Below are 72,089 nucleotides of genomic sequence, written 5' to 3' on the forward strand. Positions count from 1 at the left end.
ATGTCACTACTTCATGTGGAACCCTATCAAATGCTTTCTCCAGATCAACAAACCCAAGAAACAACTTCTTCCTCTTCTCCATGTACTTCTCCTGCAACTGCCTCACAATAAAGAGCGCGTCTGTCGTTCCTCTTAGTGGCATAAATCCAAACTGAATTTCGTCGATCTTCACCTTCTTCCTTATCCTCCTCCAACACCCTTTCCAATACCTTCATTCCATGCTCCAATAACTTTATCGCTCGGTACAAGCCACACTCCAGAAGGTCACCTTTCCCCTTGTATAGAGGGACGAGGGTACTTAGTTCCCAATCCACTGGAATGTGGCCTTCTTTCACCACCAGATTACAGATCTGTCAATGTCTTCACACCCCAACTTCCTGCTGCCTTCAACATATCTCCCACAACTCCCGTAGGCCCTCCCGCTTTTCTACTCTTCATTGCTTTTATCGCTTCCTCAACTTCCTTCTCAGTTATCTTCTCTGCCGGTCCTAAAACTGGGTTACTCTCTATGTTGCCATCCCATTCATTCTCTGTATTCAACAGCATTTCCATATAACTTTTCCATCCTCCTTTAATTCCATCTGGGTCCACAACGATTTGTCCCACTTCATCCTTCAAGCAACTCACCCCCATCACATCACATCTCCCTTTCTCTATCTGCTTTGCAATCCTGAATACCGCTCTCTGACCCTCTTCTGAATCCAAGCTTTCTCCGAACATTTTCCTACATGCCTACTGCACCTTTGTTACCTCTTTCTTTGCAGCCTTCTTGGCTGCCTTATAACTTTCATGCTCTGCTGTTTCTGCTCCCGTACCCTTCGCCTTCTGCCACTCCTTGAACTTCTTCTTCTTGTCGATCCTTTTTCCAACTTCATCATCCCACCACCATGTTTCCGAGTGCCTCGGTGGTGCTTTTGTCCATCCACATACCTCACCAACGGCTCCCAACAGACTATCTTTCATTGACATCCAACCACGTTCAAGTTCAACCACATCATCGCTCCAAAACCACACCTGCCAGCGATCTCATCTCAGCCCTGGTTGGTTGGTGATGGCTTACCGGCCACGCCTTTGACGGCTGGTTGACAGGCCACACCTTGTTCTTGGCGTTCCGCCCCCTTCTTCCTCGAGCCTGACCGCATGGTTAATGGCGTCGTTTGAGCGAGTTTCAGCAGCAAGGCAGCGAACGCTGCTAACAAAGGCGTGTAATGGCGTCGCTTGGAGAGGGAGGTCGCAAAATGGACGAAAGGGCCTACTCCTTATTTGATTGATGCAACGCAGATTCAATTATTGGAAACACGGCCTTAACTAAAACACTTAATAATGAAATAACTGAGTTCCTATGGTAACCTACGTGTTGCTTGTGGACTAACTAAGGGTGCAACTTTAACCTTTAATGTCATATTTACAAGTGATTATTTATTTACAAAAGTGTGGGTTCTAAAATCGCAACAATATATATATATATATATATATATATATATATATATATATATATATATATATATATATATATATACATACATACATACAGAAATCGGGCACTACTTTTGACTCACCCTGTATATATTATATTTTCCCGGTGTGTACCCTGGTTAGAATAGGTACACCGTATCCCTGCGTGTCGTAAGAGGCGACAAAGAGGGTTGGCGTCAGGAAGGGCATCCGGCCATAAAAACATTGCCTCAAACAGAGTACCTTGACAATTACAACTACATATGGGCAGGGTATAGCCCGAAGTGGAGATCGGTTTCTGAGGTTTGGGACATGGAATGTCGGGACAATGACAGGGAGATCAGGAGAAGTGGTGGAAGTATTGGTCAGAAGAAGAGTGGACATATGTTGTGTGCAGGAGACGAGATGGAAGGGAAGTGGTGTGAGAATGGTGAAGGGTAGGCAGGGACAGAAATACAAGTTTGTGTGGCAAGGGTGCCCTGAGGGCGTGAATGGTGTTGGTGTCCTGTTTTCTGAGGAGTGACAGTGTGGTGAGTGTGACTAGAGTGAGTGATAGGTTGATGATGGTGAAAATGATGATTGGAAAGCTCTAGATGAACGTCATCTCGGGATATGCTCCGCAGGTTGGTCGGAGCGATGAAGAGAAGGACAGGTTCTGGTGTGTGATAGAGAAGCTGATGGAAAACGTGAAAGATGAGGAAGTTTTTGTGGTAGGAGGAGACCTAAATGGACATGTGGGAAGGAGTATGGACGGTTTTGAGGGAGTTAATGGGGGTTACCGATATGGTGTGAGAAATGGAGAAGGTGAAAGGATTTTGGAGTTTGCTGATGGAGCTGATTTGTTGATTTGTAATACTCGGTTCCAGAAAGGGGATAATAAGCTTGTTACATACACGTCAGGTGGGTCGACGACAACCGTGGACTACCTGATGGGGCGTAGGCGAGATAGGGGGCACCTCCGGGACACAAAGGTGATCCCGGGGGAGGAGGCTGTTTCACAGCACCACTGGGTTGTCTGCGACATTAGGGTGAAAGGTGCGAGGAGAGCTCGGCGGGTGAAGTACCAACCGAGAATGAAGGTGTGGAGGTTGAAAGAGGTGACAGTAAGGGAGGCATTAAAAGAGAGGCTGAGTCGGGTCGAGGATGATGTGGTTGAGCTTGAACGTGGTTGGATGTCAATGAAAGATAGTCTGTTGGGAGCCGTTGGTGAGGTATGTGGATGGACAAAAGGACCACCGAGGCACTTGGAAACATGGTGGTGGGATGATGAAGTTGGAAAGAGGATTGATGAGAAGAGGAAGAAGTTCAAGGAGTGGCAGAAGGCGAAGGGTACGGGAGCAGAAAAAGCAGAGCATGAAAGTTATAAGGCAGCCAAGAAGGCTGCAAAGAAAGAGGGAGCAAAGGCGCAGGAGGCATGAAGGAAAATGTTCGGAGAACGCTTGGGTTCGGAAGAGGGTCAGAGAGCGGTATTCAGGATTGAAAAGCAGATAGCGAAAGAGAGGTGTGATGTGATGGGGGTGAGTTGCTTGAAGGATGAAGTGGGACAAATCATGGACCCAGATGGAATTAAAGGAAGATGGAAAAGATATATGGAAATGTTGTTGAATACAGAGAATGTATGGGATGGCCACATATAGAGTAACCCAGTTTTAGGACCGGCAGAGAAGATAACTGAGAAGGAAGTTGAGGAAGCGATAAAAGCAATGAAGAGTAGAAAAGCGGGAGGGCCAACGGGAGTTGTGGGAGATATGTTGAAGGCAGCAGGAAGTTGGGGTGTGAAGAGAATGACAGAGATCTGTAATCTCGTGGTGAAAGAGGCCGCATTCCAGGGGATTGGGAACTGAGTACCCTCGTCCCTCTATACAAGGGGAAAGGTGACCCTCTGGAGTGTGGCTCGTACCGAGCGATAAAGTTATTGGAGCATGGAATGAAGGTATTGGAAAGGGTGTTGGAGAGGAGGATAAGGAAAAAGGTGAAGATCGACGAAATGCAGTTTGGATTTATGCCAGGAAGAGGAACGACAGACGCGCTCTTTATTGTGAGGCAGTTGCAGGAGAAGTACATGGAGAAGAGGAAGAAGTCGTTTCTTGGGTTTGTTGATCTGGAGAAATCATTCGATAGGGTTCCACGCGAAGTATTGACATGGGCATTGAGGAAGTTAGAAGTGGAGGAATGGTTGATCAGAGTCGTGATGGCAATGTACAAAAGAGCGCGCACAGCTGTAAGGATGAACGATGGGAACAGTGGTGAGTTTGAGGTGAAGGTGGGAGTGCATCAGGGGTCGGTACTAAGTCCACTACTATTTGTAGCTGTGATGGAGGTGCTGGCTCAGAACGTAAAGGAGGGTTTACCGTGGGAGTTGTATGCAGATGATCTGGTGTTGATTGCGGAAAGTATGGATGGACTGAAGAAAAAGATGAACAAGTGGAAGGAATGTATGGAGACAAAAGGTCTGAAGGTGAATATAGGAAAGATGAAGGTGATGGCAAGTGGTAAAGTATGTGGTGAGGTGGAAAGAACTGGGAAGTGGCCGTGTGCAGGAAGGGTGTCGGAGTGAACTCCATTCAATGTATAATGTGTGCTGAGTGGGTTCATCAAAAATGTAGTGGTCTGAGAGGGTCATTAACCAGTGTGGCAGCTACATTCAAATGTAAGGTGTGCACAGAGGGAGCTGCAGATGGAGGAAATGTTGAGGTGGATCTTGGAGACGGCGTGAAGCTGGAAGGTGTGAAAACATTTTGCTACCTCGGAGACATGCTGAATGGAGAAGGTGGATCAGACTCGGCAACGGATGCTAGAGTGAGATGTGCATGGAAGAAGTTTCGGGAACTGAGTGGCGTGCTGATGAGGAGGGGAGTGTCGTTGAAGCTGAAGGGAAAGGTGTATGCTGCATCTGTGAGAAGTGTTATGATTTATGGGAGCGAGACATGGGTCTTGAATGTAGAGCAGCAACAAAGGGTGGAAATGCGAATGGTTTGGTGGATGTGCGGAGTATCGTTTAGAGAGAGGAAGACAAATGATGAATTGCGAAAGATGATGGGAATAGAGCCTGTGATTGATGCTGTGAAGAGGAACAGGTTGAGATGGTTTGGTCGTGTGTTGAGGAAGGATGAAAGTGACTGGTTGAGAAGAGTGATGGAAATGAATGTAGAAGAAAGTAGAGGACGGGGAAGACCGAGAAAGACTTGGCTAAAGATGGTGGAAGAAGAAATGCGGGCAAGGGGGTTAACAAGGGGAGATGCAGAAAATAGGGCAAATGGAGAAGATTGTCATGGGGACCGTAAGGCTAACCCCCGCTCTAGCAGGGAAAATGGCCTTAAAATGCATGTTGTTGTTGTATTTATATATATATAAGCAAAGATTTGTGGTTGGGAGTAAATCCAAATGACTCCATGGTAAGATCTCCAACCTTTCATTGAACAAACAATGACAACGTTTCGATTAACAACATGTGACAAAGCCACACGCCTCCGTTTATCTTCCTCAAGAGTGATAAAATCATCTCAACATCCCCCTATATGCAAAGTGGGTGGGGTATAAGCAAAGTGGGCGGGGTATAAGCAAAGTGGGGTGGGCAAAGCTGGACAGCCAATTAAACCGTATCACACCGCTCTTGTGAACTGAGAATGTTACTGACCAAATTAAAAAAATCAACCGCATATTGAATGAATGGATGAACCGCATATTAACGGTTCAAAATAATCCTGTAAGCAATGCTGGATTATAACTGAAGTGTTTAGAAAATCCAGAACAATCATTACATTTAATTAGAAGTTTAACTTGTAAATAATAAAATTGTAAATTAAATGAAAACTGTAAATATATTAAAGCAAAATTTTTAAAGATAAAATAAAATTGCCATTATATCAAGATCATCACATGTGGCCCTATGCGGTCAAGGGAAATGCGGGACGGGGATGTTATAAGGGGGATAAAAATGGGGGGGGGGGACCGGAGGGGGGGGGGCGGAAGCGGAGGGAAGGTTTGGGAGAGGAGTGTTTGGGGGGGGGGGGGCAGGAGACAAATTGTCCGAATAAAAACCTTGTGTGACATATTATGTGGACTCGTTCAAAGTATGGAATGCCTGCTTCGTTTACACAAGAGTGGATCAAACGCTACCGGTAAGTCAAGCACCTCTTGTGTGATCGAGGTAACAGCTTCTTCCGTGTGCCAAGCCTCCAAAACACGTCTTCTGTTTCTGTTAGGTGTAGAACCCAAAATATTAACCCTATCCCATAAAGGTGTGTGGCCTTCCTTAAGGCCGTGTTTGGCAATAGCAGATCTGCTGGGATAATTACATGCAAATGCTTTTTGGTGTTCAGCAATACGTTGGCCTGAAGTCCTCCCGGTTTCACCCACATACTCAGCTCCACAACCACAGGGCACTACGTATACCACCCCTGACCTATCCTTCCTCGGAAGCTTGTCCTTGACCCTCATAAGGGCTTGGCGAAGGGTGAAAAGCGGTGTGAAACTCACCCTCACTCCTGCCGATTTCAAAATTCTGCCGACCCTCTGTGAAACCCCCGGTACAAAAGGCAGAACACACAAACCCTTTGGTTGTTCTCTCGGTCTCAGCCTGTTGTGTGGGTAAGCCCTTATCGTTTTCCTGTTGGGTAACAAGCTATCAGGATAACCATTTGCCTTCAAAGGGCTGCTACCTGCCTCCGAAACATCACATTACCTCCTCACAATTGTGGACGAGTACTCGAGATTCCCTTTTGCCTTCCCGTGCAGCGATATGTATATATATTGCAGCGATATGTAGCGATATATATTTCTGCACTGTCACATGTTGTTAATCGAAACGTTGAGTCATTGTTTGTTCAATTAAAAGTTGGAGATCTTACCATGGAGTCATTTGGATTTACTCCCAACCGCAAATCTTTGCTTATAAATTATTGGCGAAAGCCATGGGCAGGACATTGCCAAGAGATGCCGTCATTACACCAACCTTGTGGAGCGGACCGAAGTAACGAAGGCACATCTTCGGTTTAACCATCTCTGTTTGGAACAGAACATTCTTCCGAAGCCTCTTCGTTTCAGACCTCCCATGCCGGGTTTGAAAGCTAAGCAGATCATGGAGGCAACAGGACGGAGGTTTCTTCGTTTGCGCATTTCAAACTGCCACCATCGCCTCGCTAAACGGTATGACCATGTGCAACAGTTGGCTCCTACTATTGCGCGGAGACTACCTGGCGAGTTCTGGGATCGAGTCCAACGGAGAGCTCACACTTTCGCGGAGCACACTCGGACATCGGTGGGGAAACGGCATCAACGAAAGTTCACAGCATTGGTTGATGAAACCACACATCGCATGACTGCCGTCGTTGACGTGAACATTCTTCGGAACCGGTGGGTGGTTAACCGGTCGAGTACGCAGCTCTCGGAGGCACAAACCAGCTTCTTGCAGAAGGGCCTTAATTTTGCCATCACTCCCCGATTTGTTCCGAAAGACACCATTGTATCACGGGTGGAATCTGCGATGATGAATCTTGATAACACCACCAAGAACGAAATCAGATCACGTGTGGCTGCTTAATACACTTGATACTCTTCGCCCTCCGCAATTTTCACGCAACAATTTCAATTTGGACCCGAAAGAACAACAAGCATTACGAGAGTTACGCAACATGGATGATGTGGTGTTCTTACCAGCGGACAAAGGACGGGCAACGGTGCTCATGGATCGTCTTGTATACACGAACAAAATGCAGGATATGTTGGCGGACCAAAGTACTTATGAACGGTTAACCGCAGATCCAACTAAGGAGGAACGAAGGTTAAACTCAATGCTTGCCAGATTAAAAGCGACTGGAAGACTATCAGCTGCGGCATACAAACGTCTGTACAGCAGTAAGGGAGTGGCTCCCAGGGCCTACGGGCTACCGAAAGTGCACAAAGAGGGATTTCCGCTACGGTTCATCGTTTCCTGTATTAATGGTCCGTCATATGCTCCATCCAAGTTTTTGGCAAACATTTTGAAGCATTTGGTGGGGACAACAGAGCGAACCGTGCACAATAGCACAGCATTTGTTGAAAGAGTGAAACAGCTCACCATCGAAGCACACGAGACCATGGTTTCGTTTGATGTTGTGTCTTTATTTACCAACGTGCCCATAGCCCTGGCGATTGAGGTGGCAAACCGGCGTTTGATGGAAGATGATCGATGGAAAGAGACTGCAGGACCTTAAAGTCCAATGGACGTGTGCGACATGCTTTCTACCTGCCTCTCTTCCACCTACTTTGTATTTAATGAGGTATATTACAAGCAGGTTTATGGCACCGCCATGGGTTCCCCAGTATCGGCTGTGATTTCTAACATGGTGATGGAGGATTTGGAGGAACGCACCATTCCAGCCCTGTTAGTGCAACCACGTGTTTGGTTCCGGTACGTGGATGACACATTTGTCACCTGTCGCTCTGATGAAGTGGGCATCATACATGAGGCCATAAATAAAACTTTTTCCTCCATTAATTTCACCATTGAAGAGGAGAAAAATGGAGCCCTTCCCTTCCTGGATGCACTCGTAACGAGGGATCCCAAAGGAGCCTTAAAGGTAACGGTGTACAGAAAACCAACACACACTGATCGCCACCTTGATTTCAATTCTTGCCATCCAATGGAACACTAAAGATCGGTTGTGCACACCCTCTCAAAAAGAGCACGTGAGTTACCATCTACCTTTGAAGACGAGATGAGTGAGGTGCACCATCTTCAAAATGTGTTCAGGGCAAATGGTTATCCTGATAGCTTGTTAGCCAACAGGAAAACGATAAGGGCTTCTCCACACAACAGGCTGAGACCGAGAGAACAACCAAAGGGTTTGTGTGTTCTCCCTTTTGTACCGGGGGTTTCACAGAGGGTCGGCAGAATTTTGAAATCGGCAGGAGTGAGGGTTAGTTTCACACCGGTTTTCACCCTTCGCCAAGCCCTTATGAGGGTCGAGGACAAGCTTCCGAGGAAGGATAGGTCAGGGGTGGTATACGTAGTGCCCTGTGGTTGTGGAGCTGAGTATGTGGGTGAAACCGGGAGGACCTTAGGTCAACGTATTGCTGAACACCAAAAAGCATTTGAATGTAATTATCCCAGCAGATCTGCTATTGCCAAACACGGCCTTAAGGAAGGCCACACACCTTTATGGGATAGGGTTAATATTTTGGGTTCTACACCTAACAGAAACAGAAGCCGTGTTTTGGAGGCTTGGCACACGGAAGAAGCTGTTACCTCGATCACACAAGAGGTGGTTAACTTACCGGTAGCGTTTGATCCACTCTTGTGTAAACGAAGCACGCATTCCATACTTTGAACAACGAGTCCACATAATATGTCACACAAGGTTTTTATTTGGACAATTTGCCCCCTTCCCCTCCCCCCCCCCCCAAACACGCCTCTCCCAAATCCCCTCTCCCAATCTTCCACCCCCTCCGGTTCCCCCCCCCCCCATTTTTATCCCCCCTATGACCTCCCCTTCCCGCATTCCGCATGACCGCATAGGGCCACACGTGATGATCTTGATATTATGGCAATTTTATTTCATCTTAAAAATTTTTGCTTTAATATATTTAGAGTTTTAATTTAATTTACAATTTTATTATTTACAAGTTAAACTTCTAATTAAATGTAATGATTGTTCTGGATTTTCTAAACACGAGTTATAATCCAGCATTGCTTACAGGATTGTTTTGAGCCGTTAATATGCGGTTGATTTTTGAATTTGGTCAGTAACGTTCTCAGTTCCGAGAGCGGGGTGATACGGTTTAATTGGGTGTCCAGCTTTGCCCACCCCACTTTGCATATACCCCGCCCACTTTGCATATAGGGGGATGTTGAGATGATTTTATCACTCTTGAGGAAGACTAACGGAGGCGTGTGGCTTTGTCACATGTTGTTAATCGAAACGTTGAGTCATTGTTTGTTCAATTAAAGGTTGGAGATCTTACCATGGAGATATATATATATATACAGTCACGTGAAAAAGTAAGTACACCCCATGTAAAGTTTTGACTTTTTCAACATATGTCAACATACAGCTATTTGATCTTCATTTCAACAATATTGATAGATAAAGGTGATATAATATAACAAATATCATGAAGCATTTACATTTTGTAGTCCATTGTATAATTTAAATAAACATAAATGCAAATTTCGCATGTGTAAAAAGTAAGTGCACCCCTACATTTATCACTACTTAAAATACCTAAAATTATAATCAGGTGCACCAGCTAAGGTGCAAATGATTAGAACATCGTTAGAGAGGATCTTGGAGGAACCTGTCTTATTTAAACCTCAGACATTTAGTTTGGTTTGCTCTTTGTTGTTGAAGTGTGCGGCGTCACCATGCCTATATCAAAAGAGCTCTCTGAGGCCTTCAGAAAGAAGGTTATAGACGCCTACGAGTCTGGGAAGGGATTTAAAAAGATCTCCAAACAATTTGAAATCAATCATTCGACTGTCCGGAAGATCATCTACAAATGGAGAAGATTCCAAACAACTGCCAACTTGTTCAGGCCAGGCCGCCCCAGCAAGTTCAGCCCGAGAGCAGACCGCAAGATGCTGAAAAGTCTCTAAGAACCCCAGAATGTCATCACGGGACTTACAGGTAGCTCTTCCCACTGTTGATGTCAAAGTGCACGAGTCCACCATTAGAAAGAGGCTGTACAAATTTGACCTACATGGGAGGTGTGCCAGGAGGAAACCTTTGCTGTCCAGAAAGAACATCAGGGCAAGACGAAAGTTTGCCAATGAACACCTAGGCAAAGACCAGCACTTCTGAAACAATGTGCTCTGGACAGATGAGTCAAAGGTAGAGCTATTTGGCCACAGTACCAGAAGACATGTTTGGCGAAAACCAAAGACAGCATTTGACCACAATAACCTGATACCAACTGTAAAGCATGGTGGTGGAAATATTATGGTTTGGGGCAGCTTTGCTGCATCAGGACCTGGGCAGCTCACCATCATAGCATCCATTATGAATTCTTCATTGTACCAGAGGGTGCTTGAGGATAATGTGAGGCCATCTGTCGGAAAGTTGAAGCTCACCCGAAGGTGGATCTTGCAACATGACAATGACCCTAAACATACCAGTAAATCCACCAAGGAATGGCTGAAAAGAAAGAAATGGAGGGTTCTGGAATGGCCAAGTCAAAGCCCGGATCTAAATCCCATCGAGATATTGTGGGGGGATTTGAAACGAGCTGTGCATGCAAGAAACCCCTCAAACATCGCACAGCTGAAAGAATTCTGCATGGAGGAGTGGGCAAAAATTTCTCCCAGTCGATGTCAGAGACTGGTAGACAGTTATCAGAAACGCCTACTTGAGGTTGTTTCTGCCAAAGGGGGCAATACCACCTATTAGAGCCAAGGGTGTACTTACTTTTTCCACATGCGAAATTTGCATTTATGTTTATTTAAATTATACAATGGGCTACAAAATGTAAATGTTTCATGATATTTGTTATATTATATCACCTTTATCTATCAATATTGTTGAAATGAAGATCAAACAGCTGTATGTTGAAATATGTTGAAAAAGTCAAAACTTTACATGGGGTGTACTTACTTTTTGACGTGACTGTACGTACATACACATATATTGTTACCTATCCTTGTCTTCTATCACCAGGAGTACAGATTATGTGAAAGACAATACTGCCATGGCAAAATAATTGTAGAAAAAGCTGAAAAACAAAAAGCCCTGAGATTCCTTTGTTTGCATGTGTTTTCAGCAAGTTTCCCATCCAGGAGCTTAACTTAAAGCTTTGCTTTAGCAATATAGGAGCTATAATTATCCATATTATAAAACAGGAGTGTTTGTCTGTCCTTCCTTCCCCAAACTACTCCCTCAGTTTTGGGGCGAGCCCCGCCAAACCTCTGTGGAACGTTTTGGGGTCTCAGCGGATGTTGTCAGGTTGGTAGGAGGTTTCATTAATTCCTCAATAAAATTATGATTTTCAAATTAACTTGATACAAACCTGCTCCGAATCCGGAAGTGAACACATGACGTTAATGAGCTGGTTTGATGATATCTCAATACAATCGTCATTTAACACAATTAGTTGTTATAGTATCAATTTATGATTGGGGTTATGCTGTTTGGAATTAAGTGAATACAATTATGATTTTGAATTTCCAATCGTACGGAACGCCTCCATATCCGGAAGTAACGTCAGCACGGATTTACTTATTTGTTTGTCACGAGTGTTGGTAAAAGTTTATTTTTTATATTAATGCTATTTAATTTGTGATTTGAGTTATGCTGTTTGGAATGAAAATAAAGATATGGAGTTCAAATGAATGAGGAAATGATGTGAGGGTTTCTACTTTCTAACTGTGACATTCGTGGATTCGCCATATGCAGATTCGCCATTGACAGGGTATAGAACCATTCAAACGGTACTTTTTTGTGCAAGTCTTTCACCAACCTGCTGTCCATGCTTGATCTTCGACTACAGGTGGCACAGGAATGTGGAATTTATTGGTTCACGGTTTCCCATCACCTTTTTTTTTTTTTTTTTTAACCTAAGTGTCTCATGAACATGCTGTCCATGTCTGATGTGTGACTGAAGGTGGCATAGGAATTTGGAATGTATTGGTTCCATGTTTTAGCATTCACCATTTCCGCATTGTTTTGCTTTCGGCTCCCCACCCGTGCATAGCCATGGGTACCTCGCTAGTGGTCTAATATAATGATCGGAGGGCTCTTATAATTCTGTTATATGCATGAAATGTCATATGCATATTATATTAAAGTCATATGCATGAAATGGTGTATTCATGTATTATGTGTGTCCATATTTGGATACATGGAAAAAGTAGCCTAACAATTCTATAAAACTTAAATTTTTAAGCAGTGTAGCCGTTTCATTATCTGGCTACGTTTTCCTTCCATCCGTCCATCAAAAACGAAGAACCTTTCCAACCCACCGTGTTTAACTCTAAAGGGTTCTAAAGTGCAATTCTAAAGAGAGCTACAGAGTAATTCTAATGGGTTTGTAAAGAGTAATTCTTAGGGGTTATAAAGGGTAATTTTAATACGCGTCGTTCGTTTCTAGACTTTGCCTATTTTATATTTAAAATGTCAAACTGAACCGCTTCCTTCAGACATGGGTGCGATTTTTTTTTTCTTTCAAGAAATAGGATGATCTTGACAAATAATTCCCAGAATTCCACCAAATCCCAGTGAGCATGAAGTGACTAAAACCACACAACCCATGCAAATCAATTAAAACTTCAATTTTAATATTTTAAGGATTTCCTGAAAACGTTAAGAAAAGCAATATCAAGAGTCCATAATTTAGACGGCTCGATAGAATCATTTTATCCGTTGCTGACATGTGCCCATCTTAATAACAGTCAGCCCCATCTCCTTGAAGTTTCTCCGCAGAGGCAAGAATATCCTGGAGAAGAGCCACTGCAGCATCAGTTGCCTCCATTTCAGGTGGCAATTCCAACGTTTCCAGAACGGCTTGCAGGCTGCAGGAAATGGCTTTTGGTTTAGCCTGTCCATGTCTATCATGTTGTGCAATCTGTGCAATATTACAGATGTTCTCTCCACATGCTTCTGCATCAAGATCTTCTATACCCTTTAAATTGGAGTTTTGAAATGCCATATTGCTCTCTGGTTTGTTTGAATTGTCAAAAATTGTGTTCCTGAAAGTTTCTCCGACAGAAATAGTATTTCTACCGTTTACACTGCAATGGGAATTCATCTTAACATTCTCTTTTACCGACAGAACAAATTCTTCTGTTGAACTTTTTCCTGCAGCCATTTCCATCGTTTCTACTTTCTCTATTTCTTTTATGGAACGATTTCGAGTGGAAATTGTCGAGTTCATGCTTGTGTGCTTGTGGGACAATGTAATCTCTTTCAAACTTGATAGAACTTCTTGTGCCTTGCGAGCCACTAGCCGGTCACAGTCATGCAAAGCAACCAGCAGCACTTTAACTGCAATCTCTCCACAATTGCTGCCATCTATTTTCAGTGACAACGTCGCTACTAGTTCCCAGAATGCCACCATGCAAATTTTGACCTCCCAGTCGTGGTCACACATTGCACGTTGTAACTCGGCACCGACGGCGTTATCATCTGCAGAAGCCAAGAGGAGAAGCTGTGATTGAAGAGATGGATGTTTCTGGAGCCAGTCAGTGAGCAGTGCAGCGACAGCTCGTCGGGGGAAGCATTCGATGTCTTTGATGAGAAGGTGCAGCAGGTTTTCCAAGATGTCATCCTATGTTTACGGCAGGGCAAAGCATATGGATGGGAACGGTATAAAGGAGCATTAGGAACTAGTGCATAACCTGTGGATGAATCAATTTGACAATTCCAAATAAAACGAATGATTTTAATGGCAATCCGTTCTCACCATATTGAAAAAGATGTAAATCATGTATGCCATAAATTGGCAATCAAGACTCCAGTCATATACCTATTACCAAATAAGGACCAAAATCCATTCTTAGTATTGTCATTTGATCTAATTTAAATATCTCAACACATGCAGCTGTCAGGTAATACGCCAGGAAACGGTTATTACTATGCTCGACCCAAAAGGAATTTGCAGTTAGGCCAGACACAATGTTCTATTCCTATATAAGAAACATAAGATGTGAAATAAAAGTAAATTTTTTTTTTTTTAAATACTGAGAATTACAGGTACTACACCTTATCATTATCAACATTTACTTTCCATCCCTGCATTTATATACAATGCATTATTAAGCAGTAATTGCAAATTCACTAAATGTAACAGTTATTTCTGCAAAGGAAGCCATGCTTTACTCACAATTTGCCGAAATATGATGTGTATTCCGCAACCAATGAATTGCCCACTAATATGTAAAACATTTAGGGCCGAATTTACGAAAGTCGATTCGCGAGTGTCTTGCTAACACACACCTAACCCTCATATGCTGACAAAAAACATCGTTGTACATGCACAGCTAATCGTCTGTCGAAATAGCAATTTACACTTCAGTAACTTGTGAAGTAGCAAAAATAGCAAATCACATGTGATTCGGATTTGATCGTGAATTGGATAATCACTCTTCAGCGATTGGTGACTAACTTTGAACGGGTGATCATCGCACACAACAACAACAACAGCATGCATTTTAAGGCCATGTTCCCTGCTAGAGCGGGGGTTAGCCTTGCGGTCCCCATGACAATCTTCTCCATTTTGCCCTATTTTCTGCATCTCTCCTTGTTAACCCCCTTGCCCGCATTTCTTCTTCCACCATCTTTAGCCAAGTCTTTCTCGGTCTTCCCCGTCCTCTACTTCCTTCTACATTAACTTCCATCACTCTTCTCAACCAGTCACTTTCATCCTTCCTCAATACATGACCAAACCATCTCAACCTGTTCCTCTTCACAGCATCAATCACAGGCAATATTCCCATCATCTTTCGCAATTCATCATTTGTCTTCCTCTCTCTCAACGATACTCCGCACATCCATCGAACCATTCGCATTTCCACCCTTTCCAGCCTTCGTTGCTGCTCTACGTTCATTACCCATGTCTCGCTCCCATAAATCATAACACTTCTCACACATGCAGCATACACCTTTCCCTTCAGCTTCAGCGACACTCTCCTCCTCATCAGCACGCCACTCAGTTCCCGAAACTTCTTCCATGCACATCTCACTCGAGCAACCGTTGCCGAGTCTGATCCACCTTCTCCATTCAGCATGTCTCCGAGGTAGCAAAATGTTTTCACACCTTCCAGCTTCACGCCGTCTCCAAGATCCAACTCAACATTTCCTCCATCTGCAGCTCCCTCTGTCATCGCACAATTAACATAAATTTGGCCTCACTTGTTTGATGGTAAATCATGGACTGCTTCCTACACAAAAATGTGGGGAGATTGACAGGAGTTGCATTTGCTGTCCAATGGTGCTTTTTAATAAATAAATAAATGCAAGAGTTTGACGATCAGATGAAGTCATTTGTTTTTGAAATTATTAGTTTGTTTTTCTTTACCATTCAGGATGCAAATGAGGTATCATTAGCATAGGCATTATCATTAGCAGGAATCATTAACAGCAATAGTAATGCTACATTTAATTGGAGCAATCCAGAAAAGCCATACATTTGTGAGTGAGAGCTGATTCTGTAGATAGGCCCAGGCACGAGGCAGATAGGCAAGGTGGCTGAGGGTTTTGACTGCACTTGCTCTTACGTAGGCTTCGGGGTCAGCCAAGAGCTGCCAGGTACGTTTAGCCAGGTCATGATGCACGCACCAATCTCCCACACCTGGCACTGTTGTGACAGGTTTTGGGGAAAGAAAAAAAAGCTTGTAATTGGCTATGACAACACAAATTAACTAGAGCTTTCATAGAACACCATACCCCACACAGTCTTGACAAAAAGGACATGGGAAGGGTCTTTTCAACTCTTGCTTTGCATTTCCAAGCACAATCAATATTCCCACAAGCCGCAATTTTGTATGAATGTCGATATTCTCCCGCTGGAGACTGGAGAGGGCAGGAAATATGATTCGTCGAGATGGCGTAATATATATATATACACAAAGAATTAAGTTAAGCACCCCTACACAACGAATTAAGGTAAGCACCCCCTAATATATATTCTTTGTGTATATGTATACATTGGCATATATTCTAAGGTATGTGAGATCAAATAATGATTGGTATGACATTAGCAATTATCCATTGATGAAATGCAGATACACAGGGTCTATGAGACGTAGGGTTGAGTCAGTGATCCGATCACGTGGGTCCTACACACGTTATTGACGCAAAGATCGCTAGAGGTCTTCTCAGAACAATGACTGTACGTTAGAAAACATAAACGTCATCCACACTGTCCGTGATGGACCTATAGCTCCATACTTAAATTGAGGTGCAAATATGCCTAAAATTCCCAAAAAATTTCACCTTAAATTATTCAGAATAAAATATTGAAAACGGCATGATTGTTATGTTTTTATGTGACCATAATATCACTTCTCCAGAAAATATAGCAATATCATGGGTATATTACACTGTTTTGACGACAACAAACTTGTAATGTGCGAGGTTGTAAAAAAACGGGGGGGGTGCTTAACTTAATTCTTTGTGTATATATATTTTTGAATACTGAATCGAGGCTCGTGAAAGAGCTAACATTTATTTCACAAACAAATCAAGCAGACAAACAAGATATATAAAAAGAGGGAGCGGAAGACAAGATGGGGAGAGAAGGGGAAGCACACAAACACAACATTTGAGAGCAGGGAGATGTGTGGGAGGGAGAGGGCTTGGGGGGAAGAGGCGTGGGAAGGGGGTGGGGGGTGGGAGAAGTATAAAACACAAGGACACCAAGGACTTCCAGGACAGAAGTTGGTATTTCAAAAAAGTGGATTTGGGGTGAAATTAGTGGGGGTAGAAAAGATCAAGGTTTTGGATGGGGGAAGATAAGAGATGGTGGTGAACAGCTGTTTTAAAGACCTGGAGGGTGGAGTGGGATTGAAGAGAGTGAAGGAGTTTGTTTCAGAGGCGGGAGAAAAGAGGAATGAAGGAGTGAAGGTGAGTCTTGATTTTGGCAGTTTAACCATAAGAGGGTTGCAGGCAGATCTTGTGCGACCTGTAGGAATATTTGGGGGACAGAGCCCAGAGAGAGCTGGGGGGGCAAGGCCAGAGAGGAGTCGGTAGAAGATGGAAAGACCACCAACCTGCCTGCGGTGAGTGAGTGAAAGGCCCTTGGAGTTAGCTTCATCGTGGTGTTCCAGTATATAATTAAATTAAAATAAAATAAATTGTATTTTAAAGGTCGTATGAAAAAATGAATTCTGGATGTTTACCGCTGTTGACACTATCTTATACACCATGTTATTTAACACGTTACATTAGTTATTCATGCTTGTTGTTTGTGTCATTTACGACGTAGCTAAAAACAGTAAGTTTCCTGTTTGGAATGATTTTCAATGATGTTTGACTGCCAGACAGGCAGACAGACTAAAACAATCACCTTACTCATCTGTGCGCATGCGCACTTTGGATGAGATTCCATACAATTTGCCAAATTCAGAGCCAAAGTACGAAACTGCAGGTTTGTTTTCCGATTCATGTTCGACAGTGCTCAAAATACAACATTCAAATGAAATTAAATTGTTCCTCAATCATGAACTGATGTCTGCAGACAGACAGATAAAGTGGATAAATTGCTTCACCCGACTTTTTTGCTTCGCATGTGGGGTAATAAATGTGGCAACAGATTTCAGTTGCTTCTTAGGACTTTGGGGAAACGGTGCAGAACTTATGTAATGTACCGTTTGTAGTCGTACAACGTGAGCAATTTTGTTTGTTGATCTGGAGAAAGCATTCGATAGGGTTCCACACGAAGTAGTGACATGGGCATTGAGGAAGTTAGGAGTGGAGGAAAGGTTGATCAGAGTAGTGATGGTAATGTACGAAAGAGCACGCACAGCTGTAAGGACGAAGGACGGGAACAGTGGTGAGTTTGAGGTGAAGGTGGGAGTGCATCAGGGGTCGGTACTAAGTCCACTACTATTTGTAGCTGTGATGGAGGTGCTGGCTCGGAACGTAAAGGAGGGTTTACCGTGGGAGTTGTTGTATGCAGATGATCTGGTGTTGATTGCGGAAAGTATGGATGGACTGAAGGAGAAGATGAACACGTGGAAGGAATGTATGGAGACAAAAGGTCTGAAGGTGAATATCGGAAAAAACGAAGGTGATGGCAAGTGGTAAAGCATGTGGTGAGGTGGAAAGAACTGGGAAGTGGCCCTGTGCTGTGTGCAGGAAGGGTGTCGGAGTGAACTCCATTCAATGTACAATGTGCGCTGAGTGGGTTCATCAAAAATGTAGTGGTCTGAGAGGGTCATTAACCAGTGTGGCAGCTACATTCAAATGTAAGGTGTGCACAAAGGGAGCTGCAGATGGAGGAAATGTTGAGTTGGATCTTGGAGACGGCGTGAAGCTAGAAGGTGTCAAAACATTTTGTTACCTCGCACACATGTTGAATGGAGAAGGTGGGTCAGACTCGGCAACTGTTGCTAGAGTGAGATATGCATGGAAGAGGTTTCGGGAACTGAGTGGCATGCCGATGAGGAGGGGAGTGTCGTTGAAGCTGAAGGGAAAGGTGTATGCTGCATGTGTGAGAAGTGTTATGATTTATGGGAGCGAGACATGGGTAATGAACGTAGAGCAGCAATGAAGGCTGGAAAGGGTGGAAATGTGAATGGTTCGGTGGATGTGTGGAGTATCGTTGAGAGAGAGGAAGACAAATGATGAATTGCGAAAGATGATGGGAATAGAGCCTGTGATTGATGCTGTGAAGAGAAACAGGTTGAGATTGTTTGGTCGTGTGTTGACGAAGGATGAAAATGACTGGTTGAGAAGAGTGATGGAAATGAATGTAGAAGGAAGTAGATGACTGGGAAGACCGAGAAAGACTTGGCTAAAGATGGTCGAAGAAGAAATGCGGGCAAGGGGGTTAACAAGGGGAGATGCAGAAAATAGGGCAAAATGAAGAACATTGTCATGGGGACCACAAGGCTAACCCCTGCTCTAGCAGGGAAAATGGCATTAAAATGCCTGTTGTTGTGTTGTTGTTGTAATTGCAGGGGATAGTCCTGTATTTGGTAGAAAGCTGTATCGAGTAATGATTTGACCAGTGATATGTAGTGTGAGTGGTCAGATTTTTCTATATTTATGTACTGAGCTATTCTGCACAAATAACTACAACCACCAAACTGTTAGAAAGCACATCCTGCCAAACAGGCTTCCCACCTTATCAAACCCACAATTTTCTCCCTCTTCCCACAACCCTCTCCCTCCTTCCCCCTCCACTCTCCATCTTCTGCCTCCAACCTCCACCTCCTTCAGACTTCCACCTCTCCTCTCCACCATTAGGCCTATAACTTTTCGACCAATTCCACTTCACCCTGCTTGGACAGCCGAAGCCCCCATACAAGTCATACTACAATATGCAAATTATCCGCATGAAAAACATATATCATGGAAGTGGGTGAATTAACCTGTCCATAATGACAAATCCTTTGCTAGTATGCATCAAGTAATAGTTAAAGCCCAGCTATATATGCAGCAATCATACATTACAATGCTTGACCTTGAACCAACTCAGGCCCATGCCCCCGACCTCCACTGCCGCCTTCGCTTCAGCCCCTTGAACCACCAACCCCCATTCAGCCCCTTCCCAGAGCGTACATCCCGGAGCGGATCCATAAGCACAGGTGGGTGCAATAGCTGCCCAGGTCCTGCGTGTATCAGGTAAGTAAGGGATTTGAATCATGTACAAACCATGTATAAAAATAGGGGCATCAGGACTACAGGACATCAGGACATCAGGCATAGGGACTACCCCCTGGGTGCTCACCTGGTAGAATAAAGCAAAATACTACACCGACTAAAGGTATTTTAAACAGCATCATGGTATTTTAAGCCAATTTCAATGTTTGCTAGAAAAACTATTTTTGGGGGCAACCACCCTTCCCCACCTGCTCCCCCGCCCCCATAAACTCCCCTAGACCCTGTTTTTCTAAAGCCATGAACAAGCATTATTGCATCATGGGTGATGAAGGTTGTGATCACGTTTCACCAAAATTGTTTCTGTAGTTTTGGAGAAGAAAGCAAATACCTATTTTAGGGGGTCTGATTTTTTAATGCCCTGAACAAACTTGAGTTGCAACATACCAAATATCACTTTAGCCAAGTTTGGTCACAATCCCATCAGCAGTTTCGGAGAAGAAGTTGCAAGTGTTTACGGACTGACGGATTGACGGATCGCATAAGCTCCCCAGAACTACTTTCCAGGTGGGCTAAAAAGAGGGCCATACCGTTTTAATAACTGCCCGTGAGGGGAGGGGTGGCAACTACCTGATGGTGGGGCAGTGTCATCTGTTGTAGGGACAACACAACTACAACACAACATGCATTTTAAGGCCATTTTCCCTGCTAGAGCGGGGGTTAGCCTGCAGTTGTAGGGACAACAGATGGATGCAAAAAGGATGGGAGGAAACCTGCAAGTAAGAGTGCTGGGTTGGGTTGGGTTAATGGAAGTAGAAAAGATTGCGGGTTGATGTAGGGGATGACATGACATGTTGGTGTACTGCCAACTTGAAGTCTTGGAGAGAAGACTGATTGAACAACAAACTGGAGAAAAGAGGAACAAAACAGTTGAGGTGTGAAATAAGCCTCGATTTATTTGGAGTTTAACGAGGAGGGGTTACTTGGAATATTGTGTACATCCTGGAGGAGCTGTGGATGGCCTTTAATGGGCATTGATCTGTGGATTTAAAAAAACAGTACGTCACTTTTTTCCCTCAACCTCCCCCTTTTCTTGGAGTTAGCTTTGAGAGCAATTATGCGACTGTCGTTCCACCCCTTCAGTCTCCCAGAAGTGTTTTTTTTTGAAAACCTGGGTATTTTAATTAACTTTAGTTCTGGGGTTATTGACAACATTTAAAACTTCCAGGATTATGGTAATAAATTCTGGTTCTCGGGAGAGGGTCGTTACTTTGACTTAGAGCAGAACGATCCCATCTGATTTGTAGTATATGGGTCTTTTCACCACAATGTAGATAATGCTTTTGACACAGAATCCTGTGAATTTACACAAACCCAACGGACTCACCACAAACTGTTGTGACAAGGCTTCCGAGGAACTCGAGAACTGAATCGCGTACCTCCCAGCGGGGATCACACAAGCGCAGGTGCAGCAGCTTCCCTAGACCTGCACATATCAGGCACATAGTGGATTTGAATTGTGTATAAACCATGTCTTTAAAAAAGCATGAAAGCACCTGGAGCACACTCGCAAACAAATTACAATAAACAACTTGCTTTCGATAACCGTTTTAAACCACCTTTTTGCCAATGAAAGAAAAAGTAGTTGTGAAACAAGTTGTTGCTCACTTCACCACGCTGTAAGCAACAAATGCATTTTGACTTATTATGGTGGATCTTTGTTACCAGAACAATACATCAAGTGTGTGTGAAATGCACGTTGGGGTTAAGTTCAGATCTATGAAAAACACAGACTGCATAAAGCACTAAAGCAGTGTCAGCTGCTATAATGTTAATCGCAGGATTGGCCACCATACATGGTTTTAGTAACCTTTTATTAGCATATTGCCAGCCCACCCCCCGGGGAAAGGAATCAATCCACGGACGTGTTTCTGGCTCCCAGGCTGTCATCTCTGTTGAGAAATGCCTTTTGAAAGAAAAGAAAAAACTGATAAAGCGAGGCACATATACTGTCCCAAGACCAAAGTACACGGTCAAACAACGCTTGTCAAAAACAACTACGTGCGCCGTGGCCCTAGGGTCAAAGCTCATGATGGTCATACAAAAACACATCCTAGCCCACAGGACCAAAATGCATGATCATACAATAAACATTTCATTTTTGGGGCCCACTGTCTCACCAGCACGAACATGAAGTGGTTCAACTGTGTAATGGGTACCTACGCAGGGTGGATGTGTGACAGTCATCTCTTTCTGGTCACTACCCTTGCAGCAAGTGCAGGTTTGGTACAGGTATTCATGGTCACAACTCAGCTTTCACAAAGTCAGGGCCACAACAGAGTTAGTGAGAGGGAGAGGGAGAGGGAGAGGGAGAGGGAGAGGGAGAGGGAGAGGGAGAGGGAGAGGGAGAGGGAGAGGGAGAGGGAGAGGGAGAGGGAGAGGGAGAGGGAGAGGGAGAGGGAGAGGGAGAGGGAGAGGGAGAGGGAGAGGGAGAGGGAGAGAGAGAGAGAGAGAGAGAGAGAGAGAGAGAGAGAGAGAGAGAGAGAGAGAGAGAGAGACAAGAGGGAAAGGGCTGGCAATGGGAACCGATCGGCTCTCTGACCGTGATTGCGCTGCCCTGACAAATCCAGGCAGCAGGGAAGAATGCGGAAGATTTGGCCCACGACTTGCGTTGGGGGTACAACCACCGTGAAGAGGCGTCCCCGACAGTTGTTGATATAGTTGTGTGTTTATATATACACTGACTTATACATGTACGTGTACAGCTAACACTAGAGTGGTTCTTTGAAATAGGCCAAGAATGTAACCAACCATTGCCTTGCTCTTCATTGAAGATGGAATGATCGGCAAAGCTCAGCCACTGTAGCAGGGAACGAAAGAGCTTACCTAACACCTACACACACACACACACACACACACACACACACACACACACACACACACACACACACACACACACACACACACACCGGAATTAGGAGCCTATTATGAGAAATGTTTGGGAAGTGGAAGCAGATAAAGCTAAATGGTTTAAAGATTAAGAAATGCAGATCATTCTTTGCAGGGTTTGACGTCAAATTCTTCGTGATCGTTTTACAATGCCAACAACAAGTTGGTAGTTTTACAAAGTAAATTGAATTTCCTGGAGATTTGTTTTCGAAAACTTTTGCATGGATGGAATATTTATCAGTTTTGGGTGGGGTTAAGGTACATAAAAAGAAAGCAAAAAAAGGGAATTTTAAAGTGGAAGTTGCAACCACATTCAAAAGTATTTGAAGATGTTGTAATTAAAGCATGAACATGAGAAATGTGGTGCATGTTTAAACATACAAACGCGTCTTGAAGTGGGGTTTTTAAGCAGCACAGCAACACGGACACAGCTTCTTCAACCGTATCCTTGTGCTCTGCAAGTTCTACAACACAGAAGTGCACGAACAATCAGAAATGCTAAGTTTGTTTGCTTTCTATTTTTCATTTTCACTTGGTAATTAACGATAATCATGAAGTAAACTGAGCAAGCCACTTTAATTCAAATTCCACAACCATGATGGACATCCCAAAAATAAATTGTTTTTATTTATATATATATATATATATATATATATATATATATATATATATATATATATATATATATATATATATATATATATATATATATATATATATATATATATATATATACATATATGTATGTATATATATATATATGTATATATATATATATATATATATATTGTTACAGATACGACTTTGATGGTATGGTGGGCCGAGCGGGATGGCCGCCGTATCCATACAAGTTACCCCGATTGCACCCGGGGTTGACTAATCGCGCTATGCTAGACCAATGAAGGAAAAAGAAGACACCCGGCTGGGTTATAATGACACAATACGACACCAGGGGTTCAGTTCTCAAGACCTCCGGAGGAGGTTATATTAAGGCGGAAGGTTAGATTACAGGGACAAGAGGGAAACATAGGAAGGTGGGCACTTAGACACAACCTTATATTATTCCCGACAGACCACAGAGAAACAGGACAAAAACTGACTCACACGGGGATTGATGGCTAGGAAAGCGCAGATAGCGATGGCTCAAGGTGCACTCTTGGCTCAAAGCAGGGTACACGGTTCGGTCCAGAGATGCGGGGAGGTCTCGTCGCAGCGCTCAGAGGTGACGTTCTTTCTCAGGCCTCTCCAAACTCAGGCGCATCTGTTTCAGCGCTCGCAGGTCCGTCTTTCTCCAGCTGGGGGCGAATCTGACGTCACGTCCGGCAAGCGGCTGCGTATATCCGGCGGGGAGTGACACGCCCTCGGCTCGTTAGCTCCGCCCAGATGGAATCGGTCCGCCCTTCTTATTGGGTGCGTGGGGGGGTTACTGGCTCCGCCCCTGACGAGGAGCTGACAGCCAGCCCCTTCGGGGTAACCCCGTGGAGCGCATGGTCTGGAGCTAATCGAGCCGGTGTGAGGACGCATCCTCCCCCGCTCCGCCGCCATCTCCTCTGTTGTTGTTGTAATTGTTGTTGTTTGGGGAAGAAGATGGGAGGAGGTATGGGAAAGGTCCTAAACTCACTACTGATGCCATATAATCACATTCTGGTGCAACGAAGAGTCATAATTAATGGAGACGAGGCCTTAACTGACATAGAATAAGAATAACTAGGAAGATGTCCGAAAGTTGTCTACGTGTGGTGCGGTGGACCTGGGCACGACATTTAATGGGGGAATAAGGGGAAGGTCGGCTCTACTGATTGTTATTTACATGCAATGGGACTAGGGAATGGGGGATCGGGGAAAGTTGGGGAGTATTGGAGAAAATAGGGGAATATTTACAAGCGGATATGGAGGCCAAATTCCATATTCGCAACATTGCACCCTTCTCTACCCTCGGGGCGTCCCGACCCGATAAATTTTTACCTACTTTAGTGTGGCACGCAATGTAGTTCCCTCTACTATTAACTCTACCCTGAGTGCGACAGTTTTACAGATATTCACAAATGAGTAAATATGTCCCCCTGCGACGTTGCACCCTTCTCCTCACAGAAACACACCCACAGGATAACCGAATCCGGAAAGAATTCGCAAACTAAACATACAGCCGGTAGGGAGCATTATTTACAAGACTATGCTGCTATTTACACTACGATCCAGGACCTGTTTTTGGAGGAACACATGCAGATGTTATGCATAGAGAGAGCGCGCTTGCCAACATCGATACACCAACCCACGAGTGCTCTGTGGCCGACGGCCTTTAATAACGTGCAGAGCACCCCGTCCCAGCATCAAAAGCACCGCCCCACCACCAATCGGTGCAGTCACCATTGTTCATTGGAATAAAAATAAATTCGACAACCCCTAACCCTGCAGGTGTCTCTTGCTCTTCTTGTGGTGCACTTGGTGTTAGTTAACAGTGGTTCACCTTTATGGCATAGGTGCCACGTTGACCCATAGGTCCATCCCCGGGTGGTGCTTGGCCGCAAACGAACTGCGGTCCATTGTGGGTGGCCACAAACATTGCGGTCCATATGGTGTATCGATCCCGGCAGCAAACAGCGAAAGTGCAGGCCCACAACTGCGCAGCCAGCACCTCTCTTTCCTCTCTCTCTACCCCAAAGCCAGATCCTCGGAGGTGGGAGACAAAAGAAGCAACAAGTGAGTAAGGTGGTAAGGGCGCAAAAGTGCACGCAATATAAGGTAATGCACACTGGGGGCACATGGGAACCAGGTGAGACAGGTACGTTCCTATCGTACGCCCCCCCCCCCCACCAGGTAACCTACATGGCCCCTCCCTTACCCCTTACTGTATCCACAAAACACAACACTACCCATAAACATCTACTTTACAAATCGACAAACATCCCTACTGTCTTCCCCGTTCCTCCCATAAACCAAATTCGTCTTCTCTCCCTCCTAACCAATCAAATTTGCCATTTTCAACTCTCATCAAAATTTGCCATCTCCAACTCAACATCATAATTTGCCATTACCAATTCATCATCAGTCCCTCCTAGGGAGGGAGAGATGGAATCACCCCAATGTCTCATCCACGTCGTGATGCGTCTCACAAATCCACACAGCGATTCATCTCCTGCAACAAAACAAAGAAAACACAGGTGTGGAGTCATCATCATCACCACAGGTAAGTGGCTGCGTATGGTGCGACAGGTTCATCAATCCTAACTATCTCCTAAATGACTTTAACAACTTTACACTACCCGGGGTCTCTCTCCGGCCAAACCATTGGCCCTCTTACACTATGGGTTCTAAAAACCAATTCCCATTGGCCAAACTGTGGTGCTCTTCAATTTGGGGTCTCACTCCCCCGATTCATCTCCCGGTGCCCTCGCACAATTTCTGGGCTGCGGCGTGTACCTCTCCCAGTGGGTCTACCCACCTGCACACCTCCACCACTGCAGTTGCCTCCGAGCTTACCTGCTCCTTACCCTAACCTAACTACCTGGGGAAGGCCCTCTGGCACTCTCCCCACTCGGTGCCCTCTCTGGCACTGGGCTACCCGGGTCCGTCCTCCGGATCCTCGGGCCCCATCCACAACTCTACCGGCTCCCAGAGCCCACCTGCGGCCTCACCTGGCCGACATCCTCACAGTGGTGGAGTGCTCAACCAACTACACACACTAACAGGCTACACGCCCAGCCATTTCCACAACACTAATGCACCCATTCACAACACCATTCTGCAACCGCACCACAGATGCCAATATCCAACCACAATTTACCTGCACCCTCTACCTAACACTTACACTACCCGCCCCGGGTATCCGTGATGGGGGTCCACTCTTCCCCCATCCACACCTTCGCACCATGCACACCACTCCGTACCACTTACTCCAACTCTCTCCACACACCTGTACCTGCACACCTGTGCTCTCACACCTGGTGCCACCGGCACCCTTCTCTCCCCAAGCGCATTCGCGCTGATCCACAACACTCACTACTCATACACTACTCCACACACCTGTCCAGTTGCACACCTGTGCAATCACACCTGTTCAATCCTCACACACACAGCATCATCTCAGCTAACTACTCCCTTCTGAAACTTGCGCTTCCCAGTCGTCCCTTTAAACTATTGCGCTCCCACGTCATTATAATCCACACTAATCTACCTGCGTCCCCACTACAGGTATCAGTCACTAACTAAACTTAACGTTACCTAATGTCATCTTCTCTAGATCCCTATCAATATAACCTAACCCACCCGGGCTAGTTTTCACTGCCATACACCCCATAAGCTATTGCTCCTTTGCCCCCCCACATGGGAAGGATGGTGGATTTGCCATCCCACCACATCGGGGGTCTCTCACTACCAATTTTGCACATCAAATTTCAACAAATCAAAAATTTGCCAATCACTACCCATCATCTGCCAATCACTACTGCCAATCCCTTGCCAATTCCTTGCCAATCATCAAATTTTGTTTTTCTCTAATTTTGGGTCCAAAACACTAACCTCATCACCCAGTCTACTCACTACTACCTCTCGGTGCGCCAATCCCTGTCCAAAGCCCGGCTTCGTAAAGCCAAGCAATGGATGCTGGTTGTTTTGTGCCAGCGGGTGGATGCGTCCGGCATTCGGTGCAGGGACGGGGGCTTACCCGTGCCGAGATCCCACACACCACCTCGGCGTGGAGCCATCCAATGCCCCGATCTCGACCTGCCGGCACGTCTCACCAAAAAGTGGTCGCCATGACAACCCTTTCTATCGGGCTGCCAGCTCCGCCTAGTGGAGCCTGGACGCGGCCGTTCAAAGCGAGGCCCAGCACGCACCGAGGGCCCGATTCGGCTATAAGTCGTTCTAAACTCGACCCCGTCTAACGTCGATGCTTCACCTGCATGCTTACATCCCGCAGCCCGTTCCTTGCTCACACATCCAGCTGTGCCCATGCTCCTCGTACCCTTCCTTACACACCCAGGTACCCTCATTCCACTCACAGCCTTGGTCACACACCTGACCACCGAACACTTTGGCACACATTCGTTGGTAGCACACCTCACCAAAACACCTCTTCGCGCCCCCTCCTCTGTCACCTCCTCTGTGACAATCACAGGTGTGCTCTCATTCGCACACCCAACCACCTGCCTCACCACCAACTCCAGCGTGCATTCCCACTCACGCTCTACCATTCCAGGTGTGCATCCTTCCATCCCAGGTGTACATCCTCGCTCACCTGTCACAACTAACTCACGCTCCTTGTCACTCTCACTACTTTCACCTCCATTCTTGACAGCGCACTCACCCTTACTCTTGACAGCGCAGTCTTTCCCCATGCACCTGTCCGTCACACACCTTTCTCGCGCACACTCTCCCGTTACACCCTCTGTAACACTCACCACAGGTGGACACTCTTCCTTACTTCTGACAGCGCACTCTTTCCTCATGCACCTGTCCGTCACACACCTTCCTCGCGCACACTCTCCCGTTACACCCTCTGTAACACTCACCACAGGTGGACACTCTTCCTTACTTCTGACAGCGCACTCTTTCCTCATGCACCTGTCCGTCACACACCTTCCTCGCGCACACTCTCCCGTTACACCCTCTGTAACACTCACCACAGGTGGACACTCTTCCTTACTTCTGACAGCGCACTCTTTCCTCATGCACCTGTCCGTCACACACCTTTCTCGCGCACACTCCTGCGCACACTCTCCCGTCACACCCTCTGTAACACTCACCACACCACGCTTCCATGTGCTCCCTCGCACACGCGCTACGACCGACTCACTCTCGCCAGCACACTCACTCCTTGGCACGCACTTTTTCCTCACACACCCCAGAGTCGGACTTTCTCGCTCACCTCCTTTTTCGCACACCAGACCTGTCGCACACTTCACCAACGGCCTCTCACGAACACCCGGGTCCATCTCGACCCCCAAGCTTCTTAAATCCCCTGGCGCATCATACGCACGACCATATTGGTCACCACTTACACCGGGTCCTCTTCCTCTTCGCTTCTCCTCCATCACCTGCGAATCCCTCATCCGGTTAATGAGCACATCATCACGATCCAAACACAGACTTTGGACCAATTCTTTTATCTCCTCTTTTATCTCTTTCTTATCCCCTCTCCGTCGCTTCTTAATTTCGCTCATCCCTTCTTCCACTTCTTCTAATTTGTGCTTCACCTCTTTTATTCCCCGGTACGTCTCCTCAAGCTCGTCCTCCAAGGCTACCTTGACCGTTTCCATGTGCGTCCTCACCTGCCGGTCCTTCGTCTCCATTACCTCTACCACCTCGTCCAACCTCGTTGTCAGTCCCTCACGTACCATCTGACATTCCCTCTTCGTCGCTATCAAGTCGTCTTTTAGTTCTTTCTGTGTCACTTTTAACCCTCCTAATACCGCAGTGTTCCTTTGAACCTGCTCCACTAACTCCGTCTGTCCCACCGTCAGCTGCTCCACCTCCTGCGTCAGGTCCTCTATGCCCCCTTGTAACTTTACAGTCCCCTTTCTCACCTCCTTTTCCATGTGCTCCTCACAGTGCCTCACCTCCTCGCGCACTCCTCCGACCTCCTCACTCACTCCTCTTCTGATCTCCTCTCCCATCACTTGCATCTCCTGCCCAGATGCCACCCTCATCTGCTCCATTTCCTCCCTGTGAGCATCCAGTTTGGTTTCTACCCCCATTCTGACCCCCTCTATCTGCTGCTCCATTTGTTTAACTTCCCTTTCCGCTTGGTCCCTCATGTCCCTCAATTTGCCTTCCATACTGTTTTCTAACCCCTCTAACCCATTTTTCACTCCCTCTATCTGATTCTCCTGGGCAGCCATTCTATTTTCTACCCCCATTAACCCATTTTTCACTTCTTTTATCCCGTTGTCTAACCCCTCAAAATTATTGTCTATCTTCCCAAATTTCTTGTCTAACTCCTCAAAATTATTGTCTAACCCCTCACTGGTACCCCTCGCTTCGTCCCTCATTACCCCCATTTGCTCACTCTGAGCCCTCGCTTCGTCCCTCATTACCCCCAATTGCTCACTCTGAGCATCCATCCGGTTCCCCATTTGTTCCCTATCAGCCCTCATTCCCATCATTATTCTGCTTTCCATTTCTTCATTATTCTTGTCCATAAGGGCCTTCATTTGCATAAAAAACAAATTCCAATCCACCGGGGGCGCTGCCACGGTCGCTGGCGCGGTGATCAGCGAGGCGCCATTTTGCGCGCCCGCTTCTTCGTGCGTGACGGCGCTATTTTGCGAACCTGCCGCCCTCACTGCTTCGCTCTCCTCCTGTCCCTCATTTTGGTCCTGGATCGACCCTGCTTCACTCTCCCCTACCGGACCCCAGCTGTCTTGATCCGCCATAGCGCGACTTGCAAAATTCGAGTTTCGTAAAACAAATACAAATTTCGGCCGCTCCAAATTTTGACCAAATTTTTTTTTTTCCTCTATTCGTTTTTTTTTTTCAAAATTTGGTCGGGCCTCGAATCTCACTCCCGACACCAATTGTTACAGATACGACTTTGATGGTATGGTGGGCCGAGCGGGATGGCCGCCGTATCCGTACAAGTTACCCCGATTGCACCCGGGGTTGACTAATCGCGCTATGCTAGACCAATGAAGGAAAAAGAAGACACCCGGCTGGGTTATAATGACACAATACGACACCAGGGGTTCAGTTCTCAAGACCTCCGGAGGAGGTTATATTAAGGCGGAAGGTTAGATTACAGGGACAAGAGGGAAACATAGGAAGGTGGGCACTTAGACACAACCTTATATTATTCCCGACAGACCACAGAGAAACAGGACAAAAACTGACTCACACGGGGATTGATGGCTAGGAAAGCGCAGATAGCGATGGCTCAAGGTGCACTCTTGGCTCAAAGCAGGGTACACGGTTCGGTCCAGAGATGCGGGGAGGTCTCGTCGCAGCGCTCAGAGGTGACGTTCTTTCTCAGGCCTCTCCAAACTCAGGCGCATCTGTTTCAGCGCTCGCAGGTCCGTCTTTCTCCAGCTGGGGGCGAATCTGACGTCACGTCCGGCAAGCGGCTGCGTATATCCGGCGGGGAGTGACACGCCCTCGGCTCGTTAGCTCCGCCCAGATGGAATCGGTCCGCCCTTCTTATTGGGTGCGTGGGGGGGTTACTGGCTCCGCCCCTGACGAGGAGCTGACAGCCAGCCCCTTCGGGGTAACCCCGTGGAGCGCATGGTCTGGAGCTAATCGAGCCGGTGTGAGGACGCATCCTCCCCCGCTCCGCCGCCATCTCCTCTGTTGTTGTTGTAATTGTTGTTGTTTGGGGAAGAAGATGGGAGGAGGTATGGGAAAGGTCCTAAACTCACTACTGATGCCATATAATCACATTCTGGTGCAACGAAGAGTCATAATTAATGGAGACGAGGCCTTAACTGACATAGAATAAGAATAACTAGGAAGATGTCCGAAAGTTGTCTACGTGTGGTGCGGTGGACCTGGGCACGACATTTAATGGGGGAATAAGGGGAAGGTCGGCTCTACTGATTGTTATTTACATGCAATGGGACTAGGGAATGGGGGATCGGGGAAAGTTGGGGAGTATTGGAGAAAATAGGGGAATATTTACAAGCGGATATGGAGGCCAAATTCCATATTCGCAACAATATGTATATATATGTATATATATATATATATATATATATATATGTATATATATGTATATATATATATATATATATATATATATATATATATATATATATATGTATATATATATATATATATATATATATATATATATATATGTATATATATATATATATATATATGTATATATATATATATATATATATATATATATATATATATATATATATATATGTGCAGGGCTACAATACTGGGTACATTAAGTGTTACATCTGAGTGGAAAAATAAAGTTTCAGGAAACTAAGTATGCTGCATTAGGTTGTTCTGTATATAGTGGAGTATCCGAGTTTGAAGCATCAGACCTGCTACATGCTTAGTTTTCACCAAAATGAAAACGAGAGTGCACTTTGCACGCTGGATTCGTGCATAGCGCAGCACCGGAGGACACGGACACGAAAACAAGTTCTGACATCATCCGTAAACGGGTGGTCGTCTGCCAGCGAGTGACTGCTTTTCTATCACATCAAACGGGACCCGCGTTCCACATAATCAAGTTGAGCGATGCGGGTTTCTTTTCACTTTTGCTGGGATGTGATTCGTGCATAACGGGGCGGACACGAAAGAAAATACCACAAGATTATCGGGAAAAAAATTAACTTTCTGATTGATCGATTGAATAAGCATCAAGGGAATTCTTCTGAAGGTATTTCTTAACCTCCACACCGAGTTCATTTCACAAGTCCTTCGTGATTTGAAAATGAAGCTGACATCACAATTATTGTGAATTTGGTGGGCACAAACACACCGAGTTCATTTGACGAGTCCTTCGTGATTTGAAAATGAAACTGACATCACAATTATTGTGAATTTGGTGGACACCAAGTGTTATGCACGAATCACTTATTTTACCACGCATTGCACATCTCAAGGATTTTTAGAAAATGTAAAAAACAACACCAGGAGACATACTAGACAAACATTCCATTAAATTACAATTTTAATCATCAATGCATATTTTTATTTAAAGACAATGAAATAAAAATTGACACAGTGAGAATGTAACATTTTATTCCGAAAATATGCCATTTTTGTCTTGTTTACTCAACCATCGCAAATCTAAGTGCATGATATAATGTGAAAATCAGGTATTTGCAGGTCCTCAAGACTATTTGCTACAACATAAAACCATAGGTGTCTTTTCATTCAGTTAATTTTTTTAAATTGAGGGCATTTTATTTAATCTGTGTAAAAGTGTACCCAGTATTGTAACCAAGCATATATAATTATATATATATATATATATGCATGCCATCTTTATCATTTTTCTCTATTTTCATTTTTCTACCTCTCTCTCTCTCTCTCTGTGGCTTTTTTGTTCCTTATGCACAGCCAGACTTGGGGTACAAATACAACTTTGTGTGGGGTAACATAGGCTATGTTGTTTGGGGTAACATAGGTGGATGTGGCAGGGGGTATTTAAATTGACTTCTTTACCTGAAGCAACGAGGTAAAAGTATTCATTGCACGGGTAAGTTTGTCCTTCCCTTCTCGCCCACCCCCCCCCCCCCCCAAAACCGAGGGGACTATAAAACCCCCCCTCCCCACCCCCAAGATGTGTGTGTGTGTATATATATATATATATAATATATATATATATATATATATATATATATATATATATATATATAATATATATATATTATATATATATATATATATATATATATCTATATATCTATATATCTATATATATATATATATATATATATATATATATATATATATATATATATATATATATATATATATATATATATATATATATATATATGTATACATACATATATATCTATCTATAATTCCAGTAATCTCTGTGTGTGTGTGTGTATGTGTGTGTGTATGTGTGTGTGTCTGTGTGTTTGTCTGTGACCGCTGTTTCTCGACAACCACGGGTCCGATATACTTGAAACTTGCCAGGTATATTGCTGGGGACCTGAGGATGTGCCTTTTCAAGGTTTCATATTAATCGGACAAGTAGTTACCGAGCTATGGCGATTTATTTACCCGTACTCGCAAGCCGTTCGCTTTGGCTTTGCGAATGGACCAAACCATTTCATGTAAATAGAGGGGGGGGGGGGGTTCTACCGTACTCGCAAGCCGTTCGCTTTGGCTTTGCGAATGGACCAAACCATTTCATGTAAATAGAGGGGGGGGGGTTCTGTGGTCGTTACTGCCACGTGGTTTCAAAGTTTTTTTTTGTTGTTGTTGTTTGCACGCATGTTTTTTTGCACCCACGTACGGGCACGCCCTAGTATCTGTGTGTGTAATGTTACCGATAGACTCCTAAACGGAGAGGCTTACGTGCTTGATATTTGGCATAGACATGGCCATTGAGCCTGGGACGAACATGGCCGAACTCAAAATATTTGACGATCCATATTTTTTATTCATATTTACCTCAGCGCATTTCAGCGCACGGAATCAAATCAGAGCAGGTGGGCGCTGATTCGCTCAGAGCGATCACGTGATGACGCTATGACGCTATGAACGCTATGACAAAAAAAATCGCTATGACGCTATGAAACGCTATGAACGCTATGAACGCTATGAACGATATGACGCTATGAAACGCTATGAACGCTATGACGCTATGAACGCTATGAACGATATGACGCTATGACGCTATGAAAAAAAAAATCGCTATGACGCTATGAAACGCTATGAACGCTATGAAAAAAAAAATCAAGGGTAATTATGAAACGCTATGAACGCTATGACGCTATGAAACGCTATGAACGCTATGAAAAAAAAAATCGCTCGCTTTACCAAGGGACTCGCTCTCCCCCCGTTCCGTTCCCCTCCCCTCCCCTTCCCCCTCCCCCTCCCCCTCCCCTCCCCCGCCCGGCAATGCCGGGTACTTCTGCTAGTATGTATGTGTATATATATATATATATATATATATATATATATATATATATATATATATATATATATATATATATATATACACATATACATATATATATATATATATATATATATATATATATATATATATATATATATATATATATATATATATATATATATATATATATACATACATACATACATACATACATACATACATACATACACACACAGTATAACTCTCCCCTCCCTCTCGTTCCCCCTAACCCTCTCCCCCTCCACTCCTGGGAATATCCCCAGGCAATGCTGGATACTTCATCTTCAGATACTTCATAAGTATACGGTTACTGAAGAAGTCTTGTACATCACCCTTTTGCACTGTAATAAGACAATATTGAGTCACAGTTTGGCAGAAGGAGGCTTTATTGATACCCTCTCACATGCCACAACCTCTCATGCTATATATAGATATATATCATGGTTCTGGAAGTAGGTGAGTTGTGTTGTGCAGTGTTCAAGTATATAATTCATTTTAATTAAAGGTCTAAATAGGTTTAAAGTCATATAAATAAATTCCGGTTTTCCACCGTTTTATCCAGTGCCTATTACGTCACCCTACCTAACACATTATGTATATGAGTAATTTGCACCTGTTGTTTGTGGCCTTTATAACATCCTTATAAACAGCAAGTTTCCTGCATTAAATGATGTTCAATTTTATTTGACTGTCAGGCACACAGTCAGCGCAAAAATATTATCTCATTCCTCTGCGCATGTGTGGTCGGGACAAATTCAGAGCCAAGGTACAGTAAAACGGCAAACTAGTCTTCCTATTCACGTTCTGATTCGTGTTCAAAATATAACGTTCAATTTAAATAAGTTGTTCCTTGATCATCAGACAGACACATGAACCAATTACTTAACCCTGCTTTTTGCTTCATGTGTGTGGAGTAAAAATGTCTTATTTGGTAGTTTGGCTCAAAGGATCTTTGGCTTACATCTGAGTGTGTCTAAAACATGTTAAGATGTTTTTCTATACGTGGAAGTCCATCAAGCAATGATGCAAAAAAAGGTAGCATCTTTACAAGATCAGTATTTCACACTTGTACGTTCACCCAATTGCTTGATTATAGCTTCTTTCATTGTAATATACAGTAAAGCATAAATGCATCAATGTGTAATAATCTCCATAGGGAACTTGTACAAAAGTAAAACCTTGTTACCTACCTGTAACATATGGTGTGGCAAGTGCACTGAGGCAATCTGTAGCTGCACATTGCATTCGCATCATGCTCATGGAGCAACCTGCATCTGTTGTGATGGCGTGGTTGAGGAGTTGAGAAACAGCAGTGATGATTGTGCGGAGAGGAGCAGAAGCACTAGAAATACCCTGTTTTTGAAGGAAAAAAAGAAAGATGGATAAGGGAGAGAATCACAAATCTTTTGTTGCTAAGAAGGGCTTTCAATTTTTCGCAATAATTGCGGAGAGAATGTGGCAAAATGCCAATGACCATATATATATATATACATATATATACATACAGTCACGTGAAAAAGTAAGTACACCCCATGTAAAGTTTTGACTTTTTCAACATATTTCAACATACAGCTATTTGACCTTCATTTCAACAATATTGATAGATAAAGGTGATATAATATAACAAACATCATGAAGCATTTACATTTTGTAGTCCATTGTATAATTTAAATAAACATAAATGCAAATTTTGCATGTGGAAAAAGTAAGTACACCCTTGGCTCTAATAGGTGGTATTGCCCCCTTTGGCAGAAACAACCTCAAGTAGGCGTTTCTTATAACTGTCAACCAGTCTCTGACATCGACTGGGAGAAATTTTTGCCCACTCCTCCATGCAGAATTCTTTCAGCTGTGCGATGTTTGAGGGGTTTCTTGCATGCACAGCTCGTTTCAAATCCACCCACAACATCTCGATGGGATTTAGATCCGGGCTTTGACTTGGCCATTCCAGAACCCTCCATTTCTTTCTTTTCAGCCATTCCTTGGTGGATTTACTGGTATGTTTAGGGACATTGTCATGTTGCAAGGTCCACCTTCGGTTGAGCTTCAACATTCCAACAGATGGCCTCACATTATCCTCAAGCACCCACTGGTACAATGAAGAATTCATGGTGGATTCTATGATGGTGAGCTGCCCAGGCCCTGATGCAGCAAAGCTGCCCCAAACCATAATATTTCCACCACCATGCTTTACAGTTGGTATCAGGTTCTTGTGGTCAAATGCTGTCTTTGGTTTTCGCCAAACATGTCTTCTGGTACTGTGGCCAAATAGCTCTACCTTTGACTCATCTGTCCAGAGCACATTGTTCCAGAAGTGCTGGTCTTTGCCTAGGTGTTCATTGGCAAACTTTAGTCTTGCCCTGATGTTCTTTCTGGACAGCAAAGGTTTCCTCCTGGCACACCTCCCATGTAGATCAAATTTGTGCAGCCTCTTTCTAATGGTGGACTCGTGCACTTTGACATCAACAGTGGCAAGAGCTACCTGTAGGTCCCCGTGATGACATTCTGGGGTTCTTAGAGACTTATTTCAGCATCTTGCGGTCTGCTCTCGGGCTGAACTTGCTGGGGCGGCCTGGCCTGAACAAGCTGGCAGTTGTTTGGAATCTTCTCCACTTGTAGATGATCTTCTGGACAGTCGAATGATTGATTTCAAATTGTTTGGAGATCTTTTTAAATCCCTTCCCAGACTCATAGGCATCTATAACCTTCTTTCTGAAGGCATCAGAGAGCTCTTTTGATCTAGGCATGGTGACGCCGCACACTTCAACAACAAAGAGCAAACCAAACTAAATGTCTGAGGTTTAAATAAGACACGTTCCTCCAAGATCCTCTCTAACGATGTTCTAATCATTTGCGCCTGAGCTGGTGCACCTGATTCTAATTTTAGGTATTTTGAAGTAGTGATAAATGTAGGGGTGTAATTACTTTTTCCACATGCAAAATTTGCATTTATGTTTATTTAAATTATACAATGGACTACAAAATGTAAATGTTTCATGATATTTGTTATATTATATCACCTTTATCTATCAATATTGTTGAAATGAAGATCAAATAGCTGTATGTTGAAATATGTTGAAAAAGTCAAAACTTTACATGGGGTGTACTTACTTTTTCACGTGACTGTATATGTATATATATATATATATATATACACACATACATACATACATACATACATACACACACACATGTCCTCCTCGCTTCCACCCCCCCCACCCCCCTCCTTTACAGATTTCTGGCCTTGAAGGCAGACACATCATGTGATCAAAAATGGACGCATTTATTATCCTCTGAAGGTGAGGGAGAATAGATACTTCATCGAAAAGTAACTAAAATTTGGTGAAAACTATGAACTGCTGCAATATTTATCAATGATAGCAATTGAAGTCTCCACAGATTAGGAAACTGAAGCTGTGGAGAGGAGAGCAGTGCCAGTGTTTGTGGAGAGAGCATCATATATGAAGTCATCTGAGTTTGGGGAAGCGGAATTGATGGATGACTACACAGAGAAACAATTTATTGTTATGGAGACGTACACAAAGGGAAATGGAGTCCATAGAGTTGGGGTTGACCTTTGAGGGGCAGGAGTTGGGGGGAATGGAGGAACAAACATGTACAGCCACAGCACCACCAATGTGACAATCTGGCCTGTCAGAATGGAAGAGACAATAACAAAGCAGACTCAAACAATTCTCTGGAACATTCTGAAATAAATGTTTCCATGAGGTATGAGACATGTAATATCTGGGTTAGTTGTAGCAGCCTGTATGGGCAGATCTGTGAAGTTTGAGCACAGACTTCGAACATAGATGGACCTGAGGGTTAGAGATTGGGAAGCATTAGGAAGGTTAGAGATCGACATTCGTGGGATTTTCTTCAACATTCGTGGGATTTTTCTTGACATTTGCAGGATTTTCTGTGAATCAGGAACCGCCGGGAACCTATTCCCCTTTTCCCCACATTTGCAGAATTGACATTCGAGGAATTTTCCAGGAACATATCCCCTGCGAATGTTGGGGGTCTGACTGTACTTTGAAAAAAATGCAGTTGGTGGCAATGGCCTCCCAACCCCCACTTCACACTATCCTCCCCCCACGCCCTTTTCATTCCACATCGGAAACCATCCCCCTACCACCACGTCACTAATTACCCTATTAGAGTATTAACTCAGTACAATCGACCCAAATTAACTCATGACCTATAACATACAAAGGATATTTCAGCGTGTGCAAATCACCGTGGAATTATATAGGTTTATTTTTCTTGCCTGCAAAACTCCCCAATTGAACACATTAAAGGCGATAATTAGCACTACAGTTGTCGTCATCATGTGAGACAAACAACAGCAGCTCGCTAGGGGGGTCCGTACCGATTAATCAATATCGATACTGTACATGTTATCACATGTGCCAATATCAGGCACTGAGCTAGCTTTTTACTGAATGAATGAATGAGCGTTTTAAGGCCATTTTCCCCGCTAGAGCAGAGGTTGGCATTGCAGGCCCCATGACAATCATGGTTCCCTATTTGAGGCAATGTTTTTTATGGCCGGATGCCCTTCCTGACGCCAACCCTTGGTCACGCTCTTACGATGCGCGGGGATACGGTGTACCTATTCTAAATCAGGGTACACACCGGGATCATTCATCCCAGCAAGCTGGTACTCAATTTGCCGACTTCGGAAGCCTGACAGGCTGAGTCAACCCCCCTGGCGTTAATTCAGCGATCGACCGGGATTCGAACCGAAGATCCTAGCATCCCAAGCCGGCACCCTAACCGCTAAGCCAACACCCGGCTTTTTACTGAGCTATAATATTTTGTGAGTTAGCCAGCCGAGCAATCGCCTGCTTTCGGAGCTTGAGGGTAAACACTGGTCAGATTGCAAAATGGAAGCCATCCATTTGGAATTATTGGGATGTGCAGAGACTGTTAACTGTAGCCTTTGAGGAAAATTGACAGACTGCCTGTCACCTGTGCTTCGCAGTAACGTGTTAGAGGAAATTGAAGCTTAACATTAATAGGGAATGCAGTGGACTGTTGACAAATGGAATACCATTCCAGCAAGACCATACCAACCCATACTGCACGTGTAAGCATATGAACGGAGCTGAATGGGATGTTCTAGCATATTCCCTTTTGAACTTCCTTTTATTCAGATATTTGAGACTCTCATTGAGGATAGATATTTGGACGTGACAGAGATGTGAATAGCAATGTTGCTATTGTTGGGAAAAGGGGCAACCAACAAACATCTACTCCTATGTTATTGGCTTACGGAAGCTTGTGGGCTGCTGTAACAAATGTGTTTTACTTGAGGTTGACAATGTGGGGAAATGATGTTTGTCATGTTGTTGCTAATTTATGTTTTCTGAAAAAATATATATCTCGTCAATTCACCAATTGAAACTCCCTCATAATTTACTGCTATATATATATGAAGATTGCTTTTTATAGATGTAGCTCCTGATCATGCAAACATCCTCATTGCTTACTATACGAGTTGTACCTTTTTGGAAATTCCCTGAATCAGATGCAGCGATATGTGGATGAGGCTGCGGGATGCGGTGGAGCGTGGTTTTAGAAGAGCCGTGGGGCTACAGGAAGTATCACCTCCGCACTGTGCTGCTGCAGAAAGTACGGGTTGGAGGATGGCCAACACACATTCTTCCCGTAGTGCCAATGGGCTATGAAGGATCAAAGGAAGGAGGTATATTATTAAGATGGCTCTTTCAATTAAAGAAACACACACATGAGCGAGCACAGGCACACATGCGGATTACAAACCAAGGAATGAACAAGAGGTCAGCAGGAAGAAATGAGAGAGGAGAGCGAGCAATCATAGAAAAATGAGGATGTAAAATTACACTCAGGAGATTATCACTTTGAAGCCTTGGAAATAAACAACGCAGTGACTTGTTAGACATTGAACTTCTGATAATAAAACTTCTTAATCTATAATAATAAAAGGGTGTGTGTGTGTGTGTGTGTATCGTCCCCATATCATCAAAACCATGAAGCCTAGTGGCCCTAAACTTTGCATGCATACTAAGGGAACTCACATCCACTTGTTTATTCCTCTTTTTCGCACCTGCAGAACCACCTTCCACACTCTTTTCAATCTCATTCTTCCCTCCAGGTCTTCAAGACAGCTGTTCAGCACCATTTCCAGTCACTCCCCCCCCCCCCCCCCATCCAAAACCAAGATATTTTCTGCACCTGTTAAACCACCGATTTTCTTATGTCCGATCACTGACCCCTCCCAAAATTTTCTTATGTATCCATCTTGTCCGCCCTTTAACTTATTCCCTACTCCTCATCGTTACCTGCATCCCTTGGTTGTCCGTCTCCATCTACTTTCTCCCTCTGCCCTGCCTCTGCCCTGCATTTCCCCCTTTCTCCTGTTCCCTTTATGTTGTGTCCTGATGTGTTCTGTGTTCTAACACATTACATTAGTTCTTCGTGCCTGTTGTTTATGTCTTTTATAATGTCCTTAAAAATAGTAAGTTTCCTGTTTGGAATTGTTTGGCTGCCAGGCAGGACGACAGAGGAAAAGTATCTCGCTACTCTCTGCACATGTGCGGTCGGGATGAATTCTCAGCGAAGACTTGTCATTTTATTCATGTTCCGATTCCTGTTCAAAATATAACATTCGATTAAAATACGTTGTTCCTCGATCCAAAACTGACGGTCATAAACTGATAAGACAAACGGACGGACTTGGCCCAATTGCTTAATCCCGCTTTTTGCTTCGCGTACGAGACCAGCCGCCAGCTTGTTCAACAATGCAAACTGCAAGCGAGTTACACATCTACATTTTGACTGACCAAAGTAGTTCTGTTCGTTCTTCCTCTCAAGTGAACACTATTGTTGAGTCTACCATTCATACGTTTGTATTGGTGAGAGATGTGTGATTGAGGCAAAAAAAAAAAAAAAATCATTGTTCAGGCTAAGACAAGGTGCAGTACTTGTCTATGAAAACGAACAAAAAAGAGGATCCAAGTACTGTACTTGTATGATGATGCTCGACCGCATGATGATCATTCAAGGTGGTCCGCACTATGCTGTAGCCAAACAAAATCCGATGCAATCGAGTAACGACTTTCCCTCAAAGACTTGTGTCCATGGCACCCAGGACTTCATGTTTTTCTTCCACAAACTACACTTCCAGCTATAATGTAATGGCATCACAAGGTCAGCAAAACGATACACCAAAATGATGTGTTGAAGGAGGGTCTTGGGGGAAGGAGGAAGAAGGTTGAAGGAGGTAATTGGGCTTACATTTGCCTCCTGTTCAAACTTCCTTCACCACTGAATTTTGCCTGCTACCAGGTTGGATTACTTGGGCTCCCTGCCACATTTACATCTATTAAGCTAGGCAGTGAGGTGTCGTTAATACAAATCACATTTTGCATCTACATGGCGGTATAACAAGCTACAGGTGCCAGGCTACTTTACTGGAATGTTAAGTCACCAGATCTCAACTTGTAATTTATGAATATGGCATAGATCTACTGTGGTTGGAGTTAACCTCGAGCACCTGGAGAGTTGCACCTGACAAGTTTCGTGTTGTCATAATGATTTCAGGAAACTAGGCTGCAGCCACATAGTTTTTTTTTTTTGTTTTTTTTTTGTATACAAGATCGAGGCTCGTGAAAGAGCGAACATTAATCACACAGAAAGACAAACCGACACATAAAACATATAACATAGGGAGTGGTAGACAAGATGGGGAGAGAGGGGGAAGGACACAAACACAACATTTGAGAGCAGGGACCGAGAGACATGGAGACATCGAGATATCTGAGAGAGGGCGAGGGCTTTGGGGGGGGGGGGGGCGTGGGAAGGGGGCGGTGGGAGAGGTATAAAACATATGGACACTGCCAGGACTTCCAGGAAAGATGTTGGAATTTCAAACAAGGTGGATCTGGGGTGAATTAGCGGGGGTAGAAAAGATCAAGGTTTTGGATGGGGGAAGATAAGAGATGGTGGTGAACAGCTGTTTTAAAGACCTGGAGGGAGGAGTGGGATTGAAGGGAGTGAGGGAGTTTGTTCCAGAGGCGGGAGAAAAGAGGAATGAAAGAGTGAAGGTGAGCAGAGAGCCGAGATTTCGGCAGTTTAACCATCAGAGGGTTGCTGGCAGATCTTGTGCGACCTGGAGGAATATTTGGGGGACAGAGCACAGAGAGAGCTGGGGGTGCAAGGCCGGAGAGGAGTCGGTAGAAGACAGAAAGACCACCTACCTGCCTGCGGTGAGTGAGTGAAAGGCCCTCAGAGATAGCTTCATCGCGGGAGATTCCAATAATTCTGAAAGCTTTGGTTTCAACAGCGTGAAGCCGAGCTAGGTGTGAGGCAGGAGCACCGGCCCATAGGGGAGAACAGTATTCCATTGAGCTGCGGATGAAAGCCTTGTATGTGGTGAGGAGCTCAGGTGTGCCGAGCCGAGGTTTGCTCCAAGGTGGTGGGTATACCGGTGATGACACCCGATGAGAATGCATTGGAATAAAGATTTGTCATGTAGGCCGGGTTCTTAGGATAGCGATGGACTGTGGATGGATTTGATATGACTTTTCAACTGCAATGTGTGCAGGGTACAATGTTAACTGTTCTTGGAAGTTGTGTGGTTTTTTGGCAAATCCCAAATCAAAATTGCACCCCTGCACCTTAGAACACTGACCGTGACTTCAATTCGAAAATTAGTTAAGATTAAGGTCACGGGAGAAAAGCCAAGTGAGAGCTTTCTTAATTCTTGGCATTTACACTGTGTTGACGTGTTCATTGGACACATCTTTTGAACACCTTTGGACCATCAGTCCATAGGTACACAGCCAAATAATTTGAGGCAGTATAGCAGCAGTAGTGCAGAACAGATCTCATGAACACAAACTCAATTAAAACATCTCCACTACGGTGGGTGGGCCGACTAGATAGTAATTGGTGGCGTATACGATAGCACTTTGGCAGCGATGCCAAGCGGCATTTTCACATTTTCTTGCTGAAAGTTTCTGAACTTATCTGCTCGCCTACCAGGTTGGATGAACAGCAATTCCAGCGGCAAGCCGCAGACCAGCTTCTGCTCGATTCAAAGTCGCCAAGTGCTGCATGAGCTTCCAGGCATGGCGTGGAGATGCCCACGGTACATTTAGGCTGTGAAGAGGAGCAACAATTGAGGGAGTGTAAGCAAATTAAATGCCATCACCACTTCAAAAAATGTTACATTGCACAAAGATACTGAGTGTGCCTGTGTCTGTGTCTATGTGTGTGTGTGTGTGTGTCCCATCGAGTCCCATCGCAGCACCTGCTTCACGACCTGTTAGCAATAAGTACCGTCTGCCACACAAACACATTCTCTGCCCTGCTGGACACCAGTTAGGAGATTTGCAGTCGGGAACAATAAATTAAACAAAAGGAGCACACTGACCCTAAATGCGACATGATCATCCCATGTCCACATCCCAAACAACGTGTTGATTTGATTTGTCCTATATCTGCTCATGCCCTTGTAAATTCACGTAGAATTATCAAAAACACTGGTATATATTGCACTATGTTTGATTGCGTGATAAAAAAACAAACCAGGGATGTTATTGCATTTCCCAAGGACAGTGGGAAGGAGGGACATGCATACATCGAGCAAAATAAGGAACTTTGTTGTTTTTCACACTTACTCCAGAAGATTGATGCTGAGGTCAATCAAAGCACCCACAATCTGCTGGTTCCACAGCCCAATCTCGCCTGCCAGGCATGTCTGCAGTGGGACCCGGAGCTGCTCAATGACTCTACTACTGTTTGCTCCACTGGCAATGGATTCTCTTAGCACGAGCACTGCCCAACTGCCATCACCAGGAGTCGGACTGGCGAGGCTTGTGGAAATGCTCGCAACGATGTGCAGCTGAGCGGTAGTTACGGCTTCTTCTTTGGCTTCCACATCAAGGTTCAGCAAGCGAGCAGCGAGTCGACTTGCTGCCTGCACCACAAAAACGCTCGAGTCCTTGCACAAGCTCATGATGACCTGAAGATTTCCTGAATGACCAGACAACAAAATGAAATAATAAAGGGATCAAAATGGACAACAAATGGAATAATTACAGTGCACATCACAACATCTTCATAGGAGGCTTGATCAATACTGTTACGGACCGCGGATAGGATGTTGTTTTTGCCGAGCGGATGGCGCCGCGGCCCTAACAGTTACCCCGACTAACCCGATTCCTGGACGTTGGCCAAAATCGCGCCACAGATATTCAATATGGAAACCTCTAAAGCGACCGAATGTAAAGAGGAAGAAGAAGACGTACAGAAGAATAACAGGATTTATTATTTACACACACTAAAGCAAAAGGAGCAGTCAAGGTTATATACAGGGAAAATGGAAAAAGCAGGTGACACAGTGAAAATACTAGCTTAACTATACAAGCTTAACTTATTCCCTGGGACAAGACAAACAAAACAAACTCACGTACACAAGAAGGATGGAATGGCAGGAATGAATGCTGGAAGGAGGAATGGGAAGGTTCAGCTGGGGCAGATGGTTCGGGCTTGATCCCGCACGGGACGTCGGGCTGGACCTCGACGGCCACCGATGCCACCACAATCTGGTTCCCGCGGGGTAACGGGTCGAAGCGGCCTGGTGGAGTCAACTGCTGGTGGAGCCAAAACTACTGGTGGGGCGCAACTCTTTCGTTGCACTTCTTGTTTCGCACTTCTGTCAAGGCTTCCCCGCGCTTCTGTTTCGCACTTCTCCGAACTCATATGCTGCCTCAATTGTCTGCTCGTGCCGCTGTGGGGACGTCGCGTGCTTTGCCAGGACTCGTCTGAGGTGGGGGCGTCTTCTGCGGGTTATATATGTCACGCCCCTGAACCTTCACGAACCTCCTTGATGTTTCTCTCCACACCCTCTCGAAGTCCAACCCCTTGTTCTTGGTTGGTTGTTCGGGGCTGGCTCCCTCCTCCCCTCTATGACGAGGTGGAGACCCGCCCTTCTTCTCCGAGCCGGAGCACATGGCGAATGGAGTCGCGGAGGGAACAGTTGGCAATTTGTTGGAAGGGGAATGTGAAGGGAAAGGGGATCTACTCTTATTTAATGCAGTGCAATGGAGTATTTAATTAATGGAAGACACAGCCTTACACTAATACACATAATAAGGATATAACTACTGAACAGGGATATATGGTGTCCTTCGTGTATGCTTTATGGAATTAACTACGGGAACGCCCTTTGATCTTTATACAACAACAATTGCAGGAAGGAGGGTGACATTTTACCACAATTCATTACACAACAATAATATAAAAAAACATTCTCATATCCACAACAATACGTTTGGGGCCGAACAAGTATAACTGGAGCGAAGTCAATGGCGTGCCATCGCAAGTCCCGACACTTCCCACTTAAAGCAAAGTCGAAAGATGGCAAAGCGTTCCACCAGGAATGAGCTAATATCAAATTTGAGGTTTAAAAATCTTCTGTTTTGACTCCTGTGAGCCGAAGTTCCCACCCCATGGGGCATGAAACGGGGGTCACATCCAAAAAGACAATGCAAGCTCAACAATGAGCAACCCAAACATACGTGTGCTTGAGATGAAAATAAACTTGCCAAGTATGCAGACAGGTATCAGAAATTTAGAAAACGGTAGTGATGATTATCCTGTGGACGCCCATTAAAATTAATAATCTTTGATTTGAATACGTGATTCCTCTTCACTTTTTTGTTTTTCCCCTAAAGTTTTTATCAAAACTTTTGTTAAAGACTACGTTTTCCCCCAACAAGGGTCCAATGTATAATAACCATTATGAATACAGACCTTTACACATATTTGAACAGAAAGCTACTTTCTCATAATACAAGACTTTCTCAATCAGTGGTTCCCAATTTTTTTTGTACACGACCCAAAACTTGACATCACATTCACCTCGTGACCCAAATGGTACGATAAAAATTGGCGGTGAAAACACTTTTGACGTGAGAAAAACCCCTCAAAACCGGGATTTTGAAGATTTTTTTTAAAGCTTGGGTCACGACCCTGGGTTTTGGAACCCCTGGTCTAAATAAAGAAATTCATAAGAGGATCACTAATCAAGGCTGGTGTCTTCATTTTACTTTCCATGGCGTTTAGCCCATCTCTTGTCAACTTTTAGATTGATAAAACTTAAGCAAAATAAACTAGAAAGCATCTGAAAATGCAAAGCCTGCCCGAATCCTCTTTGTATTCAGACCTTTTCTTCTTCTTCTTCCGTATGCTAAACATGACGAAAACACGCAAAAAAAAAAATACAAAATGAAAACTGCCGATTTTATGCAACTTTGACCTTTGACCTTTTGATTCAACAAAAAAGCAAAGTCAAAGGATGGAAAAACTTCTGGTTTTTGATTGGTGAACCAATATGCAAATCTTTAAACTTTAAGGTCAATTGGACGGAAATTGATGATTTTATGTGACGCTAACCTTTGACCTTTTGACCAAATTATTAATTTGTCTTCTCCATATTTCTCCATAATAAAGCGTTGAAAATTTTATGACAAAACTCAAATGGTAAAAAAAAAAGAAAAAGTTACGACCCGGCACACACACACACACACACACACACACACACACACACACACACGTCATTACAAAACCCCATCTCCCACTGTGCGGGGGGGGGGGGGGGGTGGGGGAGGATGTGTGTGTGTGGAGGGGGGGGGGGGGTGGGGGAGTCGGGCAAATAAGGTTTCCTTTTCAAACTGCATGGAACATTGCCTTCAGAAAACGTCCAACCATTTAATCTCAGCAATTGAGAGACTGGGATTCATTTTTTTATAGGTATCAATGCCAAAAGACCCAAACATTGCACCATGATCTTCAACCAGTCATTAATCAGCTGGACTGGTCTCCCATCTCCACTGCCTCTGACATCAACTTTTCAAAGGAATTCTTCCAAAGCAAACTGTTCTCTCTCATGCACAGATTTATCCCATCTCGTCTTCAGTTGTCATACCCTCCCTCCTGTCCATGGTGCATTGAATCTTGTGGTGAGGCAGTTGACCTGAAACAACTTGCCTTCGCCTCTTGGTAGGCTAATCCAACTGAAGGCAATCTCCATTCTTTTCACAAAGCTCGGAACGTGTGTGTCTACCCTCAGGAGAGCCAGGAAACAATATCTCTCCATTCTCAAGACTGAACTCTCAAATCTGTCTCCCTCCTCCAAATCCTGGTGGCGTCTTGTCAAATCTGTTTCTGGTGTTTGTTCCACCTCCATCCCCTCCCTTACCTTAAACAGCTACACAGCTGACTCCGCACGTGACAAAGCCGAATGCCTCAAATTTGTGTTTGCCTCAAAATCTTGTGTCCCAAACCCATCTCTCTCTATAGTCTATACCCACCTTACCCAATCAAATCCAGCTGCTCCTGGACTCAGAAACTTCTCCACCTTGTCAGGAGAGAAGGACACGGTCAAACCTCAACTCTGATTCTGCAACTGGACCAGACGGCATCGGCCCAGGGTCCTAAAAGCCTGCTCTGCCGCTCTATCTCAACCACTCTCTGTTCTCTTCGCCCTCTCTTTTGCTCAAGGTCATCTGCCAGCATCTTGGAAATCAGCCAACATTACCGCTTTACACAAAAAATGTGCAAAAACAGATCCTTTTAACTACAGACCAATCAGCCTGCTCCCAATTATCAGCAAAGTCATGGAATCCATCATTGCTTCGGATATCAAATCCTTCCTCTTCTCCAATGGCTTGATCTCTGATCATCAATTTGGATTCAGACCAGGTCACTCTACTCTGGACATGCTGCTTCTGATGTCTCAACAATGGATGGGGGTCTTCAATGCCAAACAGGAAATCAGAGCTGTCTCCCTTGACATATCTCGTGCCATCGATACGGTCTCGCACCCAGCTCTGCTCACCAAACTCTCCTCCTATGGTATCCATGGAAATCTCCACGCATGGCTTGCGGACTTCCTCTCTGGTCGCAATCAACATGTGGCCCTGAATGGATTTCTCTCATCTCCCCTTCCTGCTCAGGCTGGAGTTCCCCAAGGCAGTGTTCTGAGCCCTGTGCTTTTTCCGGTCTTCATTAATGATCTCTCCGACTCTGGAAAATCCTATCTCTTTGCTGACGACTCCACTCTCTGCCGCTCCATATCTCAACCCTAAGATCGGCAGGCAGCAGCCTCTTCACTCTCTGCAGACCTGGGCAATATCACAAACTGGTCAAACAAGTGGAACATGTCTTTCAATCCTGACAAATCTCACACTCTCACTTTGTCTCTCCGTAAGGACCGTCTGGACAACCCTCCCATCTACTCTCTGAACAATCCTCTTGAAGAAGTTCTGTCACTCAAGCTTTTGGGTCTCACTATCTGCCATGATCTTTCCTGGGAAAACCACAATTCCAAGCTGGCCATCAAGGCCAGTCACCGACTGGGCATCCTCCGTCGTGCTAAGTCCTTTCTGGGCACTTCTGAGCTCCTCACCACATACAAGGTTTTCATCTGCAGCTCAATGGAATACTGCTCTCCCCTCTGGGCCGGTGCTCCTGCCTCACACATAGCTCGGCTTCACGCGGTTGAAACCAAAGCTTTTACAATCATAGGTATTTCCAGCGATGAATCCGATTCTGAGGGCCTTTCTCTCTCTCTCTCATTGCAGGCATGTTGGTTGGTTCTGTCTGTGCTCTGCCACCCAAATATTCCTGCAGGACGCATAGGATCTGCCAGCAACCCTCTTCTGGTGAAACTGCCAAAATCAAGACTCTCTGTTCCAGAGGTGGGAGAAAAGAGGAATGAAGGAGTGAAGGTGAGCAAACTCCCACACTCTCTTCAATCCCTCTCCTCCCTCCAGGTCTTTAAAATAGCTGTTCACCACCATCTCTTATCTTCCCCCATCCAAAACCTTGATCTTTTCTACCCCCATTAAAACACCCCAATTCCGACTCTTTCAATCCCCAACTTCTTTCTTGAAATTCCTAGTAGTGTTCATTTGCTTTATACCGTGTACCCTCCCTCCTCCCCCTTCCACAGATCTACCGACGTCACTTTTCTCTACTGTTGTGCTTGTGTGCTTTGCTCTCTCTCCCCCTCTTCTCTCCCGTTTCATGTATGAGTATATCATGGCATCAAATGCATACAAAGTAATGAAGTACACACCAATGACATGTTTCAGACTTTGCTAAATGAGCAAAACAATGACAACTTTTTTTCATAAAATAGCAAGCCAATGCTAATTGTGGAAGAGAGAGATGTCTGCAGTAGGCAATTAAAGTACCCGCATTGCAAATGAACTTGGCAGCTTCAGGATGAGGCAGCATTGTAAGTTGGGCTTGAAGCCATGCACAACGCACCCTTGCTTCATCCCAGAGACTCGTGTTGCAAGCATGAGGCATCTGCCAGAACATGAGCTCAAGTAGCCCTGAGCTCTGGGATAAAAAAGAGATTTCAACATGCAGGCCACATTCCATGTAACAAACTAGAACGGCACTCTTCGACGTCGCGACATCGACTAATATGCCTCCGCCCACATTATTACATCATTTTACAATACTTGTACCAAGTTTGATTTAAATCCATTCAGCTATTCTCAAGTTATCACATTTCTACCTGACATGACCTCTGACCACTTGACCCCAAAATTTAATCAGTTCGTGTTTATATCATTATACATACCTGTATCAAGTTTAATTTCAATCCCTTCAGCTGTTCACAAGTTATCACATTTTTACCTAACATGACCTCTGACCACTTGACCCCAAAATTTAATCAGTTCGTGTTTATATCATTATACATACCTGTATCAAGTTTTAATTTCAATCCCTTCAGCTGTTCACAAGTTATCACATTTTTACCTAACATGACCTCTGACCTTTAACCTTGGGACCCCAAAATCTAATCATTTAATCTTTACATCATTATACATATCTGTACCAAGTTTGAATTAGATCCCTTTAGCTGTTCACAAGTTATCACATTTTTACCTGACATGACCTCCGACCTTTAACCTTGGGACCCCAAAATCTAATCATTTAATCTTTACATCATTATACATATCTGTACCAAGTTTGAATTCGATCCCTTTAGCTGTTCACAAGTTATCACATTTTTACCTGACATGACCTCCGACCTTTAACCTTGGGACCCCAAAATCTAATCATTTAATCTTTACATCATTATACATATCTGTACCAAGTTTGAATTAGATCCCTTTAGCTGTTCACAAGTTATCACATTTTTACCTGACATGACCTCCGACCTTTAACCTTGGGAACCCAAAATCTAATTATTTAATCTTTACATCATTATGCATATCTGTACCAAGTTTGAATTAGATCCCTTTAGCTGTTCTCAAGTTATAGACCTATTACAGACTTTGACCTTTGACCTATTGACCCCAAAATCGAATCAGTTAATACTTACATAATTATACATATCTGTACCAATTTTGAATTTGATCACTTCAGCCGTTCTCAAGTTATAGACCTATAACAGACTTTGACCTTTGACCTTTGCCCCCAAAATCTAATAAATTAATCTTTACATCATTATACATACCTGTACCAAGTTGGAATTGTATCACTTCAGCTGTTCTCAAGTTATGGACATATTACAGACTTTGACCTCTTGACCCCAAAATATAATCAGTTCATCTCAACATCATTCGACATAACTGTACCAAATTCGGTCAGAATCCCATCACTGGTTCACAAGTTATCGCGGTAACGAAAACCTATCACGGACGGACGGACAGCCGGACGGACAACCTGAAAACATAATGCCCCCGACGACTTCGTCGGCAGAGGCAAAAAAACACCCAAACACAGATGCATTTCTTGTTGAAGGGATTTGGCAAAATATACAGTCCTAGGTTGAGGTGCTTCATGGTTTGGTTTGAGCATCGGAGTCCCAGTATACAGTAAGCACACAGTAAAGCAAATTTGGCACAATAAACAGCAATTGTAATAACTAGTTGTGTCATTATGACCAATATTAACACTTCAGTACGTCAAAGAATAACAGAGTTTATAATAGAGGTCGAACCTCACGGTCAAGTTCATGGGTGAGGTGCATGTAGTACATGCGGAAAATTGCTGACAGGGTGCAAGACACTGACCCGGTCATGAAGCGTTACCTCACATTTAAGAGGGGGTTGGATTAGGTGCTGCTCCCCTACAAAGAGCGACACAGAAATGTTTGGCAATCTGTCAGACAGCTCACCATCATGCATTTGTTCCGCCCTGGTCCCTCCACCTCAAGATCATCAGCACCATCTCCTGCTTGTCCTGCCTCTCCTTCCTCCCTCTCATTGCACGACTCGGTGACCTCACCTGTGCCGTCACCTGCCTCCCCCTCAGTCCACCACTCTGCAGCGCCCTCATTTGGGTCGTCTTCAGACTTCGAGTTCACTGGATTTTAATTCTTCTTCATCATCATCATCAATCATCATCATCATCATCATCATCATTTGATCACTTCTTCATCATCATCATCAGTGATAGATGATCTGGTGTTGATTGCGGAAAGTATGGATGGACTGAAGGAAAAGATGAACAAGTGGAAGGAATGTATGGAGACAAAAGGTCTGAAGGTGAATATAGGAAAGACGAAGGTGATGGCAAGTGGTAAAGCATGTGGTGAGGTGGAAAGAACTGGGAAGTGGCCATGTGCTGTGTGCAGGAAGGGTGTCGGAGTGAACTCCATTCAATGTACAATGTGCGCTGAGTGGGTTCATCAAAAATGTAGTGGTCTGAGAGGGTCATTAACCAGTGTGGCAGCTACATTCAAATGTAAGGTGTGCACAGAGGGAGCTGCAGATGGAGGAAATGTTGAGTTGGATCTTGGAGACGGCGTGAAGCTGGAAGGTGTGAAAACATTTTGCTACCTCGGAGACATGCTGAATGGAAAAGGTGGATCAGACTCGGCAACGGTTGCTAGAGTGAGATGTGCATGGAAGAAGTTTCGGGAACTGAGTGGCGTGCTGATGAGGAGGGGAGTGTCGTTGAAGCTGAAGGGAAAGGTGTATGCTGCATGTGTGAGAAGTGTTATGATTTATGGGAGCGAGACATGGGTCATGAATGTAGAGCGGCTGCAAAGGGTGGAAATGCAAATGGTTCGGTGGATGTGCGGAGTATCGTTGAGAGAGAGGAAGACAAATGATGAATTGTGAAAGATGATGGGAATAGAGCCTGTGATTGATGCTGTGAAGAGGAACAGGTTGAGATGGTTTGGTCATGTGTTGAGGAAGGATGAAAGTGACTGGTTGAGAAGAGTGATGGAAATGAATGTAGAAGGAAGTAGAGGATGGGGAAGACCGAGAAAGACTTGGCTAAAGATTGTGGAAGAAGAAATGTGGGCAAGGGGGTTAACAAGGAGAGATGCTGAAAATAGGGCAAAATGGAGAAGATTGTCATGGGGACCGCAAGGCTAACCCCCGCTCTAGCAGGGAAAATGGCCTTAAAATGCATGTTGTTGTTGTTGTTATTTCATCATCATCATTTGAAAAGTTGCGTGTGTTTGTAAAATAACAAGAGAAAAATGACCACAGTGTGGTCACCAGCTGCGACGTGTATAATCATGAGGCCTTAAATCTACTCACAAACCTGAAGATGTTGGAACCTGTGCACATCTACTGTTGTCCTTTTTTAAAATGAAACTGTAATCATGCACCACCAAAATGAAACTGTAATCATGCACCACCAAATTCGACCAGTCATTAAATTATACGCATGCACAAGCGTCTTTTTGTCTTTCAGCTAAATTTATTCTGGTTTCTTCAAACAAATCGCGATTTAGTCAGCGATGTCCTTACCTCATACAAACGCACGTCCGAGTGTATGCGCATGCGCTATTCAATGATTACACCTAATTTGTGTCAAGTTCTGTGAAACGAGATTGATTTGAAAACATTCATGTTGTCTTTGTCGCTAAATTTATTCTGGTTTCTTCAAACAAATCGCGATTTTAGTCCGCGATGTTCTTACCTCATACCAAAGCACGTCCGAGTGTATGCGCATGCGCTATTCAAAAAGGCACCCCAACAACAAGAACAACAACGCGGTCCTCTCATAGAGCTGCTGCAAAAGGAAACCACTTTTGCACTTGTATTAGTGTGGAAAAACCACTTTTCGCACTTGTGTTAGTGTTGAAAAACCACTTTTCGCACTTGTGTTAGTGTTGAAAAACCACTTTTCGCACTTGTGTTGGTGCAGGAAACCACTTTTGCACTTGTATTAGTGTGGAAAAAACACTTTTTGCACTTGTGATAGTGTTGAAAAACCACTTTTCGCACTTGTGTTAGTGTTGAAAAACCACTTTTCGCACTTGTGTTAGTGTTGAAAAACCACTTTTCGCACTTGTGTTAGTGTTGAAAAACCACTTTTCGCACTTGTGTTGGTGCAGGAAACCACTTTTGCACTTGTATTAGTGTGGAAAAACCACTTTTCGCACTTGTGTTAGTGTTGAAAAACCACTTTTCGCACTTGTGTTGGTGCAGGAAACCACTTTTGCACTTGTATTAGTGTGGAAAAAACACTTTTCGCACTTGTGTTAGTGTTGAAAAAACACTTTTTGCACTTGTGATAGTGTTGAAAAACCACTTTTCGCACTTGTGTTGGTGCAGGAAACCACTTTTGCACTTGTATTAGTGTGGAAAAAACACTTTTTGCACTTGTGATAGTGTTGAAAAACCACTTTTCGCACTTGTGTTAGTGTTGAAAAACCATTTTTCACACTTGTGTTAGTGTTGAAAAACCACTTTTCGCACTTGTGTTGGTGCAGGAAACCACTTTTGCACTTGTATTAGTGTGGAAAAAACCACTTTTCGAACTTGTGTTAGTGTTGAAAAACCACTTTTCGCACTTGTGTTAGTGTTGAAAAACCACTTTTCACACTTGTGTTAGTGTTGAAAAACCACTTTTCGCACTTGTGTTGGTGCAGGAAACCACTCTTGCACTTGTATTAGTGTGGAAAAACCACTTTTCGCACTTGTGTTAGTGTTGAAAAACCACTTTTCGCACTTGTGTTAGTGTTGAAAAACCACTTTTCACACTTGTGTTGGTGTTGAAAAACCACTTTTCGCACTTGTGTTGGTGCAGGAAACCACTTTTGCACTTGTATTAGTGTGGAAAAAACCACTTTTCGCACTTGTGTTAGTGTTGAAAAACCACTTTTCGCACTTGTGTTAGTGTTGAAAAACCACTTTTCACACTTGTGTTAGTGTTGAAAAACCACTTTTCGCACTTGTGTTGGTGCAGGAAACCACTTTTGCACTTGTATTAGTGTGGAAAAACCACTTTTCGCACTTGTGTTAGTGTTGAAAAACCACTTTTCGCACTTGTGTTAGTGTTGAAAAACCACTTTTCGCACTTGTGTTGGTGCAGGAAACCACTTTTGCACTTGTATTAGTGTGGAAAAAACACTTTTTGCACTTGTGATAGTGTTGAAAAACCACTTTTCGCACTTGTGTTAGTGTTGAAAAACCACTTTTCGCACTTGTGTTAGTGTTGAAAAACCACTTTTCGCACTTGTGTTGGTGCAGGAAACCACTTTTGCACTTGTATTAGTGTGGAAAAACCACTTTTCGCACTTGTGTTAGTGTTGAAAAACCACTTTTCGCACTTGTGTTGGTGCAGGAAACCACTTTTGCACTTGTATTCGTGTGGAAAAACACTTTTTGCACTTGTGATAGTGTTGAAAAACCACTTTTCGCACTTGTGATAGTGTTGAAAAACCACTTTTCGCACTTGTGTTAGTGTTGAAAAACCACTTTTCGCACTTGTGTTAGTGTTGAAAAACCACTTTTCGCACTTGTGTTGGTGCAGGAAACCACTTTTGCACTTGTATTAGTGTGGAAAAAACACTTTTTGCACTTGTGTTAGTGTTGAAAAACCACTTTTCACACTTGTGTTAGTGTTGAAAAACCACTTATCGCACTTGTGTTGGTGCAGGAAACCACTTTTGCACTTGTATTAGTGTGGAAAAACCACTTTTCGCACTTGTGTTAGTGTTGAAAAACCACTTTTCGCACTTGTGTTAGTGCAGGAAACCACTTTTGCACTTGTATTAGTGTGGAAAAACCACTTTTCGCACTTGTGTTAGTGTTGAAAAACCACTTTTCGCACTTGTGTTAGTGTTGAAAAACCACTTTTCGCACTTGTGTTGGTGCAGGAAACCACTTTTGCACTTGTATTAGTGTGGAAAAAACACTTTTTGCACTTGTGATAGTGTTGAAAAACCACTTTTCGCACTTGTGTTGGTGCAGGAAACCACTTTTGCACTTGTATTAGTGTGGCAAAACCACTTTTCGCACTTGTGTTAGTGTTGAAAAACCACTTTTCGCACTTGTGTTAGTGTTGAAAAACCACTTTTCGCAGTTGTGTTGGTGCAGGAAACCACTTTTCGCACTTGTGTTAGTGTTGAAAAACAACTTTTCGCACTTGTATTAGTGTGGAAAAAACACTTTTTGCACTTGTGATAGTGTTGAAAAACCACTTTTCGCACTTGTGTTAGTGTTGAAAAACCATTTTTCACACTTGTGTTAGTGTTGAAAAACCACTTTTCGCACTTGTGTTGGTGCAGGAAACCACTTTTGCACTTGTATTAGTGTGGAAAAAACCACTTTTCGCACTTGTGTTAGTGTTGAAAAACCACTTTTCGCACTTGTGTTAGTGTTGAAAAACCACTTTTCACACTTGTGTTAGTGTTGAAAAACCACTTTTCGCACTTGTGATGGTGCAGGAAACCACTTTTGCACTTGTATTAGTGTGGAAAAACCACTTTTCGCACTTGTGTTAGTGTTGAAAAACCACTTTTCGCACTTGTGTTAGTGTTGAAAAACCACTTTTCGCACTTGTGTTGGTGCAGGAAACCACTTTTGCACTTGTATTAGTGTGGAAAAAACACTTTTTGCACTTGTGATAGTGTTGAAAAACCACTTTTCGCACTTGTGTTAGTGTTGAAAAACCATTTTTCACACTTGTGTTAGTGTTGAAAAACCACTTTTCGCACTTGTGTTGGTGCAGGAAACCACTTTTGCACTTGTATTAGTGTGGAAAAAAACACTTTTCGCACTTGTGTTAGTGTTGAAAAACCACTTTTCGCACTTGTGTTAGTGTTGAAAAACCACTTTTCACACTTGTGTTAGTGTTGAAAAACCACTTTTCGCACTTGTGATGGTGCAGGAAACCACTTTTGCACTTGTATTAGTGTGGAAAAACCACTTTTCGCACTTGTGTTAGTGTTGAAAAACCACTTTTCGCACTTGTGTTAGTGTTGAAAAACCACTTTTCGCACTTGTGTTGGTGCAGGAAACCACTTTTGCACTTGTATTAGTGTGGAAAAAACACTTTTTGCACTTGTGATAGTGTTGAAAAACCACTTTTCGCACTTGTGTTAGTGTTGAAAAACCACTTTTCGCACTTGTGTTAGTGTTGAAAAACCACTTTTCGCACTTGTGTTGGTGCAGGAAACCACTTTTGCACTTGTATTAGTGTGGAAAAACCACTTTTCGCACTTGTGTTAGTGTTGAAAAACCACTTTTCGCAGGTGTGTTAGTGTTGAAAAACCACTTTTCGCACCAGTGTTAGTGTTGAAAAACCACTTTTCGCACTTGTGTTGGTGCAGGAAACCACTTTTGCACTTGTATTAGTGTGGAAAAACCACTTTTCGCACTTGTGTTAGTGTTGAAAAACCACTTTTCGCACTTGTGTTAGTGTTGAAAAACCACTTTTCGCACTTGTGTTGGTGCAGGAAACCACTTTTGCACTTGTATTAGTGTGGTAAAACCACTTTTCGCACTTGTGTTAGTGTTGGAAAAACACTTTTCGCACTTGTGTTGGTGCAGGAAACCACTTTTGCACTTGTATTCGTGTGGAAAAATTACTTTTCGCACTTGTGTTAGTGTTGAAAAACCACTTTTCGCACTTGTGTTAGTGTTGAAAAACCACTTTTCGCACTTGTGTTAGTGTTGAAAAACCACTTTTCGCACTTGTGTTGGTGCAGGAAACCACTTTTGCACTTGTATTAGTGTGGAAAAACCACTTTTCGCACTTGTGTTAGTGTTGAAAAACCACTTTTCGCACTTGTGTTGGTGCAGGAAACCACTTTTGCACTTGTATTAGTGTGGAAAAACCACTTTTCGCACTTGTGTTGGTGTTGAAAAACCACTTTTCGCACTTGTGTTGGTGCAGGAAACCACTTTTGCACTTGTATTAGTGTGGAAAAACCACTTTTCGCACTTGTGTTAGTGTTGAAAAACCACTTTTCGCACTTGTGTTAGTGTTGAAAAACCACTTTTCGCACTTGTGTTGGTGCAGGAAACCACATTTGTACTTGTATTAGTGTGGAAAAACCACTTTTCGCACTTGTGTTAGTGTTGAAAAACCACTTTTCGCACTTGTGTTAGTGTTAAAAAACCACTTTTCACAGTTGTGTTGGTGTTGAAAAACCACTTTTTACACTTGTGTTGGTGCAGGAAACCACTTTTGCACTTGTATTAGTGTGGAAAAAACACTTTTTGCACTTGTGATAGTGTTGAAAAACCACTTTTCGCACTTGTGTTAGTGTTGAAAAACCACTTTTCGCACTTGTGTTGGTGCAGGAAACCACTTTTGCACTTGTATTAGTGTGGAAAAATTACTTTTCGCACTTGTGTAAGTGTTGAAAAACCACTTTTCGCACTTGTGTTAGTGTTGAAAAACCACTTTTCGCACTTGTGTTAGTGTTGAAAAACCACTTTTCGCACTTGTGTTGGTGCAGGAAACCACTTTTGCACATGTATTAGTGTGGAAAAAACAACTTTTCGCACTTGTGTTAGTGTTGAAAAACCACGTTTCGCACTTGTATTGGTGCAGGAAACCACTTTTGCACTTGTATTAGTGTGGAAAAACCACTTTTCGCACTTGTGTTAGTGTTGAAAGACCACTTTTCGCACTTGTGTTAGTGTTGAAAAACCACTTTTCGCACTTGTGTTGGTGCAGGAAACCACTTTTGCACTTGTATTAGTGTGGAAAAAACACTTTTTGCCCTTGTGATAGTGTTGAAAAACCACTTTTCGCACTTGTGTTAGTGTTGAAAAACCACTTTTCGCACTTGTGTTAGTGTTGAAAAACCACTTTTCGCACTTGTGTTGGTGCAGGAAACCACTTTTGCCCTTGGATTAGTGTGGAAAAACCACTTTTCGCACTTGTATTAGTGTTGAAAAACCACTTTTCGCACTTGTGTTAGTGTTGAAAAACCACTTTTCACACTTGTGTTGGTGTTGAAAAACCACTTTTCGCACTTGTGTTGGTGCAGGAAACCACTTTTGCACTTGTATTAGTGTGGAAAAAACACTTTTTGCACTTGTGTTAGTGTTGAAAAACCACTTTTCGCACTTGTGTTAGTATTGAAAAACCACTTTTCGCACTTGTGTTGGTGCAGGAAACCACTTTTGCACTTGTATTAGTGTGGAAAAAACACTTTTTGCACTTGTGATAGTGTTGAAAAACCACTTTTCGCACTTGTGTTAGTGTTGAAAAACCACTTTTCGCACTTGTGTTGGTGCAGGAAACCACTTTTCGCACTTGTGTTAGTTTTGAAAAACAACTTTTCGCACTTGTGTTAGTGTTGAAAAACCTCGTTTCGCACTTGTATTGGTGCAGGAAACCACTTTTGCACTTGTATTAGTGTGGAAAAACCACTTTTCGCACTTGTGTTAGTGTTGAAAAACCACTTTTCGCACTTGTGTTAGTGTTGAAAAACCACTTTTCGCACTTGTGTTGGTGCAGGAAACCACTTTTGCACTTGTATTAGTGTGGAAAAAACACTTTTTGCACTTGTGATAGTGTTGAAAAACCACTTTTCGCACTTGTGTTAGTGTTGAAAAACCACTTTTCGCACTTGTGTTAGTGTTGAAAAACCACTTTTCGCACTTGTGTTAGTGTTGAAAAACCACTTTTCGCACTTGTGTTGGTGCAGGAAACCACTTTTGCACTTGTATTAGTGTGGAAAAACCACTTTTCGCACTTGTGTTAGTGTTGAAAAACCACTTTTCGCACTTGTGTTGGTGCAGGAAACCACTTTTGCACTTGTATTAGTGTGGAAAAAACACTTTTCGCACTTGTGTTAGTGTTGAAAAAACACTTTTTGCACTTGTGATAGTGTTGAAAAACCACTTTTCGCACTTGTGTTGGTGCAGGAAACCACTTTTGCACTTGTATTAGTGTGGAAAAAACACTTTTTGCACTTGTGATAGTGTTGAAAAACCACTTTTCGCACTTGTGTTAGTGTTGAAAAACCATTTTTCACACTTGTGTTAGTGTTGAAAAACCACTTTTCGCACTTGTGTTGGTGCAGGAAACCACTTTTGCACTTGTATTAGTGTGGAAAAAACCACTTTTCGCACTTGTGTTAGTGTTGAAAAACCACTTTTCGCACTTGTGTTAGTGTTGAAAAACCACTTTTCACACTTGTGTTAGTGTTGAAAAACCACTTTTCGCACTTGTGTTGGTGCAGGAAACCACTCTTGCACTTGTATTAGTGTGGAAAAACCACTTTTCGCACTTGTGTTAGTGTTGAAAAACCACTTTTCGCACTTGTGTTAGTGTTGAAAAACCACTTTTCACACTTGTGTTGGTGTTGAAAAACCACTTTTCGCACTTGTGTTGGTGCAGGAAACCACTTTTGCACTTGTATTAGTGTGGAAAAAACCACTTTTCGCACTTGTGTTAGTGTTGAAAAACCACTTTTCGTACTTGTGTTAGTGTTGAAAAACCACTTTTCACACTTGTGTTAGTGTTGAAAAACCACTTTTCGCACTTGTGTTGGTGCAGGAAACCACTTTTGCACTTGTATTAGTGTGGAAAAACCACTTTTCGCACTTGTGTTAGTGTTGAAAAACCACTTTTCGCACTTGTGTTAGTGTTGAAAAACCACTTTTCGCACTTGTGTTGGTGCAGGAAACCACTTTTGCACTTGTATTAGTGTGGAAAAAACACTTTTTGCACTTGTGATAGTGTTGAAAAACCACTTTTCGCACTTGTGTTAGTGTTGAAAAACCACTTTTCGCACTTGTGTTAGTGTTGAAAAACCACTTTTCGCACTTGTGTTGGTGCAGGAAACCACTTTTGCACTTGTATTAGTGTGGAAAAACCACTTTTCGCACTTGTGTTAGTGTTGAAAAACCACTTTTCGCACTTGTGTTGGTGCAGGAAACCACTTTTGCACTTGTATTCGTGTGGAAAAACACTTTTTGCACTTGTGATAGTGTTGAAAAACCACTTTTCGCACTTGTGATAGTGTTGAAAAACCACTTTTCGCACTTGTGTTAGTGTTGAAAAACCACTTTTCACACTTGTGTTGGTGTTGAAAAACCACTTTTCGCACTTGTGTTTGGTGCAGGAAACCACTTTTGCACTTGGATTAGTGTGGAAAAACCACTTTTCGCACTTGCGTTAGTGTTGAAAAACCACTTTTCGCACTTGTGTTGGTGCAGGAAACCACTTTTGCACTTGTATTCGTGTGGAAAAACACTTTTTGCACTTGTGATAGTGTTGAAAAACCACTTTTCGCACTTGTGTTAGTGTTGAAAAACCACTTTTTGCACTTGTGTTAGTGTTGAAAAACCACTTTTCGCACTTGTGTTGGTGCAGGAAACCACTTTTGCACTTGTATTAGTGTGGAAAAAACACTTTTTGCACTTGTGATAGTGTTGAAAAACCACTTTTCGCACTTGTGTTAGTGTTGAAAAAACACTTTTCGCACTTGTGTTGGTGCAGGAAACCACTTTTGCACTTGTATTAGTGTGGAAAAACCACTTTTTGCACTTGTGTTAGTGTTGAAAAACCACTTTTCGCACTTGTGTTAGTGTTGAAAAACCACTTTTCGCACTTGTGTTAGTGTTGAAAAACCACTTTTCGCAGTTGTGTTGGTGCAGGAAACCACTTTTCGCACTTGTGTTAGTGTTGAAAAACAACTTTTCGCACTTGTGTTGGTGTTGAAAAACCACTTTTCACACTTGTATTGGTGCAGGAAACCACTTTTGCACTTGGATTAGTGTGGAAAAACCACTTTTCGCACTTGCGTTAGTGTTGAAAAACCACTTTTCGCACTTGTGTTGGTGCAGGAAACCACTTTTGCACTTGTATTCGTGTGGAAAAACACTTTTTGCACTTGTGATAGTGTTGAAAAACCACTTTTCGCACTTGTGTTAGTGTTGAAAAACCACTTTTCGCACTTGTGTTAGTGTTGAAAAACCACTTTTCGCACTTGTGTTGGTGCAGGAAACCATTTTTGCACTTGTATTAGTGTGGAAAAAACACTTTTTGCACTTGTGATAGTGTTGAAAAACCACTTTTCGCACTTGTGTTAGTGTTGAAAAAACACTTTTCGCACTTGTGTTGGTGCAGGAAACCACTTTTGCACTTGTATTAGTGTGGAAAAACCACTTTTTGCACTTGTGTTAGTGTTGAAAAACCACTTTTCGCACTTGTGTTAGTGTTGAAAAACCACTTTTCGCACTTGTGTTAGTGTTGAAAAACCACTTTTCGCAGTTGTGTTGGTGCAGGAAACCACTTTTCGCACTTGTGTTAGTGTTGAAAAACAACTTTTCGCACTTGTGTTAGTGTTGAAAAACCACGTTTCGCACTTGTATTGGTGCAGGAAACCACTTTTGCACTTGTATTAGTATGGAAAAACCACTTTTCGCACTTGTGTTAGTGTTGAAAAACCACTTTTCGCACTTGTGTTAGTGTTGAAAAACCACTTTTCGCACTTGTGTTGGTGCAGGAAACCACTTTTGCACTTGTATTAGTATGGAAAAACCACTTTTCGCACTTGTGTTAGTGTTGAAAAACCACTTTTCGCACTTGTGTAAGTGTTGAAAAACCACTTTTCGCACTTGTGTTGGCGCAGGAAACCACTTTTGCACTTGTATTAGTGTGGAAAAAATACTTTTTGCACTTGTGATAGTGTTGAAAAACCACTTTTCGCACTTGTGTTAGTGTTGAATAACCACTTTTCGCACTTATGTTGGTGCAGGAAACCACTTTTGCACTTGTATTAGTGTGGAAAAAACACTTTTTGCACTTGTGATAGTGTTGAAAAACCACTTTTCGCACTTGTGTTAGTGTTGAAAAACCACTTTTCGCACTTGTGTTAGTGTTGAAAAACCACTTTTCGCACTTGTGTTGGTGCAGGAAACCACTTTTGCACTTGTATTAGTGTGGAAAAACCACTTTTCGCACTTGTGTTAGTGTTGAAAAACCACTTTTCGCACTTGTGTTGGTGCAGGAAACCACTTTTGCACTTGTATTAGTGTGGAAAAACCACTTTTCGCACTTGTGTTGGTGTTGAAAAACCACTTTTCGCACTTGTGTTGGTGCAGGAAACCACTTTTGCACTTGTATTAGTGTGGAAAAACCACTTTTCGCACTTGTGTTAGCGTTGAAAAACCACTTTTCGCACTTGTGTTAGTGTTGAAAAACCACTTTTCGCACTTGTGTTGGTGCAGGAAACCACATTTGTACTTGTATTAGTGTGGAAAAACCACTTTTCGCACTTGTGTTAGTGTTGAAAAACCACTTTTCGCACTTGTGTTAGTGTTAAAAAACCACTTTTCACAGTTGTGTTGGTGTTGAAAAACCACTTTTTACACTTGTGTTGGTGCAGGAAACCACTTTTGCACTTGTATTAGTGTGGAAAAAACACTTTTTGCACTTGTGATAGTGTTGAAAAACCACTTTTCGCACTTGTGTTAGTGTTGAAAAACCACTTTTCGCACTTGTGTTGGTGCAGGAAACCACTTTTGCACTTGTATTAGTGTGGAAAAATTACTTTTCGCACTTGTGTTAGTGTTGAAAAACCACTTTTCGCACTTGTGTTAGTGTTGAAAAACCACTTTTCGCACTTGTGTTAGTGTTGAAAAACCACTTTTCGCACTTGTGTTGGTGCAGGAAACCACTTTTGCACTTGTATTAGTGTGGAAAAACCACTTTTCGCACTTGTGTTAGTGTTGAAAAACCACTTTTCGCACTTGTGTTAGTGTTGAAAAACCACTTTTCGCACTTGTGTTGGTGCAGGAAACCACTTTTGCACTTGTATTAGTGTGGAAAAAACACTTTTTGCCCTTGTGATAGTGTTGAAAAACCACTTTTCGCACTTGTGTTAGTGTTGAAAAACCACTTTTTGCACTTGTGTTAGTGTTGAAAAACCACTTTTCGCACTTGTGTTGGTGCAGGAAACCACTTTTGCCCTTGGATTAGTGTGGAAAAACCACTTTTCGCACTTGTATTAGTGTTGAAAAACCACTTTTCGCACTTGTGTTAGTGTTGAAAAACCACTTTTCACACTTGTGTTGGTGTTGAAAAACCACTTTTCGCACTTGTGTTGGTGCAGGAAACCACTTTTGCACTTGTATTAGTGTGGAAAAAACACTTTTTGCACCTGTGTTAGTGTTGAAAAACCACTTTTCACACTTGTGTTAGTGTTGAAAAACCACTTATCGCACTTGTGTTGGTGCAGGAAACCACTTTTGCACTTGTATTAGTGTGGAAAAACCACTTTTCGCACTTGTGTTAGTGTTGAAAAACCACTTTTCGCACTTGTGTTAGTGCAGGAAACCACTTTTGCACTTGTATTAGTGTGGAAAAACCACTTTTCGCACTTGTGTTAGTGTTGAAAAACCACTTTTCGCACTTGTGTTAGTGTTGAAAAACCACTTTTCGCACTTGTGTTGGTGCAGGAAACCACTTTTGCACTTGTATTAGTGTGGAAAAAACACTTTTTGCACTTGTGATAGTGTTGAAAAACCACTTTTCGCACTTGTGTTGGTGCAGGAAACCACTTTTGCACTTGTATTAGTGTGGCAAAACCACTTTTCGCACTTGTGTTAGTGTTGAAAAACCACTTTTCGCACTTGTGTTAGTGTTGAAAAACCACTTTTCGCAGTTGTGTTGGTGCAGGAAACCACTTTTCGCACTTGTGTTAGTGTTGAAAAACAACTTTTCGCACTTGTATTAGTGTGGAAAAAACACTTTTTGCACTTGTGATAGTGTTGAAAAACCACTTTTCGCACTTGTGTTAGTGTTGAAAAACCATTTTTCACACTTGTGTTAGTGTTGAAAAACCACTTTTCGCACTTGTGTTGGTGCAGGAAACCACTTTTGCACTTGTATTAGTGTGGAAAAAACCACTTTTCGCACTTGTGTTAGTGTTGAAAAACCACTTTTCGCACTTGTGTTAGTGTTGAAAAACCACTTTTCACACTTGTGTTAGTGTTGAAAAACCACTTTTCGCACTTGTGATGGTGCAGGAAACCACTTTTGCACTTGTATTAGTGTGGAAAAACCACTTTTCGCACTTGTGTTAGTGTTGAAAAACCACTTTTCGCACTTGTGTTAGTGTTGAAAAACCACTTTTCGCACTTGTGTTGGTGCAGGAAACCACTTTTGCACTTGTATTAGTGTGGAAAAAACACTTTTTGCACTTGTGATAGTGTTGAAAAACCACTTTTCGCACTTGTGTTAGTGTTGAAAAACCATTTTTCACACTTGTGTTAGTGTTGAAAAACCACTTTTCGCACTTGTGTTGGTGCAGGAAACCACTTTTGCACTTGTATTAGTGTGGAAAAAAACACTTTTCGCACTTGTGTTAGTGTTGAAAAACCACTTTTCGCACTTGTGTTAGTGTTGAAAAACCACTTTTCACACTTGTGTTAGTGTTGAAAAACCACTTTTCGCACTTGTGATGGTGCAGGAAACCACTTTTGCACTTGTATTAGTGTGGAAAAACCACTTTTCGCACTTGTGTTAGTGTTGAAAAACCACTTTTCGCACTTGTGTTAGTGTTGAAAAACCACTTTTCGCACTTGTGTTGGTGCAGGAAACCACTTTTGCACTTGTATTAGTGTGGAAAAAACACTTTTTGCACTTGTGATAGTGTTGAAAAACCACTTTTCGCACTTGTGTTAGTGTTGAAAAACCACTTTTCGCACTTGTGTTAGTGTTGAAAAACCACTTTTCGCACTTGTGTTGGTGCAGGAAACCACTTTTGCACTTGTATTAGTGTGGAAAAACCACTTTTCGCACTTGTGTTAGTGTTGAAAAACCACTTTTCGCAGGTGTGTTAGTGTTGAAAAACCACTTTTCGCACCAGTGTTAGTGTTGAAAAACCACTTTTCGCACTTGTGTTGGTGCAGGAAACCACTTTTGCACTTGCATTAGTGTGGAAAAACCACTTTTCGCACTTGTGTTAGTGTTGAAAAACCACTTTTCGCACTTGTGTTAGTGTTGAAAAACCACTTTTCGCACTTGTGTTGGTGCAGGAAACCACTTTTGCACTTGTATTAGTGTGGTAAAACCACTTTTCGCACTTGTGTTAGTGTTGGAAAAACACTTTTCGCACTTGTGTTGGTGCAGGAAACCACTTTTGCACTTGTATTCGTGTGGAAAAATTACTTTTCGCACTTGTGTTAGTGTTGAAAAACCACTTTTCGCACTTGTGTTAGTGTTGAAAAACCACTTTTCGCACTTGTGTTAGTGTTGAAAAACCACTTTTCGCACTTGTGTTGGTGCAGGAAACCACTTTTGCACTTGTATTAGTGTGGAAAAACCACTTTTCGCACTTGTGTTAGTGTTGAAAAACCACTTTTCGCACTTGTGTTGGTGCAGGAAACCACTTTTGCACTTGTATTAGTGTGGAAAAACCACTTTTCGCACTTGTGTTGGTGTTGAAAAACCACTTTTCGCACTTGTGTTGGTGCAGGAAACCACTTTTGCACTTGTATTAGTGTGGAAAAACCACTTTTCGCACTTGTGTTAGTGTTGAAAAACCACTTTTCGCACTTGTGTTAGTGTTGAAAAACCACTTTTCGCACTTGTGTTGGTGCAGGAAACCACATTTGTACTTGTATTAGTGTGGAAAAACCACTTTTCGCACTTGTGTTAGTGTTGAAAAACCACTTTTCGCACTTGTGTTAGTGTTAAAAAACCACTTTCACAGTTGTGTTGGTGTTGAAAAACCACTTTTTACACTTGTGTTGGTGCAGGAAACCACTTTTGCACTTGTATTAGTGTGGAAAAAACACTTTTTGCACTTGTGATAGTGTTGAAAAACCACTTTTCGCACTTGTGTTAGTGTTGAAAAACCACTTTTCGCACTTGTGTTGGTGCAGGAAACCACTTTTGCACTTGTATTAGTGTGGAAAAATTACTTTTCGCACTTGTGTAAGTGTTGAAAAACCACTTTTCGCACTTGTGTTAGTGTTGAAAAACCACTTTTCGCACTTGTGTTAGTGTTGAAAAACCACTTTTCGCACTTGTGTTGGTGCAGGAAACCACTTTTGCACATGTATTAGTGTGGAAAAAACAACTTTTCGCACTTGTGTTAGTGTTGAAAAACCACGTTTCGCACTTGTATTGGTGCAGGAAACCACTTTTGCACTTGTATTAGTGTGGAAAAACCACTTTTCGCACTTGTGTTAGTGTTGAAAGACCACTTTTCGCACTTGTGTTAGTGTTGAAAAACCACTTTTCGCACTTGTGTTGGTGCAGGAAACCACTTTTGCACTTGTATTAGTGTGGAAAAAACACTTTTTGCCCTTGTGATAGTGTTGAAAAACCACTTTTCGCACTTGTGTTAGTGTTGAAAAACCACTTTTCGCACTTGTGTTAGTGTTGAAAAACCACTTTTCGCACTTGTGTTGGTGCAGGAAACCACTTTTGCCCTTGGATTAGTGTGGAAAAACCACTTTTCGCACTTGTATTAGTGTTGAAAAACCACTTTTCGCACTTGTGTTAGTGTTGAAAAACCACTTTTCACACTTGTGTTGGTGTTGAAAAACCACTTTTCGCACTTGTGTTGGTGCAGGAAACCACTTTTGCACTTGTATTAGTGTGGAAAAAACACTTTTTGCACTTGTGTTAGTGTTGAAAAACCACTTTTCGCACTTGTGTTAGTATTGAAAAACCACTTTTCGCACTTGTGTTGGTGCAGGAAACCACTTTTGCACTTGTATTAGTGTGGAAAAAACACTTTTTGCACTTGTGATAGTGTTGAAAAACCACTTTTCGCACTTGTGTTAGTGTTGAAAAACCACTTTTCGCACTTGTGTTGGTGCAGGAAACCACTTTTCGCACTTGTGTTAGTTTTGAAAAACAACTTTTCGCACTTGTGTTAGTGTTGAAAAACCACGTTTCGCACTTGTATTGGTGCAGGAAACCACTTTTGCACTTGTATTAGTGTGGAAAAACCACTTTTCGCACTTGTGTTAGTGTTGAAAAACCACTTTTCGCACTTGTGTTAGTGTTGAAAAACCACTTTTCGCACTTGTGTTGGTGCAGGAAACCACTTTTGCACTTGTATTAGTGTGGAAAAAACACTTTTTGCACTTGTGATAGTGTTGAAAAACCACTTTTCGCACTTGTGTTAGTGTTGAAAAACCACTTTTCGCACTTGTGTTAGTGTTGAAAAACCACTTTTCGCACTTGTGTTAGTGTTGAAAAACCACTTTTCGCACTTGTGTTGGTGCAGGAAACCACTTTTGCACTTGTATTAGTGTGGAAAAACCACTTTTCGCACTTGTGTTAGTGTTGAAAAACCACTTTTCGCACTTGTGTTGGTGCAGGAAACCACTTTTGCACTTGTATTAGTGTGGAAAAAACACTTTTCGCACTTGTGTTAGTGTTGAAAAAACACTTTTTGCACTTGTGATAGTGTTGAAAAACCACTTTTCGCACTTGTGTTGGTGCAGGAAACCACTTTTGCACTTGTATTAGTGTGGAAAAAACACTTTTTGCACTTGTGATAGTGTTGAAAAACCACTTTTCGCACTTGTGTTAGTGTTGAAAAACCATTTTTCACACTTGTGTTAGTGTTGAAAAACCACTTTTCGCACTTGTGTTGGTGCAGGAAACCACTTTTGCACTTGTATTAGTGTGGAAAAAACCACTTTTCGCACTTGTGTTAGTGTTGAAAAACCACTTTTCGCACTTGTGTTAGTGTTGAAAAACCACTTTTCACACTTGTGTTAGTGTTGAAAAACCACTTTTCGCACTTGTGTTGGTGCAGGAAACCACTCTTGCACTTGTATTAGTGTGGAAAACCACTTTTCGCACTTGTGTTAGTGTTGAAAAACCACTTTTCGCACTTGTGTTAGTGTTGAAAAACCACTTTTCACACTTGTGTTGGTGTTGAAAAACCACTTTTCGCACTTGTGTTGGTGCAGGAAACCACTTTTGCACTTGTATTAGTGTGGAAAAAACCACTTTTCGCACTTGTGTTAGTGTTGAAAAACCACTTTTCGTACTTGTGTTAGTGTTGAAAAACCACTTTTCACACTTGTGTTAGTGTTGAAAAACCACTTTTCGCACTTGTGTTGGTGCAGGAAACCACTTTTGCACTTGTATTAGTGTGGAAAAACCACTTTTCGCACTTGTGTTAGTGTTGAAAAACCACTTTTCGCACTTGTGTTAGTGTTGAAAAACCACTTTTCGCACTTGTGTTGGTGCAGGAAACCACTTTTGCACTTGTATTAGTGTGGAAAAAACACTTTTTGCACTTGTGATAGTGTTGAAAAACCACTTTTCGCACTTGTGTTAGTGTTGAAAAACCACTTTTCGCACTTGTGTTAGTGATGAAAAACCACTTTTCGCACTTGTGTTGGTGCAGGAAACCACTTTTGCACTTGTATTAGTGTGGAAAAACCACTTTTCGCACTTGTGTTAGTGTTGAAAAACCACTTTTCGCACTTGTGTTGGTGCAGGAAACCACTTTTGCACTTGTATTCGTGTGGAAAAACACTTTTTGCACTTGTGATAGTGTTGAAAAACCACTTTTCGCACTTGTGATAGTGTTGAAAAACCACTTTTCGCACTTGTGTTAGTGTTGAAAAACCACTTTTCGCACTTGCGTTAGTGTTGAAAAACCACTTTTCGCACTTGTGTTGGTGCAGGAAACCACTTTTGCACTTGTATTAGTGTGGAAAAAACACTTTTTGCACTTGTGTTAGTGTTGAAAAACCACTTTTCACACTTGTGTTAGTGTTGAAAAACCACTTATCGCACTTGTGTTGGTGCAGGAAACCACTTTTGCACTTGTATTAGTGTGGAAAAACCACTTTTCGCACTTGTGTTAGTGTTGAAAAACCACTTTTCGCACTTGTGTTAGTGCAGGAAACCACTTTTGCACTTGTATTAGTGTGGAAAAACCACTTTTCGCACTTGTGTTAGTGTTGAAAAACCACTTTTCGCACTTGTGTTGGTGCAGGAAACCACTTTTGCACTTGTATTAGTGTGGAAAAAACACTTTTTGCACTTGTGATAGTGTTGAAAAACCACTTTTCGCACTTGTGTTGGTGCAGGAAACCACTTTTGCACTTGTATTAGTGTGGCAAAACCACTTTTCGCACTTGTGTTAGTGTTGAAAAACCACTTTTCGCACTTGTGTTAGTGTTGAAAAACCACTTTTCGCAGTTGTGTTGGTGCAGGAAACCACTTTTCGCACTTGTGTTAGTGTTGAAAAACAACTTTTCGCACTTGTATTAGTGTGGAAAAAACACTTTTTGCACTTGTGATAGTGTTGAAAAACCACTTTTCGCACTTGTGTTAGTGTTGAAAAACCACTTTTCGCACTTGTGTTAGTGTTGAAAAACCACTTTTCGCACTTGTGTTAGTGTTGAAAAACCACTTTTCGCACTTGTGTTGGTGCAGGAAACCACTTTTGCACTTGTATTAGTGTGGAAAAAACACTTTTTGCACTTGTGATAGTGTTGAAAAACCACTTTTCGCACTTGTGTTAGTGTTGAAAAACCACTTTTCGCACTTGTGTTAGTGTTGAAAAACCACTTTTCGCACTTGTGTTGGTGCAGGAAACCACTTTTGCACTTGTATTAGTGTGGAAAAACCACTTTTCGCACTTGTGTTAGTGTTGAAAAACCACTTTTCGCAGGTGTGTTAGTGTTGAAAAACCACTTTTCGCACCAGTGTTAGTGTTGAAAAAACACTTTTCGCACTTGTGTTGGTGCAGGAAACCACTTTTGCACTTGCATTAGTGTGGAAAAACCACTTTTCGCACTTGTGTTAGTGTTGAAAAACCACTTTTCGCACTTGTGTTAGTGTTGAAAAACCACTTTTCGCACTTGTGTTGGTGCAGGAAACCACTTTTGCACTTGTATTAGTGTGGTAAAACCACTTTTCGCACTTGTGTTAGTGTTGGAAAAACACTTTTCGCACTTGTGTTGGTGCAGGAAACCACTTTTGCACTTGTATTCGTGTGGAAAAATTACTTTTCGCACTTGTGTTAGTGTTGAAAAACCACTTTTCGCACTTGTGTTAGTGTTGAAAAACCACTTTTCGCACTTGTGTTAGTGTTGAAAAACCACTTTTCGCACTTGTGTTGGTGCAGGAAACCACTTTTGCACTTGTATTAGTGTGGAAAAACCACTTTTCGCACTTGTGTTAGTGTTGAAAAACCACTTTTCGCACTTGTGTTGGTGCAGGAAACCACTTTTGCACTTGTATTAGTGTGGAAAAACCACTTTTCGCACTTGTGTTGGTGTTGAAAAACCACTTTTCGCACTTGTGTTGGTGCAGGAAACCACTTTTGCACTTGTATTAGTGTGGAAAAACCACTTTTCGCACTTGTGTTAGTGTTGAAAAACCACTTTTCGCACTTGTGTTAGTGTTGAAAAACCACTTTTCGCACTTGTGTTGGTGCAGGAAACCACATTTGTACTTGTATTAGTGTGGAAAAACCACTTTTCGCACTTGTGTTAGTGTTGAAAAACCACTTTTCGCACTTGTGTTAGTGTTAAAAAACCACTTTCACAGTTGTGTTGGTGTTGAAAAACCACTTTTTACACTTGTGTTGGTGCAGGAAACCACTTTTGCACTTGTATTAGTGTGGAAAAAACACTTTTTGCACTTGTGATAGTGTTGAAAAACCACTTTTCGCACTTGTGTTAGTGTTGAAAAACCACTTTTCGCACTTGTGTTGGTGCAGGAAACCACTTTTGCACTTGTATTAGTGTGGAAAAATTACTTTTCGCACTTGTGTAAGTGTTGAAAAACCACTTTTCGCACTTGTGTTAGTGTTGAAAAACCACTTTTCGCACTTGTGTTAGTGTTGAAAAACCACTTTTCGCACTTGTGTTGGTGCAGGAAACCACTTTTGCACATGTATTAGTGTGGAAAAAACAACTTTTCGCACTTGTGTTAGTGTTGAAAAACCACGTTTCGCACTTGTATTGGTGCAGGAAACCACTTTTGCACTTGTATTAGTGTGGAAAAACCACTTTTCGCACTTGTGTTAGTGTTGAAAGACCACTTTTCGCACTTGTGTTAGTGTTGAAAAACCACTTTTCGCACTTGTGTTGGTGCAGGAAACCACTTTTGCACTTGTATTAGTGTGGAAAAAACACTTTTTGCCCTTGTGATAGTGTTGAAAAACCACTTTTCGCACTTGTGTTAGTGTTGAAAAACCACTTTTCGCACTTGTGTTAGTGTTGAAAAACCACTTTTCGCACTTGTGTTGGTGCAGGAAACCACTTTTGCCCTTGGATTAGTGTGGAAAAACCACTTTTCGCACTTGTATTAGTGTTGAAAAACCACTTTTCGCACTTGTGTTAGTGTTGAAAAACCACTTTTCACACTTGTGTTGGTGTTGAAAAACCACTTTTCGCACTTGTGTTGGTGCAGGAAACCACTTTTGCACTTGTATTAGTGTGGAAAAAACACTTTTTGCACTTGTGTTAGTGTTGAAAAACCACTTTTCGCACTTGTGTTAGTATTGAAAAACCACTTTTCGCACTTGTGTTGGTGCAGGAAACCACTTTTGCACTTGTATTAGTGTGGAAAAAACACTTTTTGCACTTGTGATAGTGTTGAAAAACCACTTTTCGCACTTGTGTTAGTGTTGAAAAACCACTTTT

At 42.9% G+C, this 72,089-nt stretch overlaps 1 protein-coding gene across 1 annotated transcript; it reads right to left on the bottom strand.

The window, feature by feature from the left end:
• Positions 1-12,682: 12,682 nt before the first annotated feature.
• LOC137418150 (integrator complex assembly factor BRAT1-like) lies at positions 12,683-52,809 on the bottom strand. Its single transcript, XM_078785281.1, has 11 exons — positions 52,789-52,809; positions 49,464-49,614; positions 43,881-44,235; positions 43,240-43,359; positions 39,722-39,899; positions 35,403-35,565; positions 23,019-23,101; positions 22,500-22,581; positions 21,076-21,174; positions 15,551-15,720; positions 12,683-13,692 (listed from the first exon to the last, which is right to left on the bottom strand). Exons 2-11 carry the CDS (start codon positions 49,591-49,593, stop codon positions 12,808-12,810), a joined length of 2,265 nt encoding a protein of 754 aa, XP_078641407.1. The 5' UTR covers positions 49,594-49,614; positions 52,789-52,809; the 3' UTR covers positions 12,683-12,807.
• Positions 52,810-72,089: the final 19,280 nt, after the last annotated feature.

This window comes from Myxine glutinosa, chromosome 10 (genome assembly GCF_964187855.1).
Source record: "Myxine glutinosa chromosome 10, kmMyxGlut1.1, whole genome shotgun sequence".
Lineage (NCBI taxonomy): Eukaryota > Metazoa > Chordata > Myxini > Myxiniformes > Myxinidae > Myxine > Myxine glutinosa.

Coding starts and splice junctions, on each gene's coding strand:
- LOC137418150 (XM_078785281.1), bottom strand. CDS start 49,593: ATGTTCTGGCAGATGCCTCATGCTTGCAACACGAGTCTCTGGGATGAA. Junction 21,175..22,499: donor CAATGAAGAGCAAGGCAATG/GTTGGTTACATT, acceptor TGATATGTGCAG/GTCTAGGGAAGCTGCTGCAC. Junction 15,721..21,075: donor CCTTGTCACAACAGTTTGTG/GTGAGTCCGTTG, acceptor CTGTCACAACAG/TGCCAGGTGTGGGAGATTGG.